We start from the raw sequence: 60,948 nt of genomic DNA, 5'->3' as shown, positions 1-60,948 counted from the left end.
GTGCAACTATTACCACATAGCAACTCCAAAATCTTCAGCTTTCATTTTGACCCTTTGCTGCTGGCTTCAGCCTCAGCCTTCTTGCCACTGGCCCTGGTCGACTCCCTGCCGTGGCGTGGGTGGTTGGGTGGGGCAGCAAGGGGATTTGGGGGCACTGAAGCTGTCCTCTGGTGCTCTTGCAGCTCTGCTTGCTCATCCATCGTAGCCTGCCAGCCCACAGATCGATAGCACTGCTCTCTTAATCAGGTCTCTGGTGACTGTGGGCGGACGAGTGTGAGTGTGTGTGTGGACAGGAGGTTGCGTTGGCCAAGGGTTGCACTTATCTATCTTTTTATCCTCAGTTCTTCGGCTGTTCATCATGACTGTTTATCTCATTCGGATTTTAGTGCTTTCTGCTCCTCTTTATCACATTTACAGAATATCACTCACTCAAAACCCTATGCATCTGTATTTCTTTAATCCCTTCTCCTCCACTAACTTTCTTAAGATAGCTCTTGTAAATGTTCAAACCTCCCTGAAAGTCTTGTTTTATATTTACTTTCTTCTCTTTGTGATTTTTCTCTTCTCTCCTTACACACACAGTATATTTTGGTGTCTCGCCAAGGCTTATTCACGAGGTTGGCAGTTGAGTGGGTCCCAGTGCAGCTGCAATCTGTTGTGGCTTGTGATGAAGATAGAGAAGGCAAAGTATTGGAGAAATTGAGATGAGAAAGCATGAGAGGTGTGAAGAGCGAGCCAGAGAGAGGGTTAGTCAGATGGAGTGCGGGGCATCCAGCTGTGGTGTTGTGCCTTGCTGGAGAATCCGCCTTCAAGCCGTCATTGCACCTGTGTAAGCACAGCTGCATGCACACACACACACACACACACACACACACACACACACACACACACACACACACACACACACACACACACACACAAAATAAATGTATTGGCACTGAGGTGTATGGAAAAGTGAAAAAACCAAAAACAACTCAAAAAGACTTTTTAATTACATTTTCTCCCACATTTTTCATTTTCAAAATAAGAAAATAAGTCAAAACTATTCAGAACATATTTTAAATTCATCATTCTCCTTCTTCATCATCACATTACCTTTGATTTGAGGGTGTAACTGCAAATTATCTTTAAATTTGGTAACACCACACCACTTTCAGAACTGTCATGTATTCTCTGATCGCACCAATAAACATCAGAAATTACAAATCAACTTTTTAAAATAAATATTGTTGGCAGTAGATACTTTTGAGTCCTGTTGGTTGATTGTGGGGACATCAGCGAATCGGCTTGTTCCAACTGCAACCAGCAAATGTTTAAGAGGTGTAGAAAGCTTGCAGGTTAGGTCAATGCCTTGTTTTGTGGACTGTTCTGCTTCTGGAGAAGCATAGGACAGGCTTAGTCTAAAATTATGGCTATGGGCACATGCAAAACAATATTTCAACTTACTCCTGACTTTCCATTGACATGAATTGCAAATAGGCTGTTCTATTCATAATACCATTTAAATGTTACTGAGCACACTCAGATTAAATATTTCCTGCCACATGTTACATTCCACTAATTACAGTTTGCAAAGTCTTTATGACATCAATATCACTCAAAACACACAATATTAAACCACTGTAAAAGTGTGTTTTCCATTTGCTGCAGCATTCTTGATCAGATCTAAATTCCACCAGAACCAGTGTGGCCAGATCTTGTGACAGAAACAACCAAAGCGATCCATGAAAACAAGCCTATAACAAGAGCAGCAACCAGAGTCACGATAAGAGATCTGGAGCCAAAAGCATGTTTTACTGAAGAGTAAAGCAGCAGTGTGTCAGACGATGATGAGACTGGTTTTTTGTACCATTAGAATACTCCACATAGCTTATTGCTCACTCCAAATTTGTGGGTTAAGGTAATCAACAACTGCTGTTTTAGTTGTCTGTTTCTTAGGTGGGGTTCTTACCAGGACAGTGGTGTGTACGCTTTCTACAGCGGCACAGCAGCAACTGCCTGAACTTTAATACACAGCATGACTCTGGCCAGGAACACATAGTTTGGAATAATGTGTATCCAACATAACTCAAAAAGTTGAGACCTGAAAGTTACCCATGTGCAACTTCAGAAGAGAACAGTTACACTCAGTTGATGGAACTAAAAATCATTCATTAGGATCATCAATTACCATCATAACAGTTAAACTGGATTTTTACTGTCTGGAAAATTGCCAACACACTACGAAAGGTGTGATGTTTATGATATGAAGTCAAAATTATGACTAACAAATATTTTAATGTGTGCAGAGAACTGCTTCCATGATGCTTGTTTAAAAATATTTATAAAAAAAAGACACTGTGCTGAAGCACATGAAGCTGGCGTTATTTGGTGTTTTAACCGGGATATTATGGGAATATTGATGTGCATGAGAATGTAGCCAATGAACAATTATGTTGACCTGCCAAGGGACTACAGATGAAAATGAGCTCATTTGCTAACTTTGGCACATTTACATCATTTAAATCCAAATGGAAATGTTGATTAATGTGTACTGTCTATTTTAAATAAACTGGGGGAGGATAAGTTGTATGCGATATTGTAACATCCACATAAATTTAAAAATGGTTTTCCAGCTGAATACTAAATACTGGAAAGATAATTTACTCCAACTGTGAGTGGTTTTGATGATGTGGCTTATTGTATTTATCAGACTTGATCTTGACTAATTTAGTTGCAATCTAGGTAGGGACACAGTTTCTCTCCTCTTGATGGAGCTCTTTTTGTACTGATCCAAACATCAAAGTGATGATTTCCTGAAGTCTCTTACAGAGTAACCAATAAGACAATACTTGGTCCTTATTAGTCTGATATAATTACCTCTGTAGCAAAGTTTGCATTTGTGATTAGGTCAACTCATGGGATAAATCATTCTCTAAGGTATCTATCTATTATTTTGCATTTTACATTCTCCCTTTGTACATGTGTGTAATATTTTCCTGAACTGGAAGGAGCACACAGAGATGGCCAGGAAGTGATGCAGACCTTTGTTTTTTTTTCTTTTTTTTCTTTTTTGTTTGTACGTTATTACAGGAATCAAAGTTGTCCAGTCATGGAAAAAAGTGTCGCAGGAGGTCCTTCTTATTGACTTTGCCCATCTGATTTCTTGGCATCTCTTCCACCAGCACCAGGCCTGTAGGTATGGTGTAGGGTGCCATGCGTTCCCTGCAATAAACACTCATGTTTATACAATGAAGATTGTTTAGAGAAGAGATACACAAGGAATAAACAGACACAAACATGCACAAGGACACGCATAACACTGACAAATGCACTAATGTGAATGGGAGCATGCAAACACACACAAAAAAGAAAACAAAAAACAATTGCAAAACAAAGGCACGCCCTGTGGCACAGTAGTGGAAATAAGGAAAGAAATGTCCTTCATACGCTCTGCAGCTTTCCTCCCTAATATCCCCAGTTTGCTTCCAGACACAGACAATTCCCTTCATACAAAACAATATAGGCCTAATCACTGTGAGATGAAAAAAAATACAAATAATAAAAGGAAAACAGAAGGCTGAGATAATTAAAAGTCTTTTATATCTATTTTTTTCACTTTTCAGTGGCTGGCTGTTGCGTCAAGTCTTGAAGCCTGGAGGTTTTTTTTTTTATTTATTATTATCTTCTAACCTAGTTTGTTTGTTTGTGCATTAAGAGTGTGCATTTCTGTGTGTATTGTTGTTGTGCAAGTGAGAATAATGACTCATACGGTTGCCATCAAACATTCCTTTCAGCAGATGTCTCCGCCTCTCCGACTCAGTGTGTAAAGTGTGAGTATATGTGCATATAAGTCTCATGCTCGTGTCACCAATTTCTCCAGGGCAGCGTGTTTGTATGTGTATGAGTGTGTGTTCATGGTAGCGTGGCACACAGAGGGTGTGATAAAGATTCAGACTGACAGCTGAAGCCGGGGCACTGAAGAGTGAGCATCCATCTACTTGTTTATGTCTCATTTTATCTCCCTTTGTCTCCTCTACACTCTGGCCTCAGCAGTGTGCTGTGTGTTGGCGATGCTTGTCCGCTGGCAGGACTCTTGGCTGCAAACACTGTGTGTGTTTGTGCGTGAATTTGTGCGTCACCCTGGGTCACATGCAGCTGTAGTGATCTACCACACTGGACCAGCAGCAGGATCTAACATCCACACTCCATATGGAGCTGTCAACCTTGATGCACACACAAAGCTGTACACATAAACTGCACCTGTACAGAATTCCGAGCTGTGACTAAATGACACTGCTGAGTTGTAAAACGGATGGTGAGCAGGACAAAAACAGATGGTAGGAAAGTTAGGACAGGGGTGGAAAGTGACTAGTGTACAGGGCTGATTGCCACCAGTTTCTGTTTGCATCAAACTAAATAAAATCTAGTGATGTGCAGGATGGAAAAATAAAGAACTTGCAAGACAAAGCCTACCATAATGATTATTTGTTTGCATCCTTTTTTTTTTTTTTAATCTTTCATCTTTCCTGATGCTCCTCTCATTAGTCCATGTCTGGCCTCACTTTCTCTCACATCCTTTCCTATTGATCTAAGGGCTTCAGGGCCCTCAGATCAATATGGGAGATGTAAGCTGAACTACTCAGAAATCTGCAGAGTATGAATTAGTAGCATCCATGTAACTACCACAGGTCTGAAAAAAAACTTGACCCCCTAATAATCAGCAGAAAAATATTTAACCAAGACAGGGCAAACGGTCCTGCACAAACAGGGTATGACGCTGCTTTTGTGCTTTGTTTTTGTGAACTCAGAATGATGGATGACTTGTAAGCTATTCAGGTCACAGTCTCCTCTGGTGGTACAGATTTGGAGTCCACCTGCAGCAACAAAGTCCTTTTTAAAGGTGGCAAGTGGTTTACTGGTTAGTGTTACCTTCTCTGGATGTTCAGCATAAAAAATAAGATTTTACTTAAAAAATACAATGTACTAATAATAAGGCAAACAATACTGTCACGAGTACCCGTTTACAGTTAAACCTCCATGAGATTTATGTGTTATCAGACACCATAACTGTGCAAAGTGCTTATTATGTTTATTAATCACCCACTTTGACAAGTGCGACTAAAATATAAAAAAAACCCTCAATATTCAATTTAAAGTAAGCCCATATAGTAATAATTTCTACTTTAATAAACTGACTGTGTTTGAAGTTTTATATTACCGAATGACATTTAAATGAGCCAAGTTTACCTTTTTGCTGGGCCTTATATGTACTTGAAACGATGCAGACTGTTTTGTTTTTCCCAGTGAGTACTACTGCACAAGCTAACACTAGGGTATATTTTGTGCATCAGCAGGCTGGGGTCTGAATTACATAATTGAATCATCAGATGGAGTATGGGATGCTCTTTACGGATGTCTGAGTGGTGTCTGACTAATTGTGACTGAGACAACCATGTGCTAGAAAACAAACATGGATGCTGAATCATGCATGTGTGGTGACCACAGCTGCCTGTCTGCAAGGGAGTATCATTACAGCTGTGAGGTGTTCACATTTGAAACAATTTGTCTTTTTGGCCAACAAAAAAAATCATGTAAAAAAACTAAAAAAAAATAAAAAACATTCTTTATTTAGTTATTTTTACCACAGGCTAAGTCTTTCTGTCATTTAATCTGGAGACACACATTTAGTCTGTCAGAGCGCTGTTTAAGCATCACACTGCTGCAGACATTTCATTCTTTGTATGTTAAAAAACCCAGTGCAACACCACAAAATTAATCATCAGAATAATGACCTTAAAAACAATATATGGAAAATTAATCAATAAAAAAATTAGAGAAGACATGCAGTGAAAACTGGAGAAATTAACTGGCTTCAGTGAGTCAGTAAACTCCACTGTGGCTGTTTGTTCTGACTTTCTAAAATCTGTGTATTCCTTGAAAATCTTGTCAAAATGCTTAAATTAGAAAAGTGAACTTGGCAAACAGCTCATTTTCACTCCTCAACTGCATCTTGTGTGTTATTTCTGTGGTAGCTCGCATAATCATATAACAGGTAAAGAGAAGAATAATGTTGCATTAAATTTGTCTTTTCTTTTTTTTTACTTTTAGCACCTTTGGCTCTTCTTCCTGGCATCTAAAATTTCTCTAGACCAAAGGTTTGCAAGCATTCTTTCTTCTTTGCTATCTATAGCTGGAGCCTGCAAGTCTAGGCTGTCAGCACTCATGCACCGATTAGCTAGTCAATGATCATTTAAAAAAACCGAGGAATGACTTAACCAAAATTTTGATTATAAAGACAACATTATCTGTCTGAATGTCACTGTACCTTGCCCAGGTCTTCAACTCTGCCAGGGTCAAACTGAGCCCCTTCTTCAGCTGCACCACCGCGGTGACTTTCTGACCCCATGTGGGATCTGGAGCTCCGATCACAGCCACATCTGAACCAGAGAAAAAATTAATAAACAAAATTTAAAATGAATAAATAAACTTTATCAAATCAGACTATCAGTAATTTCATACTACTTAATTTTACCCATTGCTTTTCTTGGGAAAAGGATCCGTTTATTTATTCATTATTAAAGACCAAATAACCCTGGACAATTTAACTAAATTAATAACATATAAAAAAATAAAAATAAAAAATATAAAAATTTGGCTGAAAGGGAGTAACAAATGTAAACTTGTAATTTTAAACTCTGTTATTAAAGTATTCATTGTTATCACGGTAAAATACTCAGTAACAACATATCTGCTAATTTATTTAGGGGTTTTAGTACATGTTCACTACATACTGTCACATTGCTGTCTCAATAATTCGACAAAGAACTCATACCTATGATGTCTGGATGAGCCAGTAACTGACGCTCTACCTCGAGTGCACTGATCTTGTATCCTCCACTCTTAATGATGTCAACACTGCTGCGGCCCATGATCCAATATACGCCGTCTTTATAGACTGCTGTGTCTCCTAAATGACATACATGTCCATACAAGAACAGAGGGAGTGTTCAGTAAAAAGAAATGAACATCCTTTATGGTTTGTTGTTTTTGTTCATAGGGAGAATGGATTGATTTAAAAAGTTGTAGATTTTCACATTAAAGAAACCAAAGTAAGTAAATGTGCATAATCAGCAGCTCAATAGCATTTTTGCCACATTTATGGATTTGCAGTTTAATATAAGAAGCATATTCAGGACTATTCTGATGTTAAAACACCTGCATGCATTATAAAAAGCTGCTACTATTTTTTTTTAGCAAAATTACAGGGACTTTTTGCATTCAATGGAAACAAATCTTGGCGAAAAATAAATTAATAATAATAAATAACATTCATTTTAACTTAATACAAGTATTGTAGAGTCGGTAGATGTGTGTTTGATAAAAGTATGTTTGCTTCGAGGCAGAGAAGTCGGAGTGCAGTGAATGGATGAGTGTTCAAGATCCCCTGACATCCTCAGACACACCCCCACTCCACACACACACACACACAAAGGTGTCTGGGGGACAGGTGTGGGGGAGGATGAGTACAGTTTGTGGGATGAGGGGAGCAGCTGGGCCTGGGGATGATGAGCAGAGGAAATGGGTCAGTATAGATGAATGAAAAGAAAAATGGACAAAGGAGGGGGAAAAAATGTCCTTTTGGGTTATTACAGGTGGTGCGTTTACCTCAGCTGGTACCAAGAGGATGGATGTGTGCGAGACACTGATGGAGTTAGGAAAAATAACGTAGTTCAGACTGGAGAGTTAGACAGAGAGGTTAGTGATAGGTTGAGGCCACAGTACCTCTGAGGTAGAGGACATTGAAGAGTCTGATCTGGTCTGAGCAGAGCGCAAAGTGCATAAAGAAGTGCCATCTGGAGAGTTTCTCCCTTCCCAACATAGCCCTGTCTATATGGTTACTATTAAAATCCCCAAACTTACACACACATTATACATGCACCCAAGTTAACCGAGTTCCAGTGGCAAACTGGAAATCCAGGGTGACCATTATCGACAACACAAAAAACCAGTGCTAAATAAAATATGGACACAATGCTGATAAAGGTTGAAAAATATTACATGTGCAAGCGACTGAATAAGACACAAATTGACAGAAAAGCTTGTGACTGCAGCTATTGAAAAGTTCTTCTGTGATGGACAGCCATGATACATTTTGATGTTGGCAATGAGGAGGTTAATCTGAGTCAAAAATCCAACTTTAAGAGGCAATTCCAATTGAAAGAAACTCAGAATTTCCGACCTCCAACTTTCTTTTACAAAGCCCCATACGACTCATAAGTCAAGTCACACTGGATTAACTTGGCTTATCACTGACTAATCTGAATTGCCAAATTTGTTCACCCTTATCAGCCAATATCATTTCCTTTTAACAGAGCATCATGCAGAAAAACATGTTTATAGTGATTTAGAAATATCGCTTATTTTGTTGCTATCTCAGTCTGAACATACTGCCTCTCGGATGTTTGCCATTCCAAGGCCAGAAATTCTTGCATTTTTAACCTACTTCTCCTGCTACTGTTAAGATCCCACACCAGAAAAACAAGACTACAAATTAATAAACATAAACACTACAACAATAGAGGAGCATATAGTTTATGTTCATGCCAAAAAAGGCATAAAATTATATTTAATATTATCATATTTAAGGCACCTAAATCAAAGATGTCTGCAACAACACTACCTCAACAGCTCACCTACATTTATCATTTATATCTTATGTATGTGAAGAATTAATTTTAGATGAAGTGCACAACAAAGATTTGAAACAAAAGCAAAATGAGGAGGTTGTCATAACCCCGTTAAAGGGTAATTAATATCGGGTATAGTTTCAGTGTAAATCGTTGCTAACTGACCATATCGACAACGTTAACAGTAGTATTAATGTTCTTATTGAGCTCAACATAAAGCTAGATAAGTATATTTAGCAAAATATTGGAGTATTCTTGTTTTGAAAGGATAGGGGGATGCTCTAAAGGGCTTAACACCAGTGGACCCCCAGTTACAGCTATGTTAAGTGGTGCACATTTGCAGAAAGTATAACAGACTCTACCACTGAAATATGAGGACAATAAGTAGACCATCCTTACCAAGAATCAACACGATGAAGCACACAAAACTGTATTTCAATAGAGCTCTGTTTTTACTGCCATCTAAACTTTTTCCTTTATTTAGTCTCATTTATTCTCTACTCTAACCCTATATTCCTCCATCCATCTTAACCATCTGTCTACATTTTCAGTTTTACCTGCTCTATTGTCAGTGAAACACAAAAAATGTTTTTCTTATCTTTTAGTCTCATCCTTACCCTTCATTTTTCCTCGCTACCTCTCAAACATCTCTCATCACATCTCCTGTTTCCTTCTCTCCACCCATCTTCCTGTCTCTTCTTCCCCCTCCACCTCAGCATCAATAGAGGGCCCATCTGTTCCCATACATCATGCACTTCATTTCAGTTTATTAGCTGGGATAAATCATAAATATTTCATTATACATCACGGGCGGCTGTCGCCTGCACACCGACAATTTATCACCGCTGCCCTCTCTGCCGGCTTGCCACGGCGGCTATAAGCTTTCCAGTCTATTAAACAAGATTGATACAGTGTGTAAATTTAGATATTGGGAATTTCTTCACAGACCACTGCTCAGCACTGATAGGCCAGGGTAACAGGGGAGGAGAGGAAAGATGGAGGGAGAGGGGGAGAGCGAAGAGGAGTCAGTTGGGTGTTAACACTACTATCAGGGTAGTTACAGTCGCCTTCTCTTTTGAATGAGGGGTAGAAAAAAAGAGAGGGAAAGAAAAGTGCAGGAATAATTTGGTTACAGCCATGTAGCTTTCTCATCATATGCAAATAGATATGGAGTAAATAGCAGTTTACATGCACATTGATAAGATGACTGTGTATACTGTGAGTGTATTCACAAACTGAAACAGATAAAAACCATAAAATCCCTCCATCTGGCTGCAAACATTTTGAGTGTAAAAGGAGAAAACAACATTAATGAAGCAATCTTTGACAAAAGCGTTGAAGAAAAAAAAAAAAAAACACTTAGACAACAAAGTTGAATAGAGTTTGAAGTACTTATACAGGACTCTTTGACCTTGCCTCTTTGAAGAGAGGGAAATAACGAGGGATAGAACAGCATGTTTTGAGAGACGCACAAGTGGGAATAGAGATTGGAGAACACAGACTGATAAAACAGGAAAGAAGGGCGGAAGAGAGATTGTTGGTAACTGTGTTACTAGGACGCACACACGTTTGTACACATACTCACACATATACTGTATGAACTCGCACACAATCAGTACTTCAGGCATCAGAGACTCTGCCATTATGTGTTATGGCGTCTGAGGCAGATATGGCCGAATGGCTTTCTTAATTAAAACGATAAGAAGCCTAATTGCACTGGGCTTTCATCTTATTCTGAGGCATTAAAGAAAGTGAAGGCACACAGTATGGCAAAAATAAAGAAATAAAAACAGAGCAAGAATTTGAATGAGGATGGAAGGCCATGAAAACGTTGTAATGTTTTTCAGAAAACGGGAAAAAAACATCAGCTGGTTCTGCAGAACAAATCCTCGGTTACAGTTTAAATGAAACAGCAGCAAATCTATACTGAATTATTTTAAGCTGTTAATCATCCTTTTATCAACAGGCAAGACAACATTGTGTAGATGAATGTTTTATCAGTAGCTGTAGAGATTGATTTTTTTAAACAAAAATGAACAACCTTCTTTCATTTATTCATTCCTAATATATTTTATTAAAAACATAAATCGACTGAGTTATTGACATTCTTGAAATATTCTGTGGTGAACCAGAGCAGAAAAGAAGAAAAGTGAATTTTCTGCTATTAGAGGAGATCAGCCAGTTGTGAAGTAAACTCAGAAAATGCAACATTCATCATATGGCTTACAAAAGCCCACATAAGTGTCTTTTGTTGAATATTACAGCAATAATTCTGAATCAGCATTAAAGGCTCTTCTCTTTTCTCTTGCTTCAGTTTTCTCTGTGATGTTGCTCTTTAGTCAAATCCACTCTCATCTTTCCAACAGCCTGTTATTTTATATTGATCAATAGCAGTCATTTTTATTTTTTTTATCTTCCATATTTGTGTCTGTTGTTTTATTGACTGATTTGGTTATGTAGATCTTCATTGTGTCATCATTTTCATGTTAATCCTTCACACTGTTATATCGTGTTTTATATATTTCTGAATAATTCTTTCACTGCCCTGAATGGAAAGCAGCCATATTTATTTTAGCGAGAAGAGCTTCCCTCCTGGCAGTCCTTCCATTCAAAATATATTGTGTCTTTTTCTAATTGTACTGTCATAAACTTAGCATTTAACATGCTAACTGAGACTTGTAGAGACTGAGATGTAGTTCTTGGATATTTAGCAAATGTTCCAAGCCTAGCAGGAACTGGCCTTGGGGTGAATATTGCAGGATGTCCACTCCTGGGAGGATTTTGCAACTGACTTGAATATTTTCCACTTGTATATAATCTTCCTCAGTGCAGAATGATGGACTCCACATTGTTTGGAAATGAACGTTATAACCCTGCACAGATTGATGGACAGAAACATTTCCATCTCTGCATTCATTCCTGACCTCTTTTTTCAATGGCATTTTGTTAACACACACCTGAATGCTGCAGATCAGCAAACTACTGAACTTTTAAAAAAAATCTGTGACTAGGGCTGGGCGATATGAACCAAATTTTATATCTCGATATTTTTTACCTGAATCATGATATACGATATATATCTTAATATTTTTTTTTGTCAAGTAACCACACAAACAGTTCTAATTTACAGCCTTCAGTGCTAAATACACAGGATCAGCAGCACATGTGCATTAAAACAGTTGACTGAAATTAAAGCAGCTTTATATTAAATAAAATGCTCCTAAAACAAAATCAACAAAAAATACTTTTCGATGATTATAACAAAAATACGGCTGTGCAAAATACAAAAGAAAAGATGCTTTTAACTCTAAACAAGCTATCTCGATATAAATGATAGTCCCTCTTTCTATATCGTGTCTCGATATATTTGAAAGTCTCGATATATTGCCCAGTCCTACATGTGACTAACTCTTTTGAGTAATTTGCAATGCAACATTTCTCAGTATGAAACACACAAGCATATTTAACACAAGTTTAAGCATGCAAAAGATTTCAAATGTCCAGTTGTAAGGCTAAATGCAAGGTATTCTAGTTGAAGTCAAAGATAGGTAACATCCTCCTGGCTGCACAGAGCTGTCAGCTCTTTCCCCGTCAAATAAACTGTTTGCCTCTCTCCCTGAGTACCCACTCAACACACACTCAAAGCTGGGAGGGAAGCATAGCAGGGGCTATTCACTGAACGTAACATTTTTGTTACTTTGAAAAATATAATGGATGATTTCACAAGATTGAAAACAAGATATGGGTTATTTTTAATGCTTTGCATAAATCATTAAGTGTGTCATTAAAACCATCTATGCCAAAACTCCATATTTCATTGAGTGGATGGCTCATACCTCACCTAGGTGTTCATACACCTAGTATGAACATGCTGCTTTACTCAGACAAAAGTAAAAAGAAAAAAAAATAATAGAATGAAAAAGGACAGAATGGGTCATAACAATATCATTATAACAATATAACAAAACATTTCAGCCTAATGCCACTGACATCATTGCTGGATGTGTTAAGAAAGGAAAAATGGACCTAAAAATCCACTAAAAAAAGGTTTGACAGAAGCCAGTTTAATAGGTCTGAGCTGAAATGAAAGTATAAGTTTGCAATCTAACATGGTTTGAGTGATCAAAGTACCATTTACTTTATGTGTAAAAGATGTGACTGACATTTAACTTCCTGTAAAGCATATACGTTTAGTAATAATATGTAAATGTGCCCATGATCACATTAAATGTAAATTCTCCTTTCACTGCAAAGTATAATATGAAAAGCTGCCAGTATAAAATAAAAGTCTATAAAATGAATTTTGTGGAGACATAAAAGCTATGATTATAAGTCAAATACATCAACATTTGAGTAATACTACTTTGTAAGCCAAGGTGGTTTTGTGAGTTGATGTGACATCCAGTCGGACCCAATGCGGCCCAACTAAGCTTTAGCAGCTTTGAAGTCCCCTAATGAAGGCTATTTCAGCATCAGTCTTGAATCCTGTCTCCTCCCCCCCTGTCTTACTCCCTCTAGTGAGTAAAAACTAGTCCAATGTTGAAAATAGTTTTATCTCTTGTTCTGTCACTTTCTGTCTTTCTTTTCTTAGGTTTTATTGATAATGTCCTTTTTTGCTGAATCAGCTATGGTGTATGTTGATATACAGTTGCTGGAGTGTGACACACTGTCGTAAAACAAACAAACAAACACACACACACACACACACACAAAAAAAACAGCTGTCACATGACGCTCTGGGTGGGAACAGGGTGTTATCAAGTGCAGTTTCTCAGCCCAAAGATGCTTCAGGGGGCAATGATGGCTCCAGAAATGTACATAATGAATGTTACTGTGCTATCAAAATGAGCCAGAAGCATGGTTTCAGACCTCAAGATCTTTCATAGATCATGTAACTATAAGAGGAGGCTAACACAATTTCTGTCTGTACATAAGTGAGATATGTATACCAAATGGTTCAGTGTGAACTGGTTGAACTAAAGTCTACAGCAACTAAACATGACTAAAGTGTTGGCAATGAGCACCGCTCTAAACCTCATGAAATGACACAAACAGAGAAATGGATCAGATTCAGGTCAGATCTTGACTGTGCTGTGAACTGCCAGCTGGCTACTGCATCACTTCAGCGTTTCTACTGGCTGTGTGAATGCAAACAACAACAATATCCCTTGATGGTATATTCTACATAGAGTTCTCCAGTCTTCCTTTATCCATTGGGAGTTCAAAGATTTGTCTTGTCTGAAAGCACTTTATGCCTTTTATGTGCACAATTTATCATGTCCACTGACATCAGCCGATGAAAAGAACTGAAGGTCTGGTCCCCGTGACTGGCCGAGATGGCTCAGCATATACAGCTAATCACAAAGCAGGCGGTACCCTGGGCTAACTCAAGCCTCCCTCTAACTAGAATTTTAATTGCATTTCTATAATTCCCACCATTATTTGACAAAATCAATTTGACAAATAAATATTGAATGACTGAGTATCAAACACATCTAAGCTGAGTCAAAACTGACATGTAAATGAAAATTTAGGCCATTTAAATATTTTCGCATCCAAAGAGCGCAGGCATGTCTTTAATTCCTTCAAATACAGGAGGTTCCTTTCCAGTTTATTATATTCTGTTTTAAGTTATACAATGTGAAATCATGAATTCCTCTTCAGTGTTTGAAGGTTTACTAAACTGTGTGTAAAGAAATCTCTTAAGCCACTTCAGTGTCAAGGTGTTCCCATGGCTACACCTGACAACGGAGAAATCAATTCAATATTAGTTCACAGCAAAATATTACATACAAGGTTCACTGAGTTTTTAAGGTTCAAGTTTGCAAAAATTCAGTTCAAGCTTTAAGATCATGCAGGTGAATTCTTAGCAGATACTCCATTTATATTCATCATATAACTGCTGTAAAAAAAATGCTAATAAAGTTTTTAAGATAGTCCAAATCTATATTTGACATAATCCAGCTACCTCAGAGTGACATTCAAAATGCCGTAAACATCTTTAGCCAGCTTCTCTTTGACCTAAAAGTGTCTTCGCTTTTAACTATTACCACTTAATCCGATCAGGCTGCTGTGAAGGTGACCATTTTCTTAACTTTAAAATAAGCATCCTAAAGCTGGATTGTCGTCCTCTGTATACTCTTTGCATGCCAATAAAGTTTTTCAATGAATAATTCCAAATATTACAGATCTTAGAGGTTTCTGTTTGAAAGACCTGCACTGTTTATACATGCCTCTACACAAGCACCACTGAAGTGTTTATCATGAGTTTGATGAGGAGACTACTCTTCTGCATGAAGGGACAAGTGGAGTCACCATCATTCATCACATTCAGCACAACCTAACCTCTCACACTGCAGGTTAAAACTGAGCGCTCTCCATCACTGTGGAAAAAAAAGATCTGAGCAAAGATGAGAGCGGTCCAAAAGTGAGTCATGCCTCTTCTCAGAGTGGCTGTAAACACTTAGCATATATGAATATTAATGTTCCACATTAAATCCTTGATGCCTAGATGGAAGTGTTAATGAGGATAAATAACAGACAGTCAAGCAGTGAAATCTCAACACTGACATTATTTATCATCCTTAACTTTTGTCACAGCTCCTTTTTTAGTAATTAATATCGTACAAGAAGGCACTTTGCACTTGGATGAGTGATCTAATTTGTTTAATATAATGCAATTAAAGGAGCTTGAATTGCTTTATGTTAATGTTTCTGATTATACTCGTTGCTGGGTTGCCTTTTCAACAGCAGAAAACAGACTGAACTTGAGGATTGATGACTGTCTCTGATCTGCCATGTTCATCATGGAAACTATTCAAATGCCGTTAACATGAACCATCTTCACACTCAATCAAATAAACCTGATCTCAGTCAAGCTATACATCCATTACAGAAAGAAGGCGACGTTTATGATGCCTGAATTGAGGAGGCCAGAGTTAAAAACTCACATTATTTTCTTTTTTGTTTTTTTTTTTTTTTCTTTGCTCCAGACCAGAATAGATTAATAAATAAGAGAAGAAAGGCATCATGGAGGGAAGATTAGGTTTTTAAATATACTTTTAGATGGAAAACTGGGCAGCTATTTTATATAGTTACCAAAAAAAACAAAACAACAACAACAACAAAAAAAACATTAAGTTCAATAGCTCACTTGAAGCAAGGTTTAACTAGTCACCTGCAAGTGGTGTTAATGAAACAAGGACTGCTGTGTGTTGACATCTCAGCTGTAAATGTTATGGGGACTGCTGATTTGAGCAAAGTGCTGCAAGGGGGAGGTTGAATGCTGAACGAATCCCACTGGGAGTTCTGACATTGGAGTTAGGAGGACACATTGTGACTTGGGGTGAAATATGACATTGGAAGAATAGCAAAGGATGAAGGCACAGAAGAGGAGAGCACAGCTGGGAGCAAAAGTTCAGTGCACAAATGACTAGTGATGGCGCTGCAGGATATAAGGCACACTTGTGCCTGTCTGTTCGCAGAGAATATACCCTGCAGACCTGAAGCTTACCTTTACAGCTCGGGTTACATCTCTGCTTGCTTGTGTGTCGCAGACATTCATGCAAATTTAGCACTAAAATATCCAAAAATCAAAAACACCTGCGTCAACTTCCAGGATGCAGATTTAGGAAACCGAGAATATATTTTGCCCATTTAATTTCTAATTCTAGCTCTAAAATGGTTCAAATAGCTGAGATTAATAGGTTCTGTGGGAATGAGTCATTAAGGGTGTGAAACTGAGGTAAAATGGCAAAGATTAACCCTCTTGTTAACATTTCTACCCTTGAGCCAGAGTCGCTCTCAGTTAATTAAATGAGCCCTCAGATAAGGCCTGGCTAATAATCACCCCCAAAGCTGCTGCCTACAATCGATGTTCCTTATTCATCATTAAAATGCAAAATTTGGAAATAGCTAACGTCTAGCTTCGCTCTTTTTTTTTTTTTTCAAATCCTTAATAATTCATGTATCCATAATTTAAAAACTAAGTGAATATTTAGAGTATAAGCATCCTTCTTGAAAGGAGTACTGACCTGTACCTTGGTTGACATGAGGTAAAACCTAATTCCAGTTTGTTTTACCTCTGCTGCCCCCAACTTGCTGTATTAACATGTCCACTGTACATAAAACTCAACAACAAAAGCTTTTAAATTTAGTCCAGTTGAACCCTAATTTAAGCTTTAGACTTTAGACAGACTCTTCTGCAGAGCACAAAAGGAGAGTTAAAAAAGCAAAAGGGGATCAATGGTGTTGGAGATGTTTGTGAAGATGGGTGGAAGGAGAGCACTCGGGTGACAGCTTCCCTATAGAGCTGCCAATCACGTTAGACCTGCACCTGCTGATTCTAGAGGAGACACCTCTGACCAGCTGAGAACTTATTGATCTAAACCCTCACAGTCTGTTCTTGCTTTTCTTTGGATGTTTCCTTCACCTCTTCTTCCTGTTCACCTGTCAGGTTCCACATTAGCTCTATTTTCTTGTCTTGCTTCTTCTTCCACTTTGTGTCAACCACACAGTGCTGGCATCCTTATCTGCAAAATGTTGGGCTGCTTTTATTTCCCCTTATTTTAAAACAATTCTGCTGCCAATCAAAGGACATGTAAGAGCTTTAGGTACTGAACTCATGTAGGAATAACATCTATCCAGCAATATAGTCGTTTTGATCCATGTGTATCATGTATTTTTTATTTGTGCAAAGATATGTGAGAGAAGGTGATGAGAAAAGTGAAGACAAAGAGTAAAAGGTTGGTTGATAATTAAGAACATAAAAAATATGCTGCAACACATATGGAGCTACGGTAACATCATATATAATATCCTTAAAATAACACTTGTAACATGTTAGTTTTGTACGGAAGCTGAGAGCTTGATGATTAAGGTAGACTCAGAAGTAATTGGTTAATGTGTTATACCTGATTTCATTGATCAGAATAGACCCCATGTAAAATGGGGAGGGGCTATAGTCATGCTGTATATGTGTAATTGTGTAAATGAGTGACTGGTAAAACTTAGTCAGACACATTGCAATTTCAGCATTTGTCAGACTTAATAAGTCTTATTAAGTAAAATCGAATATATTGATCAGTGATGGATGTTCCTCAACCTGACGTCAGCCTGCGTCCGTTGCTGGCTTGACTGTTCTGAGGCATCCCAGTACAGAACAGCTCTGTACTAGGAGAGAAGAAGATAATGGCTAAGCTCTCATCCATGATGAAGGACAGACCCCCTCCTGAGCACTGACAGCCCTGAAGAGATCCTTCAGCGACAGACTGCTGCATCCAGACTGCTGGATGTAGCAGCGTGAAGAAGCGATATTGCAGGTCCTTGATTCCTGCAGCGTTAGACTGGAAACCAGCACTGCTCCCAGTAGACCACAAACACACTCAATAAAATCCAATATAATTTATTATTGTACATACTTAATTTTCTTATTTTTTATAATTTTTATATATTAACAACATATTTCTGAGAGGAACCTGTGTGTAGTTTGCATGTTCTCCCCGTGTATGCATGGTTTCTCTCCCAGCTTCTTTCCACAGTCCACAGAGTTGCATGTTAGGCTGATTTTAGTCTGATTGAATATTTATTTCTCTGTGTTGGTTCTGTGATGGACCAGGAACAGCTCCAAGCTCCTCATGACCCTATATCTGAATAATCCGTTCTCTCGAAATAAAAAATAAATTATTATATATTATTATATTATATATTATATATATTATATATATATAAAAAAAACATGCATGTACGACTGCTTGTTTTGAGTCTGACAGACACACTTTTAACTACTTATTGCACTCTTTCTCTGTATGATTCCCAACTGGAGAACAGGAACCACTGACAGTATGTCCATTCATGAGGAAAACATAAAATTCTTAATATCAAATTGCACATTATGCTGCATTAAAAATATATATATATATACTAACACGTCCTAAACTTGGAGGGGAAACTGACTAGCATGAGAATATACAGCAACAAGGAATTAACCAGTTTATCTATCAAAGTTGTGCCACACGTAATAAACAACACAAAATCTTAATCAACATCTTTCAATTTCTAGTTAGAAGTCTCCCCTCTGCGAGGTCTGCAGCTGTTTTATCATAGATTTAAATGAAATGTATATATATATATTTTTTTATGTATTTGTTTTATTTTCATTTTTAACTTTTACTCTACACAGGGACACACACCAAAAATGTTAAAACTTAAATGGACGATGGTAGTGGAGTATGATTTTATCAACACCCTTTCCCATTTTCCAAAGACTCAAAGAAAACAAAAAAACAGCAACTACAAAAAGTGATTACATTTTTTCTTTAGAACGCCACTCCAAAACAACAAGCAGGGAACATAGACACAATAGAAATAATATTTATAGAGCAAAAGAATTAAAGAGCAATTATAAATGATAAAATAAATTATTTTAAGAAGCAATGATAAACACAACATATGTATAGGTGAAGTGTTACGAATAAATGGGTATGTATATACACAATTGTAATACATAATGTATAGAATGGACATAGTACATCTATGTACCATCTTACCCTGTAACAGCAACATAGCTGTTAGTTTGCTCTTTGTTTGAGCAACCAGCCACGTGGCAGCATTGTCTAAATGTTTTCCATTGTGATTAGTTTAAAAATGGAGGAAAAGCTTGGAAAACAAACAAGATTCTTCAAGCAACAGATGAACTCTCTTTAGTGTGGTGATGTGACTTTGCAGACCTTTTACATGCATCAAATATATTTATATCACACTCAGAAGAAAAAAAAACAGGTTTTCTTTAATGTATCAATTTTGACAGCTATAAAAAGTGAATGTAAGTCAGATACATTAAAAGCAGTACTCATCCTTCTTCTGGATAAATCCTAGAGGATATAGAAAAAGTGAAGATACGTAAAGCTTCATGCGAAGGTGAAGAGAGATCAAGCATACAGTCTGCCAACAAGACAGGGTGTTAGAAAGAAAGATGCAGTGTGAAACAGGGAGCAGGTGTGAAGCTTAAAAGGATGTGAGAGGGAAGTACGGAAACTAAAAGGATGATCCAGAGTCTGTCTAACACTTATTGTCCCTGAGAAATCCTCACCAAGAGGGCATGTGAGTGTACAAGAACAACCTGTGTGGCTCTTCATTCTTCACAAAAACAGGTTTCCCGCCAAAGCAAATGCCTAAATCTCCTGTTGTGTAAAAAGTTCTTAGCAGAAATATTTGATCTCAATGTGACTTAACTTTTCAATTTTTAATTCAATAACAATCTATATATAAACCATGACTCCCATGACTCATTCACTGATGTCAGTCTTTGACTGATCAGAAGCCTGCAGATGTTATAGTTCCAGCTCGACTCAACTCGCTTGGAAACCCAGCTGAATAGGTACCTGCTACGACAGAAAACCCCAAAAAGCCAGTTGAGCCAAGTAGCTGCTAGTAAACAAGAGTCATAAAAGGCCTGGAAAACCGACTCTGCAGAATCAGCCAGTGCTGACACATTGCATTATGTGAAGATGATTATCATAGTTCACATTAATTTTTCTCTTTTCCACATATCAAGTGGTGCCACTGAAGACATGTAGGGCAATCTCACTGTTAAAATTGGTGTTTTTATGTAAGCCGGCTTGTGTTTTTATTTAATCAGAAATCAGATTTGTAACTACGTTGTTAATGTCTGAATCCCCGGCTCAAATATAAAGAGTTGAGAACTGCATTTACCATCTTAAGAACAAAATAATAACCAGGTGCTGAAAACTTGAATACCAACAAGAAGAAAAAAAAAAGAAGACCCCAACCACTTTGCATCCCTGAGCATCTGTGTGTGTCTGTGTGTGTGTGCATGCGTGTGTTGAAGCTGGCATCAGGGAGCCCTGGCAGCAGGGTGGGTAAGGAACATGTTTGATAGCTTCGTACAGAGTAGTTCACAGAGCACGTATTGTATAAGTGTGTGTGTAGGTGTGTGTGTGGCTTGAGGGACCAGTCTGCAGGGAGCTGATTGCACGGGCTCTCATTATGTGGCCAGAGGCTGTAATGGAGTGTGACAGCAGCGTGCTGTGCTCTGGATCTCTGTCCATCCAGCCAGCAAAGCCAATTAAAACACTCTGTCCTGCCTTGCTTTGCTCTCCATCATTCGGTCCTTCCTTGCTGGACCCACTACTCTACATCCAACTCCAGTCCCCCATGCCCACCTTGTCTGATTCCACCCTCAAAGCTCTCTAACTCCTCGGACACCTCATTTCCAAGCTCAGCTCTTCCTCACTTTTTTGTTTCTGGCTCATATTTCATGACATCTGCCCTCCCTTGCCAACTTAATGCCTGCTTCCAAGTAGCTTTGCTGTAAATCATGGTTCCTTTTGATTTTTTTTTGTGGGGGGGTGGGGGGGCTGCAGAGAGTGAAAGCCTCTGATGACAGCTTCCTTCTGTACTGCCTCACATACACACTAAAGAAAAAGAGGGACGGAAAAGAAGAGAGCACTACGTGTTTCCTCAAGACCCAGAGCAGTCACAACCACTTAGGAGGAAAAATGCCCTGCAGCACCAAAAACACTCATAGTCCATTTATCACCGCCTCATAGTCCACCAAATGTGTGCACACAATACACACATAGTCATTGTGCATATGTGTGTTTACAACCAGGACTGAACTTCTGGCTTTTAAGTGTTTTAAATCCTATCTTGAAAGTACAGTTTGTAACTCAGGTGAAAAATTCCACTGACATCTTTCTCTCTCTTGTAAATTTCTCTGACAGCACCAATCATGTAGCGGCAATTAATAATAGAACTTATTCCCTTTCCAGGAATTGTGCGGCTCTGTGTGTGTGTGTACACTGCTGAGAAGTGAGTCAGGAAACAAATAGGATGAGAGGAAGGTCTACCTGTTTTGAACCAGCCATCATCAGTGAAGGACTCTTTGGTCTCATGGGGTTTGTACCAGTACTCTTTAAATACCGATGGACCTCGAATCAGAAGCTCCCCTTCTTTACCCTCAAGACCAGGACGTACCTGTAGACACATAATTTAGAGTTCAGTTAAAACTGACCAGCATAAAGTTGAATGACTTATAGATGAGCTAACTGATCTGTCAGGCAGGGTGACAATAAATAATCAACTGAAAACACAATCAGCACAATGAACACCGCAGGAGATCTTAGCTAAACAGTGCCATGGGTGGGCCTAACATCTTTGTCATGCTAGTTTTAAGTGTTTTCAAGCTGTGTTTCAGGATAAATTAGAAGACATTGCCTGCTTTGTATTCAGAACTTCATCTGTATCTGTGTCAGTCTGCAGTTTGGACCTCACAAAGCATTGGCTCGCAGAATTGTTTGTGACCTTTACTGACATTAATGCAAAGCAGAAAAAAGGAAAAATGTTAAAAAGAGATCTTTTTAAAAATTAGTATCACTAAGTGTTGTTTTGCAGCTTATTACTGCATGCTAAGGGAGTATTATACTTCAGCCAAACAGACTGATGTGTAAACACACTGCATGTCTGATGTTAAGCAAAAAAAGGAGACAATATTCTAAGACAATTATGTCCCCATGCAAAAGAAACAACAGTGAAATCAACACACTGAGAATCAACATCTTCCTGGGGGGGATGGTTAGTTTAGTATTCAAATTTAAAATGAATAAAACCAATTCTGGACCAACCCACAGAGAAAGTGTTAGTTAGCAAATGCAGTGAAAGAGATATACTTAAGAAATCTGCTTCAAAATAACAATTATAAACAAAATAAAATACAATTAAAATAAAATACAATTAAAATTTAATGTGGCCACTCCTGGCTGCTGTTATCATTGGTACAATAGGTACAATTGGTACCCAGTTTTTCCAGGGTACAGGTTGCAAGAAAACTGGTCTAAGTACCTGTGAGAACTTGTACTGCAATCCCAAATTAGCCTAACTAGACAGATTTATTTGGGGACATTTAGGGAGGGTCGTGTGCTTTATAGTCCTTTCAAGTTGCCTGTACGTTGCTTTCCACACACATATCAATAATATCCTCATTAACGTGGTTTACTAGGTGCACAGCAATTTTTCTGCAGGATACTTTCTGCATCATGTCCTGTCTCTTTACGCTCAGTCCAGTCACTCTGAAGTATTTTCTGTCATGAGAAAACATTTCACACAGACATTTCCCTTTATTCTAGCAAATAATGTACGCCACTGAAATACAGAGGACAGTGTTTACAGTTCATACAATTATTTATTTCTATTTTACATCCACTGCCTGTGTTTATTGATTACCTGAGTCTCCTTGTGAGTGCCTTCTGCAATCGTGGTGTTGGTTGAGTTATTCATGACAATCCGAACTTCCACACCTGGAAGAGGCAACCCTACAGATCCTGTCAACATGTAAACGCAAAGAAAGCAAACAGAGCAACGTTTGTTAGAGAAGAATAGCATGAAGTTGCTTTTTTGTCATTTCACAAAAGTCAAAAACTTCTAAAGGCAATAATGAATGAAATTGGCCATTTATAACCTTGGTTTAAGCATTTCTCGCAGACTTGGGTCTTCTCATCTAAGATGGCATTAACCTCTACCTGCAGAGCATAACCGCAGTCTAAAAGCAGTTTGTCTCAGTCAACACAAGCCAGCTTACTTGGACAGTAACGAGGATTTCTGGGCAACACCTGATGCAGCTTTTCAGCTTTTTTTCTCATCAACTTTGAGTAAATATTAAACAACAGAACTGAATGGACATTTTTTTCTGGTTTTTAGAGTATATGTGCCATATGGCTTCTGAAAAAGCAAGAAACTTATAACTCGGTCTTTCAGTCCTAACTACTGCTGAGTTTTTTCACTAAAGCAAAGCTGCATAACAACGTCCTAACTGAGCTGACAAGTTAACAATTTCCAAAAGAACTAACTGTCAAAAATGGTGTGTTTACAACTATGAGTTTCAGTAATGTTTAAGTAAAAATTAAATGTGTATAAACTGTATTTTGCTTGCAGTGACATCACCTGCAGTTTCCATCTTTGTGTGGGAAACCAGGACCTCCTGAGTTGAGTAATTACAGCGAGGAGTATACAGGAGATGCACACACAAAAAAAGGTCTCACTGGTCTTCCACATGCATGTGTGTGCTGTGTGTGTCCTTGCCTTAAAGATGCTCTGCCATTTCACAGAATACTGCTCTCCAAATGAAGAGCATGTCAGGTCCTGAATAAAGAACAAGTATCTCATTTCATATTGATCTAATCAGTTCAAGTCCTGATTGGGGGACTGGAGTTGAATGGATCAATACAAGAACCAACTGACCACAAAGAAAACTAGACTACTTGTAAATGGACCACCGTGGTCACCAGCAAATTTGAGTCATAAGGTTAAGCAAGCCAAATCTGGTCATGTTTCAGTGAAAACTGCGCCCTGCACTGCAACAGTGTGAGGAACGTTAATACAGTCCTAAAGGGTTAGCTTTTTAAAATTACAGTTCACTGAGGACTGAGTACCGGTACATTGTATAAACTTGTTCTTTTCTAGTGTGATGCTTGTAAATACAGCTCACCTAATGGGGCCCTCATTTAGATAAAGACTGACATGACCGGACTAATTGTCAAATAATAGGCAGAATGTTCTGACACTCGAATCACTTTGGTTTTTTCCGTTTTAATGTGAGAAATTGTTACAAAATTCGGATTTAGAGCAGGTGTGGATCATGATTACTTTCTCTAAAATCGCTTAAATGGTACAAAGACATTTTCTGCCATTAATGCTGAAAACTAGCAATGTTGTAATGTCGCAATGTCTAATGGACAGTGAAATCAGGTTGTCCGATGATCAGAAAGGCTGTAAAGAAGCTAACAGCATAGCCACATCGCTTTATGTGCAACTGAATAGTCATAAAAACCAACAGTGGGTAATAATTTTACTGTCCTGTCTAATAATACTGCATCCAATGTGCCAGCAATCCAACTGGAGCCTAAAGAAGCAGAATTATCCTTGAGAACAAACATGTTCCATATGTGATTACAGATATCCAAAAGGTCAGTCTTTCAGCCTCTTTTTCTGTTCTTCTCCGATTGTGGTACGGAAGCCCAGACTGAGTTTTCTTTGATTTCTTCACCTCACGGAGCAAAAACCTGCGCTCCAAAAAACGACAAAAACAGCCCCTCTCCCTCGATGACAAAGTCTCTAAAATCCATTCCAACTCTTGGAACCGGTTTCTCCTCACAATCCTCGATCCTTTTGTTCTTTTTTCACATCAGCAGCTTGAGAAATTTCATTCATGTAGTTCTGCTCTCCGTGACTCAACAAGATCAAGCACTACTTTGATGAGTCCAGGCGTGTCATAACTGGCACCTGCTGGATGGGAAAAATCTCTGTGAGGATTGTAGTGGTCCGAAAGGAAGTTTTCAATAAGTATTACTTGAAAGATGTCAGAGGAGGAGTATTGTTAAACTGTATCTGTTCTCTGAAAAGACCAAAAAAGAGGCTGAAATGTATAAGTAGGGCAAAAAATAATTTAAGAAAAGGCTGCAACAGGGAGTAGATTGAGATTATATGGAAATTGAATAGAACCAGCATGAACTAATCACATGTTTACATTTCAGGAAGGACTATATGACCTAGAAAGCCACAACAACATTAATATGCTAAAATTTAGGCCAGTTAGATGCTCTGAATATGTTCAAATTCATTAACAAAGTTTCTGTCAATATAGTGTAGTGAGTTGTCTTCTACTTAGCTGGTAGGGGGAAAGAAAGGAAAGAAAACAGGTGTGTGTATAAGAAATGAGTGGAGGGTGCCTTCACCACACTACTCTTCTGAGAGTGCTTCCTGCAGTTGTTATTGATCCATTTTAACCTACTTAAAGACAAGGCAGGAACACACTGACTCAAACAGGCGAAAGCTCATGCCTGCACACACACATATCTTTTATAAGTGCTGCAGCAGAAACATCAATAGAACCAAATATGTCTTGAAGCCATTCCTAATAATCACCAGAGAGGAATCAAACACAGCCTGCTTGGTTTTTGCCAAACATTCCTTGACAAACAAACAAAACAAATCCCCAACAAGGCAGCAGGCTGAGGATTACCCAATCCATTTGCAAGCTAATTAGCTTTACCTGTACAAGAAAGTGATGACTGGGGATGGAAATGTTGGGGGGAGAAAGAGGGGAATGTATGACAGGAGAACACAGGAGAGTAAAGCAAACAACACAAGTCTGACCTCATTTCCAGACCTTGCCTTTGTTTCTGTGTGTGTAAGGGGAATTGAAGCTGGGATCGTGGGGTTTTTGTCTGACATGAAACCAGAGAAAACTGCCAATGTTATATACAACATGCAAAGCAGAAGGGCTCAGTCAAACAGGTGAGGGAGGTAGAACTTTTTCAGAAAAAAAAATCAGAGCCAAGAACATCTATTGTGCCCACTGAGTATGGCATGAAATGCATGAACTGCTGTACAGCAGATAAAAATAATCAGCAGTTTATATCATTCTGTGGACATTTAAGGATGAAACCTGACAAATATTTTCTCTACAGGATCAATGTGGTCACAGATACAAAAAAAACATACCCTAAAAAAATTCTCATTGGTGGTCTCAGGGCAGCAGACATGTTCAACAAACACAATAACAGAAACTCACACTATAACCACCACTTTCTCTACAGACACAATAAAAATGCTAAAACAGCAAACTTAACACATATCAATCACATTGTTAGACTTAATGGGAGAGATTAACTGATCACTTAATCTCCAGTTAGGTGGATCCTCTGCAAAAAAAAGAAAGAAGAGGAAGAAAAAAAAAACTAATTAAAGACCACTAAAGGAGAGGACAATTGTAAGACTGAACCAACTCATCTCTCAAAATTCTTGTGAAAAGTAATGAATTAGTAGGAGTCAGACTATGTGATACAGAAGCACACATAACTGGTACACTTTTGGATTTGAAGGGCTGTCCATGCTGGAAAGATGACAGTCATGGGACTATGTGAAGATTTCTTTTGTAAAATTTACTTTATAGTGCAATTTAATCCCTGACCAATTATTTTTAATACCTAACTTCATGTAAGTTATTCTATTACCTAAAATCATACAGAAGCAAAGAAATAAAAAAAAGAAAGACAGGTATTCAAAGTAGTCAGGCAGATATTCTCTTCTTCTCCTCCCTTTGTGGTCTGCGTTACTTGTTGATAAGCCAGCACCATGGAAGGAAAAAAAAAAACTGGAGGGATGAACAGTAATGTTGGAAAAGGACTCTAAAGAGGAACCTCATGTTGACACCAAAGGCTCTTTATTACAGGGAGTAACCTTTTAGTGTTTGCTCGGCTCTTATGTAAGAGCTAACACTAAGTCTCCTGCTCCAGTCTTTCACCGGTTGGCCAGAGAGAAACTTTTATTTAATTTAATTTTTGTCACCAACTGCTCTTCCACTCATACAGCATTTTTTTTTTCTTATATCTGAAGGTCTTTCATTGACATGTACTTGAATACAACTTGCCTTAATACTGTATACATATAAATGTTTGACAACTTCCCTTCAAGATCTGACAGGATATTTCATTCAGCACACCCAAATTAGAGCGGATTTGAATGGTTAACAACAATACTTGCATCTGGAACAAAAATTTCTTGTTTTTTTTTTGTTTTTTTTTAGCTCAGAAGGAATACTGCTGCATGGTGCTGAGGGTCGTTACAACAATGGTATCTTTTTCTTACTGTAAACTTGGATAATGATGTAGATGAAATGTAATGAGCTGCACTATTATCAGTTGCTCTACAAGAAACTTCATCTTTAGAAAATAACAAAAAGCAAAAATGTTTGCCCTTAATATACTTTAATTTTGAGCCATCTATGATAAATCCCTTAGCCCTTTCATGTTTTCTGTCATCTAAATGTAAGGCTTAATTACTGCACAGCTAAAACAGACAAGAGAGAAAATGTTGATGCCATTTTTTGTTCTTTTTACTGCCTTTCTCACTAGCATACTGGCAAAAGACCACACACACATTTACTTAGAGTAAATTTCCTTAAACCATCAGATGGAGTTACTACTGAACCAAACTTTTACCATCTGTGGAACTGAGACTGAATAAGCACACTAATGAAAGTGTCGTGTAAATGGTTTTAATCTGAAAGCCTCATTCTACCATCTGTCACCAAAAACCATCCACAGATTCTTAGTAATCTGGCTGTGTTAGACAGTATATGCAGTATACCTGCACCTTTACTGATATTCACACCTGATAAAAGCAAGTGGAAAAATGTCGCCTATAATTTGTCAAGAAAGGGTTTTCAAACTGGTGTTTGTTCTTTTCTTTTATCGCTAATTTGTTCTGGCTTAATTTCCTTAGTCTTATTCTTTCTTTGAGGGGTGACTAACATCATTATTTATCAATGTGAAGAGTTTTAGACTGAAACACAGCTGGTGTGAGATGGACCTTATTTTGTATTTTTCAAAGCCATAGTCAAATGTAAGTACCTGGGATGCGGGGTCCGTTGAGCGGGTTGGACAGAGCCATGCCTATTTCAGTCATGCCGTAGCGTTCCAGTAGAGTATGTCCTGTAATTTCCTCCCAGCGCTGCAGGGTGGGAAGAGGCAGAGCTGCTGAGCCTGAAACCATGAGCCTAAAAAGACATGGAAAAATGTCAGAGAAACACTTCAAACACTTCTTTTGTTATTATACCAATAAAACTTACAATAAACATACAAAATTTGTGATTATTAAGCATGTTAATTCCTTGACAGATCTGCAGTTCTGTGTCCTGCTGTGCATTCACATAATGTAGGCATAAATATGTAGGAGACTGTGTTTCTTGTGCACTATAAAACTATTGATTTTTATTTCATGGAGAAAAAATATATAGGATTCAGCATGACATGGAAGAAAACATCCCAAGCACAAAGCCAATACAATAACAAAACTGTAGGAACTACAGATATTCATGAAAAACACACTGAGGAATAAAATGTGATGTAACTGCACTCCTAATGGGAAAGGTGACAAGTTAAGTCCTAATGCAGAGGGAGACAGAGGTTTATAAAACGTATGAGGAGGAAAGAACAGGTGCATAGTGGTAATTTATATATTTAACTTTCTTTTTAGGCAGACCACTGATTTGCCCACTTAATCACAAAGACTGCTGTATGAAAACAATTTAAGAATTAACACAATAATATAAAGTTTTTCATGATGCATTTTAATCAAGCTCTAAATACTTACTTGAAATGGAGGTTGGATGTGTGCTTAATATACACAACCAAGCAGTTACATATTTTTATAGATAAAAAAAAAAAGGTTAAAATGTTCATTTTTTTTAACATTAAATTTGTTGTTTTTGTTCTATTTCAAATTTAAACTGGGATTTAAATCATTTCTAACTCATTGCATTCTTTAAAGCAACCACATCTTTACTGGAAAAAATAAATATCTACCCTAAAAGGAAGCTGTTAACCACTGAACACACCACCAGTACCTGATTCTCTCTTTACAGACAGCTTTGACAAAGTCCTTCACATGAGGTTGTGCAAAGTGTTGGTCATAGTAATGGATCAGCTTAGCGTAAATAGTTGGCACAGCCATGAACACATTAACCATTGGAGCCTTGGAGCTCAACAGCATCTCCCACACCTGGGGACACAGAGAAAAAGGAGGAGGGAGAGATAAGTACAACAAATTATGGAGAAGCAAGGCAGGGAATGAGATAAGGAGGAGTTGAAAAAGAAGCAGTGTATCAAAAAGAAGGGCAGTGAAAACTCAGCTATTACATCTGGATTTATTCCATTAATGCTTTAGAAAAAAAGCTATTTTTTATTTTATTTGATGTAAATGGCAGACCACAGCAGCTTCATATTAAACCTGTCAACACAACATCAAAAGAAGAAAAAAGTTAAGATTTGCAAAGGTCAGGGGGAGGAGACAAAAAAAACAAAAAAAAAAAAAAACAAAAACTGAGTGCTGCAGTGCAAAGCTGTAATGCTGGCCAGTTATAAGAAATTCTGTATAGCTATTTTTGACAAATGCGCTTTTTTTTTAAAGGAGGTGAGGATGTCCTTTAGTCTACTCTGGTCACGCAAGATGATCACAAAGTAAAAATGTACTTTTAAGCCACCACTGCATTTACATCCAACACATGCTGCTCAGCGTCATATCAGTGTGTGTATCAGTAGAATCCCCCCCCACTCAGGACATACAGCGATGCAAATGCTTTAAGTGGGTTGGGGGTGGGGGGGTTGGTTCTGCTAAAATCAAATCAAATCAAATCAGATCATGCAGAAACATGACTCCCTAATTTCTGTCTCTAAACTGAATAAAGGTATGAAATACTAAAAGTGATAAACATCTTGCTTGATGCTGCTGTGAGGAAACAATATCGTGGGGATCCGTCCACCCAGTCCACCCATGTCCACAGAGGTCGCTGCCATGGCAACCACCCCACTCGGGGCAGATCCTAAAAGACTGAACCGGTGGATGCTATGTGTAGAAACATGGGAACAGAGAGTTGAGATTCACTTCCAACACCTGCCTCATTTTTTCTGACAGTTTTGCAAACCTTTTACTGGTGACAGCTGGAATTAACAGGGTTAACAGAAAAACAGACACACCTGTGACTGCTGGACTGAGTCTCTCTCTTTCCTGCTCACATTGCATCATTGCAACTCTCTCTCGGGTCTCACCTGACATGGGAATATGGGTTGCATAATTTAACAATGCTGGTAACTTAGTTCAACCCTGGGAGAAAACTGGTCTTTGCTATGTGTGACTTTGATATGACATCTAAGTCATCTTTTTTATGACTTTAAGACTTATTTTTTTATTTACACAGTGAATATATTTTAATGTTTGGCTGCAGGATTAACAACACTTGTCTGTGATGTAATAACTCAGAAGATGGATTTATTTCTGCTTCATTCAGACTGTCATAGTTGATAAAACATAAACATGTCAGAAAAACTGCAATGTCAGCAATGTCTTGAGTAACAGTTTTCCAGGCTTTCTGAAGGCTCTTTAAAAATTTTTTTTTTTTCGATATTGGCTCTTTTTCTTATCCATATAATCTTGACGTTCTTCAGCCCTTTTTGCAGTGTGTTCTTAAAAGATTTTAAAAGTGGACAAATTGAGGACAAAATAAGAAATAGCAGCCCTAAAAATATTATCAATAGCAGATTACCAGTATTTATAACTAATGTCCTTAAGAAATATGAGTATATTTATAGAACAGAATTATAGAATATACATATTTTATTTAAGAAAGAAAAAAAAAAGATGCTTCTGGCATCTCAGTTCAACGTAGCCTCATCAGAAATGGTCTCCGTGAAAGTGTGGCTGTCAAGAAGCCATTCTCATGGAAGGTAAACAGGGAGAAAAGGCTGAGGTATGTCCAATAAACTAGAAATCAGCTGGAACAGGTCTCATGGAGTGATAAATCATCCCCAGAGCCTGAACCTTAATATTACTGATACAGTGTTGGATCATTGCAACAGAAAACTGAATGAAAGTCAGCCAACATCCATAGAAGAGCTCTGAAATGTCCTCCAAGAAGTCTGAAGAATTATTCCTGAAGACTGCTTAAAGAATTGACAAGAAATCTAATTTTGACTTTCATGCTTGCTAGAATTATACAAATTCTGTTTTTGTCTTATATACTATATTTCCATTTATATTTATGAGTTTAATTTATTTACTTCTGCCATATTTAGTTTTCCTAACAATACAAAGAACTGCAAGGTGGCTCAAGACTTTTGCACAGTATTGTACATGGAGCTATCACTTAACTGCAGTCTCAAAATAATAGATTGTTGTTGTTGTTTCAGAACCAAGAATAGTGTTGTTTGTGCTATGTACACAGTTTGCATGCTGCTCTGCGACATGATTAAAAAATCCATCACTTTTGCATAAAAAACATTCTTTATTTAGTCATCTTTGCATTTGACGTTCGTTATTTAAAGCCACAGACAAAACTTATATTATAACATCAACCAAGGACATAAACATGCACCATGAACTACACGCACATGTAACAATATCTTCTGAATATCATATAAAATCACTTGTTCAAGGACAAAGCCGCTTCACACAACTCGCCCCGCCCATTCCACCTCATCCCTCAAACATGCACAGACCCACAAGGTCTGGGTGCATCGCAGTAGATGATGGGAGGATGGGACAACAGCATTAAGTGAAGGTGAAAGACAGATTCTCTGAGAACCGTCTCCCTCGCGGGGGGAGACAAAATGCTCCTCCTCTGCCACCTCCCCTTTCAGTCCATTTATCCTCTTTCTTCTTAATTCATTCTACTATTATTTCCAAATGACTTCTTTCTACTTCTATTCATCTTTGACCCTCAAATCTTTTCATCTTTCTTTTTCCACTTTCCCCATCTCACATTCACTTACCTTCGCTCTCCATTTCGTAATTTCTTGCTTCGCTGCCTCTGCAGACTCAAACGTACACACACAAACACAGATACATACTCACACAAAGAAAAACACAGCTTTTTTCCCCTATCATCACTCTCACCTTTAGTAACAGCACATCCTTCTTAATGTACCTGCAATTTCTAAACTCTTCCTTCCTCTTCTCCTTCGTGCGACCTCATCCACCCAATAACCTAATCTAATATCTACTAAACTGCCTTCCTCTCACTTCTTCTGCCTCTCATAAACAAACAGAACTGACAAATATAGACAAATAAAGCAAAGACAATGAAGATGTGCGAACAGTCTAATCAGTCTTGAATTCCATTTCAAACCTCTTAAAATTGTGGGCATCTACAGATCACCTGTAAGCATACAAAATAAGACTTTGTGCAGAGGGAAGGATTATTAACCGAGTGTGCCCTGACCACTCTGGGTAGTGTCTATCAAGTGCAGTAGAGCGCTTCCACCAAGTTCACTCAGGAGGGGAGAGGAAGGCAATTTATGTCTGTCAACGAGCTGGTCTCCACCTCGGGGACAAGATATGGTGAGAGCCCAGAGCAATCGCCTGCATCCTAAACAACTTCATGAAGGGCTGAACCCTGTACTCATCATTGGGCTCAACTGGATGTTGGTGTGTAAGCAAATTAGATAACTGAAGAGTTCACCTACAGCTCTTTTCAATAAATTCTTTAATTAAGCTGCAATAGTTGCTGCAATAAAACTGTTTGGTTTTATTTAATAAGAAGAAGCTAGAGTTTTAGTGTTAGATAAAGTCATATTAACATTGATGTCGGTTCAGAATCATGTAATAGGTGTATGTAATAAAGACAAAAAAAAAGGAAAAAAAAGAAAAGATATGAATCACCAAATAAAAACATGAACTGATATGAGCACTATCTCCACTCAGATCCTGAGTTGTGGCGTTATGACAACAAGAAAGCATTATTTAGCAGAATATCATGACGACAGTGTGACTGTCCGGATAAATAATGTCAATTTATTTTAATCATCTTTAATATGTTCAACTTTTTCATCAAAACATTTAGTTATTAAACACAAGGTATTATGCAGTCTGAGAGGGATGTCATCTGGTCATCATGAACAAAAGACTTAAATCTAAAATGATAACGGAGCTGGAGAGAAAGTAAACTGATTCCAGTTAATTCTGAGAATAAAATAATGTTACTACAAAAAATGTTATGCCACTCGATAGAATACTTTACTGTTCAGATACCTGAGTCCATCAGACAGAGTCGCCTTATGATGGTGCTGGGGGGAAGAATCTGATGATCACGCAGACTAAGTTGGGACTGGGGACCATGAATGACTGCCAACAAATTTAAAGGCAATAATTTCTTCTTTTTTTTTTGCTAGTGACACAAGAGGACATTTAAGGAAATGACCAAAAAGCAGCAGGCTTCGTCCCCTTGGGGATAATAAGTGTCTGCATAAAGCTGCATAGATATCCATCAAACAGCTGCTGAGATTTTTCTGCATTAACTAAATTTACGTTTAAGAAAACATGAGCTTAATAAAGAATACTGTAAAGATGTCACATCTCCAGAAGCTTCTTCAAAAATTCAATTTGTACAATTACTATGTGAATTATTTGTTTAGAAAAATGTGTTTCATTTTATATACACAAAGGCAATAAAGTGTTTCCAAGCAGAGAACCAATCTTTTTTTTTTGAGGCTATTTAAGTAAGTGTGTAACAATTACAGACATCTAGATCAAGTTGGAGAGCAACCATCTCAAAAGCTGGCTACCCACTATCTAGCAACAAAGTGCATCTATACTGGTATAGAACATCCGGCAAATTACCTGTCAAGGAGACAACAAGCAACGTGTTTATCACCCCAAAGACCTTTGCTCTTCAGGGATTTCCAGCTGGGAAAAGGCCACATCAATATTTGCATTTGGCAATTCCAAATTAATTTTACCTCTTCGATGTTTCTTTAACAAAACCAACCCACATGCAATTGACTGTTTCTGCATTATGTCATAAGTTCACCAACATAATCAGGAGAAAACTTTTTGCTTGACCCAAAGCGCTGTGGACCTGTGACCGTTACCTCCAAAAGGACATGATTTTCTCTTTTTATAGTCTCAATAGCCCTGTTTAATGAGCGGTTCAGTTCAGGCGGGTGTATTATTTTGTGTGTTTCCATTATAAATGAGGCCCATACAACCGAACCATACAGCACCATTTATGGACCCCCTTCAGTTATAGGTCCATAAGAAAGTGCTATGGTAAAGTTAAGGCGGAGCTACTGGTATCCAACGATAAAATCCACTGATAGGCGGACAGAAAAACATCACTGCCCACAACAAAAGCAAGCGCAAAACAAACACAGCGTTGCCGTTGTGTTCATGGTTCAGTTAGATGTTGGAAAGATAAAAGGAAAAGGATGCCTGCAAACAACAGTAAGGTCTGGTCGTACAATGCGGCATGTATCATTCAAACAAAGAACCAAAAGCCAAGCAGAACAAAAACGAGCAGCTGATTGGCCTCCATTGTTGTTTGTAGCGTCATGTTTGTTGTCATCGCACTAGTATGATGCCAAACTAGGCATTCCCTACATGCCCAGTGGTGGTCCAACTTGCAGTGGGAACGCTCATCTGAACTGGCTGGATGTATTGAGGTTCTAAAACTTCCAAACTGTACTGGTCCAGACCGAATCGCTCAGTGGAAACAGGGCTAATAAAGTGTAGAATTTATAATTGGATTCAAGACCCTTTCAGAATATAAAAGGTGTTTAATGGCTTAGTTCCATCTTATCTGGTAGATCTCTTCATTCCACATCATCCCCAGAAGAACTCAGAGTTATAAGAATATCTGCCTGCTTGTAGTTCCCAGAATTTCTAGGACTACAATCAGAAGCAGAGCCTTTGGTTTTCAGGCTGCACAGTTTGAGTACAGGACACAGAAACTGTCACATGATATTAATTAAAATTTTTATTTTAATAATATTCTTTTATCTTATATCTTTATTATTACAGTTTGCAACTATAATAAAATCTCATTCGTTTTAAATGATCATAAACTGACACCTTCTGATGCCAGTTAAGAAACATCTCAGTTTGAGTCGCTGTGATTAAAAAGTCAACAGGAATTTAAAGTTAAATGCGTGACCAGGACTTTGTGCACACTCACACAAAATCTGCTGCAGTCTGCAACAAAATATTTTAAAATGACTATTCTGTCATTTACTGGAGCAAAATTCCAGCAAAAAAATTTTTTGTTACCATCTCCTGGCAAAATCAGACAAAAATCAATGGCGGCCTCTGCTGCCTAGGCTATCCTTCAGAGATCTTACAAGACAGAAGAGACAGACTATCGATCACTTCATCAATGAACTTTAACATCAGGAGGAGAATAAAAGCTTTTTTCTAAGGTTTGAGAGAAGGGGCTTGGTGGTTTGGTATACAAGGTCAGGGATAACAGCTGAATGCTGATCGCTACTATAGTGTAGCAATACCTGTGTTGACAGATACACGTGTCCTTTAAGGACCCGTCTCTTTCTGTCGACCCTCACTGAGTTTCTGATGTACAAAAAAATACACATACATTGAGTAAAAGGGTGTCTACACTATTTTAAAGCAACACCTCCACGCAAACACTTATATCCCCTCCACCCCACCCGTTTCAGGGCCAAACAAGCACTATCATCCTTCAATGTCATCTCATCGATTGATCTGCTGCTTAAGCCCCTGCCGTGAGTCGGCACTGGTCAGATACAAAGCCACACAGGGCAATTCATCACTGAGCCCCAAACACTTAGTTTGACAGTCAGGGAGGGAAGAGGAGGAGGAGGAGGAGAAGCTGATAGAGGGCGAGAAGGAGAGGAGATGAAGCGAGGAGAAAAGAGGGAAAAGAGAGGAGCAAGAGGAAAACCTGAGTGTGACAGAGAAAGAGGGATTGATGTGAAAGAAGCTAAAGGTCTTTTTCAACCCAGCAGTACTTTTTCTGTACAAAATCACTAAAGTCTAAAATACTTTTTGGCCTCATTTTCAACTTAGTAAGTCACCTTTAGAGTCATACTACTGCAAATGGTCTCTTTGGATCAGAGACGTTCATGAAAAAGTGAACCGAGAGAAAACGCTAACGAGACATAGTGTATTTTAGACCTTCTGAGGCTGGAATTCAGGAAGCATGACGCAGGTGGCGCCCACCCAGAGCGGGCACAGCATCTTGTTAACGATGCCATGCACATGATGGAGCGGCAGGGTGTGGAGGATGACATCATCCTTGGACCACGCCCATTCTGACACCAAACACTGGACCTAAAGAGGAGGGAGGGAAAGAACATACTGTCACACACACTTGTTACAATGATCCCCTACAAGCTGTCATTTGATTCTCTTCTAGATTACAGAATACAGTTATGTGACTAGGTTAAAATTTCCAGTGACTGCTCCAGCACAGTCTGACAGCAATATCACCAAAAACAGGGATTTCATAGGGTTGCGTTTTGTATTTATCTCAATGTTTGTAATGGTGTTACTATACATTTCATGTTTGTATGGATGAAACGATTTTTAATATTGGTGACATGTTTGATCATGTTTAAGAGAAAGGGACATTTCTAAATCATATCTAATTTCCTTTTTATGGAGATGTTATTATGTAGTTTATTTGTTGAAATTTCAATGTTTCCTCCAAACCTGCCATTTTCAAATCTATTTTAATCAATTTTCTAGTTTTTGTTTCTTTGATAATGCATAGAGACCTTCTGAGACAACAGTATGAACTTAAGAATAATTCAAAATCCCAAACTAGGTGCATACCTGATGGAGAAATAACTAATCTCTTCAAATAAACTGATCTCATAATAAAACATGAACTGGCTATTTTAGTCTAAATACTGTGTAAATGCATTTCAACAATTGCTGAATTTTTCTACTCTGTTTCCTACACATGGAGTATAAGTTGTGATTCATCGGCACATCCTCCTCCTATGTCTCCATATCTGTACTTGCATGATTGAGTAACTCCTCATGTCTTGTTAAGGTTAAGTTGTCCATAAAAATATACTGTACATGAAGTAAGGAAGGGATGACAGAAGGCGTTCATGCACATTGTTACTATTTCCTAATTTTAAACTATGGGTGTGATGCTGCTAACTATTACTGTAAACATATGGACAGATGTATATATTACATATTTTATGAGGAGTTGTTTCAGGGTCAGTTATTTTCTCAATGCATGACCAGCAAACAGAGAACAGACAATACTCACTATAGTCAGGACACTTAAACTTAATATTCATCTGCTGTTATTTTATTCAGAAAATACATTGCCAGTGTCAATGAAGTTGCTCTAAATCAGTATACTTTCAATGAAATGAGAGTAAGAAGAAAAATGTAGCAAAGCAATAAAATTAATGGGGTTTACAAAATCAGAAAATTATGCTAATAATTAGTCACTACCATACCATTCATGATGCTATTATATTTAAGCAGCTTGATGCATAATAACAAAGTGTACCTCAGTAATTAAGTTAGGTAGTTGGTCTGCATCCTGTGTTTCGGTCCACTAAAAAGTGTTCCAGCATTGCCCTTTTCATTTTATTTCTCCTTTATTTAACCAGACAAAAACCTCAGTGAGTTTAGACCTGGCCAAGGACAACCACAAGTTTATCGTATACCACATAACAAACGGAGACAAGTCAATACGCAAACTATCAACTATCAATAAGACTGATAAATTCAACAGCAGCCGTTTTTGATGCTCTAATGCTCTTTACTTCCAGGAAATCAACTGTGTCACCTAATCATTCATTCACTCACAACCGAAGCTGCTTCATTACTGAGTGGATTCATTTTCCACACTGTTGAATATGTAGGCCAATTTCACTTAAAAATAATCATCAGGAGGTCTTTAATGGCAAAAACAAATTAATGGTGCTAATCAAGGTGTCAAATATGTGTGAGTGTCTGGACATTTAGAAATATGCACATATTTTATATCTATACAGGATATACTGGTTTTGTAGAACTCTGGGTAGTTATTTCACAGTATATCTTCAAGCAACACATCCAGTAGAAATATCTAACTTAAGACAACTGACCATGACATTAATATATAATTTTTTTCACTGCTTAATTAAGGCTGACTGGAATATTTAAGTATTCAATAGAGATAATAAAAGGTATGGTTATACTAAACTGATACTTTTATACAAATAGACCAATAAAGTATGTATTGCATTAAAATTGTGTATTATGTTAGATAAATTGTGCAAAACCAAAAACAAAGGGCCTAAAAACACAAAAACCTGTGTGTGTGTGTGTGTAATGTTTATTTCATAGTAAGTTTGCTGAAAAGCTAATAGTTGAGCTGGACATTTTGCAGCTAAAGCCAGCTTTGTGTTAGTTCTATGGAGTTTAAACCACAACTACCATCTGTCTTTATAACCAGTATGACATTTTTCTACCAGTTATTAATTCACTTAACTGTTCAGTTATCTTAACTGAATTAATTCAGTTAAGATAACTGAACAGTTATAAAAAAACAACATTTTACTGGTTTTATGTGAATCAACAACAACTTTTTAGAAAAACCTGTTGTATCTTCGACAGACCAGGTCAGACTTATTGGTACGAGAATTCAAACGTCCTAGTTATTTGTTACTGAAAGTTATTGATCAGTAGCAAATAATCAACATTAAAAAAAAAAACTTTCATGCAATAAAAATATGCAAAAAGTATATCTAATATTTGTTTCCAGAAACTTTGCAATGATTAAAGTCTCTTAACATCTCCTCACAGTTCATGAGTGCTGCAAGTTTCTGATGTTCTTCCACTGCAATGAATTGTCATTAGTGTCTACAAATTTTCTGTGTTCCAGGTAAAGACTCACAGCTGACCAATTTGAAACTGTTCATCTTTTAATTTTCCAAACTATCTGCGTCAGTTCTACCTTTGTAAAACAAAGGCTTTTGTTTGAATGTTTTCCTTTGTGAAATGGATTCTGATTTTATCATTCCTTTGAAACGTTTGTTGTAGGCAATGTAGAGGGCAGAATGGCAGCACGACAGAACCTAACACGTTTTACTCTAGGTAGCCTGTTCTATTTCTCATGTGTGATATTTGGTATGAACAATCTGATGAACTACATTCACTTTGTTTTGGTTGAATCTGTCTAACCAGAATTATCTTAGCAAGGCTGTAGGCATCTGCAAAACTTCTCCTAAACACTAGTCTCTTCTCTCTTTGAAAAGCAGTGGCCTTCTTGTTCTTCGCCTGCAGAGCTCTGCTTGGTTACTGTTTGGAATTCATTGAAAACACTTGCTCAAGTTCAATATTAGGTGTTATAGATATCTGGCAGTTTTTTTTATCTTAGATTTACAGCTGTATGACTGAAATGTCTTTACCACATAAAAAAGGGTTCACACTTAATTCAAGATTTGTTTTGACTGCCTTGTCAAACAGTTCTCCTTTACCTTCATCCCTGAGAAAAATAGGACCTTTTTCAGTGTGACAGAATCATCATTCATTACTTAGGTCATGTAATGTTAACACTGAAAATAAACTACAAGTCAGGTTAATTTTTTGTAAGAACCATCTCAAACTGAAATTATAATCCATGAAAGTGACACTAAAAATTGTGTACTGAAGACTTTCTGGACTTTTATTTTCCTTCATAAAAGTCTCATTCTTGTAGCTGATGTTGCTGAAAAGAACTGTACCTCAAAGATGTAAGGCAATATTTTTTCACTAAAGATAAACATTTATTCTATTAGTCTATGACAACAAACAATTAGAAATATAATTTGCCTCATCTCAAATCTAATTAGCAGTTAAATGTAATAATTTACCATTGCTTGGATGCTGCTGTGTGTATGTAGGACCCCTTTGGGTCGGCCTGTGGTACCACTGGTGTAGATGATCATAGCTGGTCGATCAGCCCAGTCTGTGATAGAAATCTCCTTCTGTGTGTCTGTCCCATGTAAAGCATCCAGGTCAGATGTAGGGGGCAAGGTTAGGCAAGGCAGTCCCAACTTTTGTGCCAGTGGCTCAAGGGTCTCAGCATACGGATGTGCTGCCACCAGCAGTGAACTCTGGGAATCAGAGATTATGTACTCCAGTTCAGACAGGGGGTGTTTTCGGTAGAGTGGTACTGCTGTACCTCCACTCATCCAAGCTGCCCACTGTGCAACTGTATAGGAAGCATCATTTGGACACAGAAAGGAGATTCGTTTTCCATCCAGACCCCCAAAGTCTGAGTTAAGAGCTGTACTGATTCTACTAGCAAGACCTAAGCTGTTGCAGTACAGCTGCTTGTAGCTGTGCCTGCCACTGGTGTCAACGATTGCAAGTTTTTCCCCAAATGATGTTGCTTTGGTAAACACAGGTTTTTGGTTTATTCTTGAGGATGGTGCTGTTGTCCATCTGTAAGCCCTTCTTTGAACAACAGTTCCCAACAACAACTGCCCTGGATTTGGTGGACAAACAGCTTTGTAAAAAATGGCTTTCCAGTGAAGAAAAGTCCACTTTAGAGGGTGGCTGGCAGATGCAACACGTGATGATAGCATATTTGAAATGTAACTATTCATTGCTATTTAGAGTTCAAATTTAAAAATGGCTCCATCCTTAGTCTCCTCCATGTCTTCATATTAAACAATACCTGTGCTGAGAAGAAGAAAAAGGGGTTTAGGTTATATTATTTAGTTTGACCAACTCATTACACCATATTAACTACCTGTAGCTCAAGTTTATTATTATTATTTTTTTTGTTTGTTTGTTTGTTTGTTTGATTTCTATCCTACAAAATGAATTATATATTGATTCATTTGCTACAAACAGGGAGAACTGCACAGGTAATGTATTTCTAAAACAATAAAACCTGAATATTTCAAGGCTGTAAGGTATCTGGAGTCCATTATGTGGTACTGTGGTTCAGACAGGGCAAAATAAACAAACAAGACAAAACAAAAATATCAGATATAATATATTTTCTCCAAACACAATATCCAGTGTCCAAGTGGAATATTTTAGCATTTAAGCCAGCCTTTAAGACTAGATCCCAAACTGAAATTACAGGATTATTTTGTCAGAGGTTCAAAAGCCCTTTCCATATCCCAAAGCAGATCTCCCTTTCCCTCTTCATAAAATAGCAGACCTTTTACCTGCAACTTACCCGTTTTTATTTATTTACTTTGCTTTTGAAAACACAGTATTTGAAGGTCTAACTCAAAACTACTCTTTCATGTCAGCTAAACGCAACTGTATTTCACTCTAATCACTGTACATGCACGTTTTGTTAATTACCTCTAAACCCACTCGTAAGCATTTTTTCCAGAAACTCGTATCAACACTGAAATATACGTAAATCTTTTTACAACTCGTTGATATTTAGTCATTTTGTTCTAGTATACACTCAAATCTGACGACGTGAGATCAGATAAAGGACTGGAGATATGGAACACAACAAAAAAAACACAGAGTACCTGCTCCCTTGTACTGTCACCAAAACTGTTGATTTTAGTGCTGATTATATTTACCATCTACGGGTCATTTGACTTTATTTCGGTAAGTGGCAGCGAAAACAACTGATCGGACAAGAGCCAAGAAACTCGAAAAGAACAAAACTGCTTTACCGGAACGTACTATATATATAAGCCTTAGACATGATTACATTTACATGTGAAAATACACTCTTAAACATCATTTTGTAACCTGTGTCTTAAATATACCTTACCTAAAACAAATGCCGGTTCTTCATGTAGTGAAGGACAGTGCAGCGACATTAATCGGCCGGTATGAAACAAGAGTAGATTAAATGGTTCCTCCATTTTTAACACAACTCTGCTCTTTTGCAAGAAGGGACCTTAAAACCTTAATTTTTCCTTATTTTAAATACAGACAAATTAACAGTTGCATAACTAAAAGAGCAAAATTAACTGTCTTATCCTTTATGGAAAGACACATAAGAGTTACACAAATTACTTTTAACCAGATAAGAGCTACATAAAAAAAGCATCATGATCACCTTGAAAATAGTGAACATACAACTAGCAGTCATTACAATGAAAAAAATACCCTTGCTGAAGTAATTATAGAAATTTGATTCTATTGTGTTCACGCATACAGCAAAAAATTAAGCACAAAAAGACTTATAAATTTTCTAATGTTGTGATGTTCTTGTGACAGTCTTGGCCTCGTTATTTTGGGAAGAGATCAACCCTGGCTCCACAAGAGGAAAGTTCACAATAAAAGAGGTTAAATGTAATCATAAATATAGGTTAAGTAATCATATCCTTTTTGTTATTCTTAAATCACCATCTCTGAGCATTACTACTGATGATGTTTTTAATTTTTGTGAATCTTTTGAAATTGTTTGGAAAACTGCAGATTCAGTGAAAATGCTGCTCAGCAGAGGCAAGGATTGAAGTGAGATGGGGGTTGTGCAGCATATATGCAGCTACCTCACACAACGCTGCACTTGGCTTTAGATCACATGCCAGTCTTTCCATTTAGTGTGCCAACTAGCTTGGCTGGCTCTATCATCACAGTGCAAGTGGGCATATTCAGCCGCCAGCTGGCAGTCGCGGGCCTTAGATAAGAGAATGGTACAGACATGGCACACATTCAAAAAGTTTTCACTTCCCTCCCCAAACCCCCTACACTTTAGAAGAAGATGGCATGTTCCTAACGAAATTGGAGTCTTTGTTTCAGAGAACTCCCCTCCACTCACAGAAATAGTATCGTCAAACACCACTCATTCCCATTCGTTGGGAAAACGTTATTGGAGGGGATGTTATTCCATCCCCTGCAACTATATAATTTCCAGAGAATCTTTTATCCGTGTGCCATTTCTGTAGACTTTGACCCTTTTAGATGGAGATGGAATTGGTAGATTTTTCTAAGGATGGCATCTTGGATTGAACGAAAAAGGTATTGTCGACCCATGTTTTTTATTTGTTTCCTGGAATTTGGCCATGTTTTCGACGTGTTATGTAGAAACTGGAATCTGAGCCAGCAGAAGACAATTTTACACTTTCTGGAGATATGGAGGGATGGATGAAGAGTGAAGGATAAAAACAAGCATCACATACATGTGTGTTTGTCATGAGGGAGAAGAAACTGCTCTCATGAGGAATAACAATTCCAGTTATTTAAAAAATTTGGTAAGGTAAGTAAGTAAGCAGAAGCTGACATTCTGCTGCGGTGGCCTGCTGCCAACGCCCCATTCTGAAAAGACTATCCGAAGCGGTCTCGCCAGGCATGTGCAGGACGGCCGCAAGCAGGCGCCAACTCCCATTTTGGCATTGGACTGCATCAGAGAAAAAGAGGAAAAGGGACCCCCCACAGATCTGTGAGAGAGGCTGAGAGGGTGACACAAACCGTGGGGAGTACCCAAGCATGTGTCAGGTTGGCATCAATGTGCGAATGTCTTGGCAAGCGCTCCATTCTCTCCCCTCCCACCTCAGCTCACACACAAACACACTGTTGCCCTGCTTGGAACACATGGTACATCAGCAGCGGCATCTGGCCACGCTGACTCCTGGCAGCTGCGCTTCGTCTTCGCCAGTTGGGAGTCTTGGCACTGCCACTTCATCAACTACCTGTGGCTCCTCCTGGGTAAAAAGGCGAGCGATGAATTATTCCGAGGCTGCAGCTGCAAACTTGACTTTCATCCAAGAGATTCACTGTAAACATATGAGTGCCTCGCAGAACACATGCCACCCACATACTAATGCATGGATGACAGCCTAGCTTGTGTTTTCTGCAAAGGGACTTTATTCTCCTGTGATGGAATGATTAATTTGAGGTAAAAGATCTGCTTTGACTTCTCGAGCTTTCAGAGTGAGCTAGAGAGAAACTATTGGTGGACAAATGGAAGTTTGTTGTTGTTGTTATTTTTGAAGGGTCAAGTATGATGAAACATTTCTGATAGTTCAACTCAAAAGGTCACTTTACAAGGGATTTCCCTCCCATTTCTTTTAATAAACACAATTATAGTCAACCAACTCCACAATTACGTCATGATTTTTAATGGAGGTTTTGAAAGCTAAGGGCACTTTCAGCTGTTTTACAAGTGAATAATGAACAACAAAGTTTGAAGATTACCTTCAGCCTTGGAAGAAGAAAATATTTTGTCTTGTTTTTTGTGAGGAGTGCTCTCAAAAGTTATATGTCACAACTTCTTTTGATAATTTAAAAATGAAAGATGGTGTCATGTGGTTATTTTTTGTTCTGATCTGAATATCATCTATAGGATGCACAAGTGTGCCAGCTGGTCACAGTCTCATTTTCAGATTTTTTCTTGTATAGTTGGCCTTTTTTTTTTTTTTTTCTTCTTTTTTTGTCAGACTAAAAGTTTTTATTTCACCCCAAGCGTCAGCTATTAGCAGCAGTGTTTAGCTTTAAATGACAGTATGGTGACTGACTCAAGTTACCGAGCTTCAGTTTTGGTTCTGTTTGTGCTAGATAAAAAGAAGAGAATTTAAATAAAAGATTCTGTATTCATGAAAATGGCCTTGCTTTCTAATTCATGCTCTGCTCTTAGATTCTCAAGAACTGCATGACCCAGTTTGAACTTAAAACTTGGTTGCATGTTTCCATCTTTATTTCAGGAGAAAAGCAAGCTGTTAAAATCTGTCAAAATTTTAGCACATATGCAAACACATACACATTCTCACCTTTTTTTTCTGTGCGTGTTAGTCATCTGACAGTGACGCAGTGGGAGTTTTTTCTCCATCTGTGTCAGTCTGACCCATTTTAGCCCTCGGCCACGTCCAACTGTTCCATGTCCCAAACATATGTGGGGTGGCAGGGGATAAGTGAACCATTGCCGTGCGGGACCTGCAGACACACATTGCAGATTTAACACTGGACCCTGTCTTGCCGTCTGTGTGTGCTTCCCATATCATGTGCCATCATTTTCACTGTTTCTGCTTCTTCTCTCAACCAAACAGAGTGTTTTTAAAATGAAGAAATTAAATGAATTCATAAAGATCCTCAAATGTGTGTTTTAATAAATGCTTTCTCATATACTTTGGGTTAGCATTTATATATAAGTATGCCCTCACTTCCTCTTTGCTGATTTTCAGATGTCACCAACAGTCTGCATCTCATTTATTGCTTAGACTGTCCTTCTGAATATATGCCTATATTTCTTCACTTACTACCAGTCTGACTCCCATTGGGTTCCTGGTTGGGTGGACAGACTGGCTTTACTATCTGTGCAGATCATAACACTAGCTAGCGAGGACAGAATTGGCCTGTCAGAGGAGAAATTGGAGGATTTTCCAAGTGGTCCGTGTTGGCAGATGAGATGGTTTCATTGCACCGAGCCAGGACCCACAGGGGACCAAGGGGTGTGAGGCACATATGGGCAAACAGGCTGCTGATGAGCTGCTTATATGAGCCTCTCATCATGGCCTTAGAGAGAGATGTCTCCACCAGAGGATTTGAGGGGGTCGTGTAACTGCTATGTCTGGGTTGGCACCAGATCTTCCATTAATATTGGTTAGAGAGCAGCTATGTAAATGTGCCCTTTTAGATGTTTATAAGACACATTTATCCATTGTGAACAGACTGAGTTTGAAAAAATTCTTATCAAAATACCTACAATCTATAATGCTTAACTGGTTCTCTGAATAAGCGAGGTTAAATAAAGTTAATTTATCTGTAGTTTTAAAGTAACTCAACCTAAATACATTTTATTCAACTCCCTGACCTACTGACTGTGATAAGATGCGGATTGTTCCACTTTCTTAATGGCTTATTGATTGTCCTCCTCTCCTTTTACCTTTTACATGGGGGACTGGAAAATGTTCTGCCAGATGGACATTTAGATTCTCCGCCCTCCTTCCTAAGTTAATAACTATCATTTTACTCTATCTGAATAGTGAAACTTTTAAATCTTCTCATTCAAGCAAACATGGCAACAACATAAGTCTGATGTTTGTTTAGAAATAGATACAGTTTGCATCAGAAAATAACTGCAAATGTTTAACTTAGGCAAAAAAAAAAAGAAAAGAGATATTATTGTCCTCTTTTTATGATCTGTTTTCAAATTATTTTTCTACTTGCCAGCCATCTGGTTTGGTCCATCTCTTGCAAACATGCACATGCAGCACAGTCAGCCACATAAACACAAACTGACTCACCCTTAGCCTACAAACATGCAAAGACTTACACAAACACACACATTCACTCTGATGCTGCCAGGCTGCTTGGGTGGTGTGCTGTTCTCTGGGAGACTGTGCCATATGCTGTCTAGCTTCACAGGGAGGGCAAATCCTGCCGCTGCACTGTTGTCCTGTCTCTCAAGGAAAACCCACAGCACCTCACGTAATGTTAATGCAAAAACTCAACCTACTATTTTCATGTAACCGGTTTTAAAATTATAAATGTCTAAAGACAGAACTGAAAATACACACTGTTGGGGAAAAAGGAGCCCATTTTATTAACATGGCAATAGAAAGTACCCTTCAGTCTGGACTTCTTGGAATCACAAATCAAAGTTGAGGGAGGCCTTTACCATCTGCACCCAGTCATATGGTGTTTTTTCAAGTCAGTACCTAAAGTGCCAAATTATCATGCAGAATTGGTGTATAAAGAATATAGAGTTAATATCCTGTATCAGTATGAGAAGACATCATACTGTATTCTCACTTGCTGTGAGGCTTTTCTGTAAGTACATGGCCTAAACTCCAACTTCTGGGTTGCGTTTCTGCACTCAAACTGAGGGATCAGCCTCAAAATTCATGTCTCAGTTCATTTCTAATCATTATAATTCAATTTGAATCATATCAGTTCCCTGAAAAAAAAAAGACTAACAAAAAATTAAGTTTATTTGTCAAAACACATTTACATTATTAGTATGGTGACTCCACTACATTACCACAAAATTAAACACATTCTGAGTGTATTTTCCTAAGTATTGTAAAAGAAAACAAAGTTCAATCAAATCAAATTTTGCAGGTCATAAAACAAGCACGTATGAGCATGCAGAATGTTAAAGTAGAGTCAAGACCTCAGCCTTGATTCTGGGGTGTAATCTTATAACCCAGTTGTTGACTGACTCCAGTAAAAAGTCCCTCCTATTTCCAGACACGCAGTCATACTTTCAGACCTGATTGACATCATCAGAACTCTGTCCCAGATCTATTCAGAAACTCTGTACATGTTATCGGTGTTTTACCGTTACTCAACTTGCAAGCCCAGCTCTTTCTAAGGTCAACCTGACATAAAATTCTTACATTATATGCTGATGTGAATTTTTAATGCTTAAACATTAACTTTAAACAAGAACTTTGACCTTGTCTGCTAATGTGTTTCTTCTACACAAGCCACACATATCTATGCTGAACCAATAACACTACAGCCTCAACTCTCCCTTAACCCACATATGTAAACCATAGCTACAACATTGGAGGATTACTATACTTGGTCTCTTTTCATCACACTCAGACACATTCTCTGCTCTCTCAAACCATCTGCTCTTGGATATTTTTTCCTCTCTCTTGTTGCTGAAAGAGCTATCTGTCAAACCTCCTCCAGCTAACAGAATACAAAAAAATAGTCCTCACCTTCTTCATAGGTGCGCTTGTTTTACTTGACACAGTGACTCCACACTCTTAGCCCAGATTTAGTTTGAACATAAACTTTTTAGTAGTGACTAATTATCATTTTATGTTTTGTATAAACAGTGTCTCATTAATAAAATAAAAATGTTGTTTGTAATAGTTTTCTACATTGTGCAGTATAATAATAATGATAAGTCAAGAAAACTCAACATGTTACGTTTCTGTCAGAGGGGGCGGAGCTATTTTCAAAACTTAACATTTCTGGACCGCAAAGGCTCATGGGAGATGCAGATTCAGCTGAAGTTTAACCTTTTCTTTTATTGCTGTGCTATAATTTTGAGTTATGTGCTTTAATTCTTGTGTTATGTTAACAATTAGACAATGTTATAAAGTTCTGCCCTCTTTGAAGTTTAAATTTGGCACCATGAATGAAAAGGACAGTACAGGAAAAGAAACCACCACCACCCTAATATGCATATGGGGTAAAGAATACTAAAATGGTATTTTCCTAACACAACACATTACCATCTTCACAATACTGCTGTTTGTCGTTTTGTACCTGCAAGTTGATGTGAATCATTAACTATGGTTGATTGTTACATTTTTGTCAAAGGTCAGTGACAGAACTAAACAGTGGGAGCAAATCTAAGATAAAAGAATGAGTTCAACTACTAGAAGCTTTAAAGAAATTTAGATAAGTGAAGTAATGGGTTTTAAATTCTAGTGGTTGCCCATGCTGATGCAACTTGACATGTTTCAGCATTTGTAAAAACTAGAATGGTTTAAGGCAACATGTTTTATTCATTTATTAATTTAATCAATGTAATCTGGTGGGTTAGATATTATTGGCAGCCGGCAGGCCACCAGTTGCCAAACACTACTTTATGTGCTTTCACGCAGTCATCTTAGTTGAGGCAGTAGCCAATCACATAGCTCTACAAGAGGCCCATTGAGTTATAATATTACTGACAAATAAGTGTCCACTTTGAAAGTAAAGTGGAAAAGCATAAAATGATTATAATAACCAAAAACAACAACAACAACAAAAAAGAAACAGAAAGAAAAACAACTGTTAACCAGTTTGACGCCACTGTGTGAAGTAAAACAAGCGCACCCCGAGGACTATTTTCTTGTATTCTATTGGCTGGAGGAGATTTGACAGACAGCTCTTTCAGCAACCCAAGAGAGAGGAAAAAATATCCAAGAGCAGAAGTTTTGAGAGCGGAGCAAGTGTCTGAGTGTGAAGAAAAGAGACCAAGTTTGAGAGCAGAGTTTTGAAAGGAAGAACAATATATTTGAAAGCAAGAAGGGACTTTCTGAGTGTCAGATCAGAGTTTTGAGAGAAAGCAAGATGATATTTGTGCATGAAAACTAGAAATCTTGCTCTCAAAGCAAACAGTTGAACTCTTGATTAAAGATAGGAACATACCCCCATAGATTAGATTTTGTGTTGTAAAAGCTGCTGAGTATGATGTGACTTTTAAATCTGCAAATTCTGCAGAAAATCCAAAATCCACTCAAAGGTCTCCTTTTTAGCCAAATTTGAACTTTCTTTGAATGTTTGAACAAAACCCAGAGATACTTGAACTCCTCTACTTGGGGCAGGACATAATTTCAGACCTGGAGAAAACACTCCATCCTTTTCTGGCTGAGGACCACGGTCTCAGATTTGGAGGTGCTGATTCACATCCTAGCCGCTTCACATTAGGCAAGGAATCGCTCCAACGGGAGTTGGAGATCACAGCCTGATGAGGCCAACAGAATCACACTAGCTACAAAAAGGAGAGACCCAAAAGGCAAACCCTCAATTTACCCTTAGAGATAGGGTGAGGCTCCAGGAGGGCCTCAGAGTAGAGTCACTGCACCACAGCATCGAGAGGAGCCAGATGAGGTGACTCGGGCATCTGGTGAAACGTTCCAGGCATATCGCTCCAGGAAGAGACCCCAGTGAAGACCCAGGATAGATGGTAGAAAATGGATGGATAGATGGATGGATGGATGTTTGATTATATGTATGCTCTATGTCTTTTTATCTGTTTTTAGTGTATTTCTGTAGCAGCATTAGAGCATCACTCACAGACATGCGTTTATACAATAGCATTTTCTGTGGTTTTGTGTGGATGCGCACATGGAAAACGTCTTTTTTGGACAGTGGTTGTAAAAGAAGGCAATGGTAGCACACTTCTGTTTAAGATCTTGCTCTTGTTCTAGCATGCAACGCAGCATGACAAATCTTCCCATTCTGTAATGTGAAGCAAACATACAAACCTTACCAAGTACTTTGGTTCTTCAACCAGTCAAACAGTGAATGAAACAGCGAGTGAAACCAAAAACAAAGAATGGAAGTGAAAAAAATAATTATTCCAAATTAGCTCAGTCATATCATTCTAAGAACGTTGCCTTTCACCTCTTTCTCGCTGTTAATAATAATTTGTTGTTTGCCTAGAGCCAAATAATCTAGAATGATTTCCAAAATATTTTCTTATGACAGATGTCTCAGGCCTTCAACACCAGAAGTTGAGATGTGTATATGCTACGCACTCCATCAAAACAGCAGAACTTTATGCACACAATGAGAACCACAGTGCAAACAAATCACAGAAATCTGACAACCCAAGTGTTTTTCTTCCAACAGCTTCTCAAAGAAAGAAATACACATGTGCACTCACCTCCCAGCTCCCTGTTTTCTTGGGCAATAGAATAAGCAACCAGCCCAATAAATGAATCCTTCAGGCTAACAGTAAACCAGTAAAGATTTGTTGAAATAGATTCTGGGCAATGACTAACTTTACATTTAGAGGCTTTGTGCATCTTCACCTCAGAAGTCTTGACAATTCTAAGAGCATCTTTGTTCACTCATGCATGTTGGGTTTGTTGAAGCCACTTTATTTGTGATTTATTTTCATTTAAAAAAGAGAAGACTGTCAGGAACAGAAAGACATTCACATTGTAGAGTAATGAAAAGTGTGAGTTTGGATACTCTTGGACCAGAGTACAGTGTGTGATGATGGGTGTATTTGTTAAAAAGGGGATGAAGGAAAAAGTGGGTGTAAGAGTGTGGTTTTGCAATGACTGGAGGGGTTAGGGACACGTGTTCAGAATGTATCTTATCTGTGTGTTCATTACTACTTTGCATTTTAGGCAGAGAGCTTGGGTGCTCCACTAAATCGCAGGAGGGATTGTTAGACACGCGTGTTATTAATTTTTTCAGGGTCCCTGTGGCGTCTGTATGAATCTTAATGCTGCTGACTGGGCTGCAGCTTTATCGACTTTCTTTAAAATATGAAGAAGCTTTGCTGGAAGCGCCTGGGGTCATTAGCTGAAGAGTAGGCGCAAATCCCTCACCGAGACTGCTCTGGCTTCGCCATGTTAAATGCGCTCTTAAAATATTCATAATCATACTCTTGCCTGCACTCGTGCACACAGACACATTCACATTCACACTCACACACGCATACACACACACACACACACACACACTTATGAACACAGACAATGCACTAGGGACATCAGGGGATCAATATTAAAATGTATTCCTGTTTTGGTGTGCGGTTAATTAGCTGCGGTTCTTTTAAACCATGAAGTTTGAGAACAGATTAACAGTATCTTTTTGTACACAAGACAATATTTACTTTTGGCACATATAAAACACATATTGGAAGACTTTGACATGATAAACAAAATAATTATTTAATTTTGTACTTGCCTCTTTGATGCTTTACAAACACATTTTGGTTTAAAAACACAACAAGTCTAAATAATTGTTATTGTCCAAATATTATCTCGAGTTTTTATCATGATACATAGATGGTTTTGGTCTTAAACTTTTATTTAAGAGAGTTTAAATGGGAGCTGTTGTGATGTTTTTTTGCTAATGCAAAAATCAATCTGTTCTGAAGGTTTTTTGAATACTGCAATTATTAGTGTGACAACACTGTTACTGTAACTGCTGAAAACAGCTTCATACTATACAAAAAAAAACGTAACATCTGACACTTAAAATCGTATACAACTGATATCAGCTGTAACACCCAGATTTAACAGAAAATAGAACAATTTCATTTCTGAATAACAAACTCAATCTAGTAATTTCAACCAATAATACACTTTATAAATAAATGACAGACTGTCTGAGGCTGAGATCAGTTAATCAAAAAACCCAAACAGCATCATAATGAGAGATACGTTAATGTAAACACAAAAGTCTGAACACTGCATAGTGTCACAAAAACAAAAATTCATTCATTCACTGTGCTTCGTCTTTGCCTTGTCTTCGTCTAATTCAGGGTCGCTGGAAAGCTGGAGTCTATCCCAGCAATTAACAGGCGAGAGGCAGAGTACACCCTTGACAAGCCGCCAGTCCATCGCAGGGCCAAAACAGAGAGAGAAACAACCACTCGCGCTCACTCCGGGAGAATTTAGAGTAACCAGTTAACCTAACATGCACGCCTTTGGATGGAGGGAGGAAGCCAGAGTAGCCTCAGGCATATATGGAGAACATGTAAACTCCACTCAGAAAACTCCACACTGTTTGAACCTCCCTCCCAGCCAAGGCTTGAACCACTGACTTTCTCGCTGTGGGGTCACTACCACACCCCTGTACAGCCCACAAACCAACAACAACACCAAAAGTATTTGTGTCCACATGCACAACTAAAATGTTTTTTTTTTTGTTTTGTTTTGTTTTTGTGTTTTTTTTTGTTCAGGAGTTGTTTTTTCTTTTTAATCAATGGGCCTTGAGACTGGAAAAAGAAAGAACTGTCACGTCAGTTAGATTGTACTAAATTCAAGGAACAAAAGTAAAGAGTAATTTAAGCTTTGTTAAATTCTACAGAGAAATGGGCTGCTCCCTGAGGGCTGAAGACGCTGACCATGAATTGCAATTTCCTGCTCTGAGTTATCAGCCCCCTCCACCCTGACTCCCCAACTCCCATTTCCTGTCATTTCTTTACTGGAGGCCCTGTAATAATGGCTTCAAATATTCATAAAGTATTGATAATAGAAAACAGCGCTGCATGGCATCTGCACATCTTAAAAAGCTGAAAAACTTAGTCGTTTGTCCTGGATGGACACAAGGAAATTTAATGCAATTTCCTGTAGATAAAATTACATATACATAGAACAGGAACTTTTTCAATTGCAGCAGCTGCACTAAAGTAATTGAATTAACAGATTTTTTTATTTCCTCTCTTGATCTTTTTTTACTCACTGCATGTTTGTTTGTTTTTTTAGTAATTAGCCAGTTAACTAGAATTATATTTTGGATTCTGGATCTCTAATAGCTTACATGCATTCCTATTCTATTATACAGTATTATCTCCATCAATGACAATGGCAGTGGCAATTCTATTTATATAGCACATTTCATTACATGTAAACACAATGTGCATTACAGAAAAAGAACAAATATATATATATACACGCATATGTTCTTTGGTGTTCATTTACACCTACACAAGCAATAACACACGCACACATGAATACAAAAATACACATAACAACCAGTATAGTTGGTGCTTATCAACAAACATAGACACAGTAGTATTAAGAGAAAGCCTGTGAGAAAAGTAAAGTTTGGTTTTAAATATAGACATAGTGGTAGCTAACCTCAAGTTAGCAGTCAGCTTGTTCCACAGAACAGGACCACAGTAACTGATGGCACCATTAAGTCAGACCAGTTTAACAGAACTGATTTATACCTAAAACCTCAGAAAATATTAGCAGTGCAAAAATAAATGTGCATGACAACAACCTAAAAGAAAACACTCTTCACACTCTGTTAATAATAATTTGTAATGTAGAGGGACCTTTACTGTTCTGCTCCTTAGCTGAACATGACCTGCCTGACACATGCTATTTTTACCTTCGTGTAATTTGAACAAGGGTTAAGTTACGGCCCATCAAAGAACTCCAGCATGTCTGAGACAGGTGCTGCAATGGAGACCAGGCCAAAACAATCGTGTTGGTACAGAGAGGGACAGCTTGCCTAATTGATGCTTGTTTGTGTGGCACGCTGCTGGACAATAGATCAGGGCTAGCAGATGTACATGGGGTGGATGATACACACAAAGCCACTGAGATCGACAGGAGCAACAGAAACAGGCAAATACATGCACAGGTTTGTGTGTGCATACGTCCTAAAAGAGAGACTTAGAGGAAGGGGAGTAGGCCTACTTGAGAAAAACAATTAACAAAGAAGCAACTGATAATGATACAGGTAATTATGAAAATAAAGATCATATACATATAAATAATGTGACAACTGTAACATAAAACAAATTAAATTACTGGATGGATGATAAAATCAGCTGGAAGCTCCACATATAAGATATATATATAAAAAAAGTTGCAAAAACTATCTCAATCAATAAAGTAAAATTAAACTACTTTTAGATTACGAATCACTTTATATTCTTTAATGTTCATTAGTACTTCCTGACTTATGCAGTCTGGACAGCAATTATATAATCACTGTTATTACAAAAGAGGGCAGTCCACATTATACATAAAGTCAGGAATTCTGAACATACAAACTCTTTGATTTTACTCTCAAAACTGCTGAAATTTCAGGACCTTGTTCAATATCACCCCATACAAATAATGTTTAAAGCTAGCAAGAAATCACTACCACACAACATACAAAATATTTTCAGCCAGAGAAGTGATAGGTATACAGGGGAATACAAAATTTAAACTGAATGTGATAAGAACCTCTAGGGAAAGTTTTTTTTTACGTCTGTGTGTGGAGTCAAACTGTGGAATGGGCTCGAGGAGAAACACAAGTGATGTCCAAATACCCACGTATTCAAATCAACATAGAAGTAAATGGTCCTCAGACAGTATAGACATGAGGAGAAATACAAGTAATCACAAAGGGATGATTGCACCTAGCAATAACAACTGATCAATAAATTTATATGTATTACATTTATTAGTGTTGTTATTACTAATGTTATTGTGTTTGTTGTTATTGTTATTGCCATTGTTAATATTGGTGTTATTGTTACTATTAATTACAGTTCCATTAAAGCATCATGTGTTTACAGTATAAATTGATAGTAGTATTATATAGATCAGGGATAACCATCTCTGGTCCTTTTGGGCCAGTGTCCTGCAAGTTGACAACAAGCTGTCGGAGATCCATTTAATTAAAATCAGATGTGTTGCAGCAGGGAAAACCAGCAGGGAAAAATTTAAAAACCTGCACCACACTGGTCCAAGATGTCTGGAGTTGGTGAACACTGATATAGACGGAGTACTATCATTATTACCATTGTTATTATTCCTATTATTACTGCATAGTTCAGCTATTGCATTTAAATGTTGTAGGTTATAAAAGCTTATATTTTATATAAACACTGCTTCATGGATTGAGTTTCCATGGTCGAGCAGCTCCATCCAAGCTATACATCACCAAAAGCAATGCAAAGCGTCAGAGGGAGTGGTGTGCATTTTATGGACCTTGCACAAAGGACCATTGCCCTGCACAGAGTCCTGACCTCAACCCAACAGAACACGTATGGGATGAATTAGAGCGGAAGCTGAGAGCCAGGCCTTCTCATCCAACATCAGTGTTTGACTCACAAATGAGCTTTTGGAGGAATAGACAAAAATTGCTATAACACACTCCTAAACCTAGTGGAAAACCTTCCCAGAAGAGTTGAAGCTGTTATAGCTGCAAAGGGTGGGTAAACATCATATTTAACTCAGCTGATTAGGAATGGGATGTCTATTAGGTTCGTACAAGAGTCAAAGCAGGTAAGCCAGTACTTTTAGCAATATATAGTATATATGGTGAGCATTGTTACTATTATTATCATTACTGTTGTTTCATGACAATATAATGTATTGTATAGTATTACATAATGTTTATTAGATGTGACTATGGTATGTATAAATGATAGCTATGGAGAAGGGGTCGAAGTTAATAAATGTGGCCTCTTCTCGTTTTGCTGTATTGTTTTGTCTCAATTTTTTCCCCCCTTATGTTTGAAAAAACTGTTAAAAGAAAAAAATCAAATCAAGTTTAATTTGCTTTACAGTACAGCATATTTGTATTACTGGTTTAATACTATAACTAAACTCAAACATTTAGTTTGAGTGAAACTGTGATATCTAAATTGTTCTCATTTTATAATAACTACACAATCACTGGTTTTCAAATAGTGTAAAAATTGTAGGTGTATTGCAAATTAAACATTAAATAAATCTAACATTAATGGGGCAGTGCTTGAACAAAAGTATAGAAAAACAAAGAAAAATTAAATTTTAATTATACCCAGAGACTTTGCTTACCTGCTACTTTTAAAGTTTTAAAGCTGTCCATAGGAGTAGCAGCAGCTGAACGAGGTACACCATTACAATTCTACTCACTTATTAAAACATAAATATTTAACAACTTTGGAAGGATCCAGTCCTGTGAATGAGTCATTCTGGTGCATTAGTAAAATTTGTGGCTAATGCTTCTTTACTTTCTCTCCAATAAAGTTTGAATGCAGGCGTTTTTCATGGATTATTTAAACATTGTGGTGCTTCTGCTTTTATCAGATAGCTTGACTGACAGGAACTCTTTTTTTTCCCACCACTTAGCATTTGATTCAGATTCAAGGTCTCTTTATTTGTCTCCCTTGGGAGAAATTTGGCCCAGTTTTAAGAACACTGCTGCACAATAGAAACGATAAAATCAGCTTATCAATAAACAAAAGGCATTTAAGACAATAGCCAACATCAAAGACCCAAAAGTAACACAAGAAAAGCAGGTAAGAAAGTTTGTGTGCAAAAATAAATTAGAAACTGTGTAAAACTGACCATATATTCCTTCATAACTAACATGACAGTGGAACAAATTAATTTTTATACCTGTTGTGTTTGCATATTGGGACCCTGTACCTCTTCCCTGATTTTAACAATGTGTATTCTTTGTGCAAAACATGGGAGCTGTCAGTTAAAATATTTTTTGGCTGTGAGATGACTGCCCGATGAAAAAGCTTCTGGAGTTTGGACGGAGTATGGCCCATAATCTTATCAGCTGTTCTTGTTAGACTGTGAATCTGAGTCTTGGATTTGACAGTTAAATTCCTAAATTAGCTGGTGTTACAGGACTGCAGACTAACTTTTTTTATGAGGAGCACAAGCAGAAAATTTAGGGGCACACACTGAAATCGCCTTGCAAAGCAAATATTCACATTTCCTCTCATTGTTACTGTATTAGTGATAAATACTTGAACAATAAATTCAGAATTTTTTTTTTTGCAGTTAACATAACATTAAAAAAAACAAAACAAACCCACACATCTTACTGGCCACACTAATACAAAGCAAGTAGACATACAACCTGTCAAATCAAATCAGATGTGATTTGATTTGATATTCACTTTGTAGTCAAAGCAGAACAACAACTTTGTCACCATCATCCCCCATAGGGCATGGAATGACTTTTCCATGTAGTTAACAGCTTAAGGGACTGATACTCCTCTCCAGCCACTGTTCTCAACTCCTCAGTTTAAGAAAAGGAGCTATTGGCCGTCCTAAAACTGCTAGAAGTCACTAATTAGCACAATCAGCCTATATAGTTGCAATGGATGCTGCCATAAAGAGGGATGTAGTGGGAAAAGCAAAAATTGATAAAAAGACAACCTAAAATGTTTAGAACAGCTAAATAAATAAATAAATAAAACAAAATAAAATAATAAATAAATAAAATAAAATAAAAATTCTGTCAATATTTACATTATTTTTTAGTTAAGTTTTTTTTAAGTGTGTTTTGTTTTTTAATTAGAAGTCTTTCGCATTTCACAACACTTTTAACTTTGAAATATTTTTGTCCACACTCTTCATTAATAGACATTACTCTAAGGGTAAGGCAGCGCAGGATCATCCAGCAGCTTTTAATTTTCAGCCTGGTCATGAAACAGAGGCAAACGTCATCTGCTCTGAATGCAGCAGCTGCTGCTGGGTGAAGACGGGGGAGGGGTCTGCAGCATATAGAATAATATAACATATATAATATAATATATGGAATAAGGTATGGATTAAGGAACAGTAGATTAGATTTTGGGGGTTAACTGGATCACTGTCTGGATCCAGGAATTTTTTTTTAAGAATTCCTTACTATGCGGAACAGTGTCTCACTCAAAAATAATGCCCACATGGCAAAAGAAAAGAATTACAATGGCTGGGCATTGGTCTGTGCTCTCTGAGGTCGTCTGGTTTTAAGTTATATACTTTTAAATAGCATTCTCATTTATGATTATTTAACAGTTTTATAGTCGTACTGAATCATTATTAGAATCACTTCCTATATATGCTTTTTTTTCTGCATTGAGAAAATTTAACATTTTAGATATTTGCAAGTTGTGTGTGTGTTTGTGTATTTCATGTGTGTGTATACAATCACCAAATTGTGCAATAACTTTTTTTTTTATGTAGCTTTGTATTTCCTAAACCACTTTAATAATCCTTTTGTTATGAGTTTGTACATTAATTTTCCAACTATTTAACTAGAGGGTTAGATATTAAAATAGTTTTTGAGCCATCTTTACTTTTATTTTCTTATTGTTTTTGAGGTTATCACCTGTTCTCACTGAGCAAGCCAGTCACTTGGATTCTTTGCCAGTTGGTATCCACCGACAGGCCAGAAACCTTGGAGTTATTTTGACTCTAATTCAGCATTTGATAAACACGTCAGCTCTGTAGTTAAATATTGTTTCTTCCGGTTAGGAAGAGTAGCCAAAATTAAAATGTTCCTCTCCTTGAAAATCTGAGCAGTAATAAAGGCTTGATTCGTGTAACTCTTTATTCAGGCATTTCTCAATATGCTTTGTCTTGTCTTCAGATAGTATAAAATGCTGCAGCTAAACTCAAATGGAAGAAAGAAGAGACAGTGTCACCCCTGTCCTTATGTCTCTGCAGTGGCTTCCAGTAAAAAAAAAATTGCATTGAGTTTAAGATTGTTTCATATGTATTTAAAGCTCTTGAAGGTGCGTGCCCTCATTACATTGTCAAACTCCTCTGCCCGTATACTGCTACTAGAAGTCTAAGATCCACAAATCAGCTGCTAATATCTCTTCCCCCATCTAGAAGAGTGAGAAAGAGGGACCATGCTTTTTCCGTAATAGCTCCAAAGTTTTGGAACAGCCTTCCTATTTCAAAGTGTCAGCCTCCATAAATATTTTCAAGGCTAAATTGAAAACACATTTATTTTTCAAAGCCTTTGGCTGTTCTTAATCTTTTAAAAACCTTTTTTTTCTGTTTTAAATTGATACTTTTTTTTTATTTTATTACTTTTACTGTATCTGCTTTTAAAATTTTATATCTATATTTTTATTCTTGTCACTCTTATATGGTCCTTTTTGTTTTTAAGTTTACGTGATCTTGTTTTCACTGTTTTTCACCAGTGGCTGTGCCTGCTTGGTCTGTAGGGTTGTTGCCACGGTGATTGACCTAGCATTAGCTGTTTGCATGCTAATGCTAACAGGTCCATTCTCATCTGTCTGAAATTTCTTGCAATAAAATGTACAGTTTAGTGAGAGAGTTGTCTTCAATTTTAAAGCAAATTGTGCCCAACGGACAAAGACACAGACCAGGAAAAGTGGCTTGATCGTAAAGGTTACGAGCAAACAAACAAACATGTAGCAGGCACCCTCCACCATGCTGCCAGGACGGCAGCACCATGCTGATAAACATTTTGAAGTCTGAAATACAAATCCACTATAGATCCGTATGAATTCTGAAATTTGGAGCAATAAAAATTACATCTCAACCTCGGATTGTTTAATTAGATCAGTTCTTAAAGGGTAATTTGGACATACACTTTTTTGGGATATCTGACCGCTGCTGCATTTGACATCAGATTCAGGGACAGTAAAGTTACTGTACAAAAAGAAGAATACAGAGAAGAAGAAAATGAGTTAAAAGATTCTTTTAATGGGAGGAACATTTAACTTTCTCTAAGGAAGGGCTTAATCAAAGTCTTACTTGTGACTCTCTCCTCCCTGTGTTACTTATTGATCTGTGTGTAGCTTAATGTTGGTCTTTATGGCTACATTGTGGTTAGACAAGCCGGTAGGAAAACTACTTACTCCAGCCCACTCTTATAAACTGAATCAATCCATTAAGTGAATATTGAAACTGTGGTCACCCTCCACAATGCGTAGTGATTATATATGGACACAAACTGAATTATTCAAACTGCAATTCAGTTATGAAGAGCATGTAAAAAACAGATAGAGATAAATGTTTTCCTCAAGTCACAATGCATTACATCCATACGTTAATTTGAAAATGGGAGCTGTGACATTAAGCCATAATTATGGGCTTTTCACAAACAGTAGGGCATGAACATAACTGTGTGTGTGTGTTAGAGCAAGAGAGGGATTGTGTGTGTCTCTGAGAAAGTGACTGCTGTTTGACTTGGCCCCCCGTTCCTTTCTTCCAAAGGACTGTGAAATCAGAAATTAAACGCCTTGTCGTTGTGAGGCAATTCAGCCTGATACATCTTCCTGTCTTGTAATTGTTTGTTTATTGGACCTTGTTCAAAAGCAATATTGTGAAGGTCTCAGCAAGCTCTGGGAGGCAGCTTGCATGCTGGAGGGAGGTCACAACGTGTCAATTAGCAAAAGTAAAATGCAAAATGATAACAAAGGCAGCAAGAAAGAAAGAGTTGCAGAGTAACAAGAAAACATGATAAAAATATATAATTTTTTTAGCATTCAGATTGCTTTGAACGTATCTTGTTAGATTTTGCTAATTGTAAGCATGTCGTGAGAGGGTAGATGGAGTTGACCTGACCAGCTATAACAGACTGCGAGGTGGAGGCAGCACAGTTCACACTGACACTAACTGACTACTGGGGTCATGACTAAAATGACCTTTTACCCTTTTATGTCTGTGCTCCATTGTCCACTTTCATCTTTGTCCATTTGCCCTTTCCTGCTCTTCTTTGTTCAGAGTTTTGAACAACATGGGGTAGAGGGGGGAAACATGACCAGGCATAACATTTTAGTTAATTAGATGACAGGGAAAAAAGACATTAAAGTCCTGAGCAAAGAGATACAGCAATTTAATGGTTCAATGAAAAATCGACATAGGGCAGTTGAGGTCAGAAACAGCAGTGTGGAGACAAGGACAGCTGAATCTAAGAGTTAGAGAAACTGTGACTAAAATAGACTGCCTTGTGAAACGAAATGACAAAATACGCTAGTTTTTCCTGACCCAAATAAAATTCCAGGATGTGGTCATTGGGGGGGGGGGGGTTATTGTGTAAAAAAAACACATTTAATATATAGCTATATTAACCTTTCAACAATGTGAGTTTTATATTTGAAACATGCTGTTTCTGAAACATATTTTATTACTTTATGGTAAAAACC

The 60,948-nt window shown here is 37.7% G+C and overlaps 1 protein-coding gene across 3 annotated transcripts; it reads right to left on the bottom strand.

Annotated features, from left to right (window-relative positions):
- Positions 1 to 1,005: 1,005 nt before the first annotated feature.
- On the bottom strand, positions 1,006 to 41,789 carry acsf3 (acyl-CoA synthetase family member 3). 3 transcript variants are annotated; one of them, XM_041991515.1, is made up of 10 exons: positions 41,740 to 41,789; positions 39,857 to 40,670; positions 36,165 to 36,320; positions 29,092 to 29,246; positions 28,097 to 28,242; positions 22,911 to 23,008; positions 21,539 to 21,665; positions 6,815 to 6,949; positions 6,308 to 6,419; positions 1,006 to 3,204 (listed from the first exon to the last, which is right to left on the bottom strand). In XM_041991515.1, the coding sequence occupies exons 2-10, from the start codon at positions 40,592 to 40,594 to the stop codon at positions 3,090 to 3,092; spliced, it is 1,782 nt and encodes a 593-aa protein (XP_041847449.1). In that variant the 5' UTR covers positions 40,595 to 40,670; positions 41,740 to 41,789; the 3' UTR covers positions 1,006 to 3,089. The 3 variants fall into 3 exon arrangements, with proteins under 3 accessions (XP_041847449.1, XP_041847441.1, XP_041847457.1); XM_041991507.1 differs by having other exon boundaries at positions 39,857 to 40,665; positions 41,740 to 41,787; XM_041991523.1 differs by lacking the exon at positions 41,740 to 41,789 and adding an exon at positions 41,489 to 41,508.
- Between the last annotated feature and the right edge of the window lie 19,159 nt (positions 41,790 to 60,948).

The sequence above is a fragment of the Melanotaenia boesemani genome, chromosome 1, assembly GCF_017639745.1.
Source record: "Melanotaenia boesemani isolate fMelBoe1 chromosome 1, fMelBoe1.pri, whole genome shotgun sequence".
Taxonomy (NCBI): Eukaryota; Metazoa; Chordata; class Actinopteri; order Atheriniformes; family Melanotaeniidae; genus Melanotaenia; species Melanotaenia boesemani.
This window is presented reverse-complemented; position numbering and strand designations above follow the sequence as displayed.

Bases quoted from the DNA above. Each gene is read 5' to 3' on its own strand.
- acsf3 (XM_041991515.1), bottom strand. From the start codon at position 40,594: ATGAATAGTTACATTTCAAATATGCTATCATCACGTGTTGCATCTGCC. The intron at 21,666-22,910 runs GTAATCAATAAA...ATGTGTCTACAG, and splicing joins GCACTCACAAGGAGACTCAG to GTACGTCCTGGTCTTGAGGG. The intron at 6,950-21,538 runs GTAGACCTTCCT...TATGTCATTTAG, and splicing joins TGATGGCTGGTTCAAAACAG to GAGACACAGCAGTCTATAAA.